The following is a 72,089-nucleotide window of genomic DNA, read 5'->3' as shown; positions in this document are numbered from 1 at the left end:
ACCCTCCTTCCGCTCCCTAATCTTTCCAGATGTCTCACCCAGCACCTCGATTGCACAGCTCAGGGTTACTTTTGAATTATGTTTCCACCAATCTTGAACACTTTCCAGTCCATCCGAAATCCTCTCTAACACCCTCTCCCTAAAACGATTTCTCACACTCTCTTCTTTTAAGCGAAACCACTTAATTGTCTTCATCCCATGGCTTCCAAAGGTTCTTATCTTCGATCTTATTTTAAAGTCTCCGTACAGCAGTCGGTGTTGCTGTGCTATTTGATCTGTTGGAATTACTTTACAATTTGTCACAACCTTAAGATGTTTTCTTAAGGTTGTGACAAAATGTTTTCAAAATGTAGTCAATTTGTAAACTGTTGTTACCACTCATAAATGTTATCAAAGGTTCTTCCCTCTTGTAGAAAAACGAGTTCGCAATTGCAGATCAAACGCTACTGCAAAGTCCACAACCCTCTCTCCTAGTTCATCATTCCCACTCCGTGTCCACCATGCACCCTTTCACAGTCTCTACTTTCTCTCCCTAAGTGTTCCGTTCAAGTGTCCTCCGACAATCACCATCTCATTTTCTTCCAGTTCCCTCATTTCTTCATCTAACACGTTCCAGAACTCATCTTTCTCCTCTGCTGCACAGCCAACTTGCGGGGTATATACATATAATATGACCACCCGCTCTTCTACAAGACCCAATTTCATTCGCATGATCCTGTCGTTCCTTCTACCCACTTCCAGTACTTCGCCCTTCATTCTGCCACACACCACAATTCCTACACCATTTCTTCCCTCGTTATTCGCTCCAGAGGAGAACAATTTCTATCCATTTCCCAGTTCCTTTGCCTTTCCCCTTTCCACCTTGTCTTCTGCACACATAAAATGTCCAACCTCCTCTTCCTCATCATGTCTGCCACCTCTCTTCCCCTTCCAGTCATGCTTCCAACAATCAGTGTTCCCACTATCCAAAAATCTTTTCTTAATTAAAATTCATTTTTTAATATATATTTATGTTGCGTTGTGTGTTCTGTTTCTATACTGCTTATGAAAATTAGCGGTCACATAAGGTGGGAATACCGTATAGCTCTCGGGAATCACGGCCGCTGTGAACGTAAGGCGAACAAAATAGTGCTCGGGCGGATCAAGCGCTACTTCGTTTGCCCGAGCCGTGCCAGAGGAGATCACTGGTATCATGTATTGGTGATCACTGCAGATGCTCAGTTATAGGTCGTAGTGTGTATTCTCAAATCGTCTACTCAACTTGGCCCTTCCCCAAGAATAAATCCTGAGTCTGCCACTCTGTAAGTGTGTGTGTGTGGTTGTACATTGACATGTTATGAGGAAAACTTTATTTCTTTTATGATGGCCACCATAACGTCATGTAGCTCAGAAGTCGTGTATTCAGGAAAAGTAAAATATCCACCGCTATTGGCTGAAATTCATGCAGTGAGAGGAGTTTCTTCAACTGATAAGGTCAGATACGTCAGGCATATTAACTTGAGGAAAAGAAATCGTCAAATGTTTGGTGAAATTACATTCGAATGCTAAATGACGTTATCACACGCAACTGGTTCATTTTATCATTACGGTGACATTGTCAATTGTCGTTTGCTTTTCAACGTAACAGCAACAGCTATTATCCTTCAAATAAGAAAACATTGTACGGTTCGGATGATTCATTGATGTATAAAGAGATAAACGCCTTCTTTTTTTATGGCCACTCGTTTTGACAACATGCAGCCCACATATTAGGAAGTTATGTTGTTTGTTTAAAATATTATAAAGTCTTCTAAATGATTCTCTAAAAGTTGTTTAGTTTAGTTTCGTGGTTTCGATAGAATTTATTTTTACATGTATTTAGTTTTTTTATCGGTGTATTTGAAGACATTTTAGAATTTTGTTCACTTGCTAAAACATCTGGTGTCTTTTTCAAACGTTTTGATTTACGCGATGAGCAATAAAGTAATATGCAACAGTGCAGTATATCTGCAAACTGCGTAGAATTGCCAAGCTTTCAGCTGAAAAACAATTAAAGGGCTTCACATCTGTTAGACGTTGTTAGAACCTATACAAATGATGGGCCGATATAGTAATGCTATCGCAACTTTGAATTCTAATTCTGATTTTGTTTGACTAGTACGGTTGTTCTATCACATTGAATGTATTCAATAAGTTTATTAAGTGTAAACAGAACGCAGTTTCATATTCCTCGCTTCTTTCTATTAGCTGGTTGACGATGAATGTGACAGACAGCTTTTTCTGAAGCATAATTAATGAAATTCAACTTTTTCTTGAGTAAAATAACAAAAGCGAGCAAGCCGTTTTGAAAAAGGCTTCATCGATTTATAAACATAAAACAACTGGCATATTGAGAGCATATTGTAAGGTCTTCCCTGTTTTCTTTTTGTGAATATTTTTGGAGGTTTTTCATTTATTGGACATTTTTCATTCTTTTAGATCAGCAAGTAATTCTCCTTTCCGCTAATGCCTAAAAATCAATAGTCGTCCTTTCTGAATATCCTCTTTTTATATAATCCGGGTGAAGGTTTTATATTCTTTTAGCATTTTTGATGGCATTCAGAGCGCAAAGCATTTAAGATCTAGTTTTTGCAATTCGTTTATTTTGTAGTAAGAAAATCATTTTAGAAACGTTGCACAGCCCATTCCATATCAAGTCGATTTATACATCTTTCTCCATTTCGAATTTAATAACAGAAGACTACTTATTTGATATACAAATCTCGTTTTGCGTTTTAAGATATTTCCTAGGATATTTACGCTTTTCTGGTTTTCTTTTCTTTTTTTTTATTATAATCCTTTGAGATTTTTTTTTTTTAAAGCGTGCAGGCGATCGTGTTTAAATTACAAATAAAATAAATCTGAAACCACTGTCATTCTCTAAAGGGAGCGTGGGACACAGTTTAGTCCTCACAGACTTTTGGAGAAAAATATTAGTTGAAATATTTACGAGCTCGTTTAGGTAGGGCTAAACCATCTTATCAATCTTGTATTTCAATTGATATTTTTAATAATAATAATAATAATAATAATAATAATAATAATAATAATAATAATAATAATAATAATAATAATAATAATATTATTATTATTATTATTATTATTATTATTATTATTATTATTATTATTATTATTATTGTTATTAGTGTTACGTCAACTCTCCTGGAGTCAAAGACTCATCGAGAGAAAAAGAGAGGTTTTTATATATATATATATGTATGTGTGTGTGTGTGTGTAATTATCTTCTCGTTCTCAGGAATTCTGTTCTTAGGGATAAAAGTATACTTTTTTGTTTCTGAACAGAAATTGTGTCTCTGGAACGGGCAAGCGGATTTTTTCCTCTCGCAAACTCAGAAATTTCGCCCTGTAAATTCAAGAAAATCGGCCGTGGTACTCACACAATTTCAGACAAAAACATATTATTGCTAATGATAGTCTTGGGCTAGCTATCTCTGATTGGCTACCAGTGGAGATTGAACTACCTACTGTCCCCAAAAGCTAGATAGCGTTGAAAGGACTCACCTGCTCCCTATATCGGAATAAAAGGCGTTAGCTGATTTGATTTGATTTCTTTTTTTATTTGAAGGGATTGTGTCTTTTTTATATATTTAAGGAATTTTTCCCAACAGTGATTTTTCTCTTGTATGATTTTCGTTTCCCTCTATATAATATTCTCTTTCAGTTTATCCCACATATTGAACTAATCTCTTGTAATATGTTAAAATTAAATCCCTTTTATTTTACGTCTCTGGAATACTTCCAGTACAAAGTTTTTCAATTAAATTTTTTCAAAAATATATTCATGATAGGCTTCAGAATTCTGCTTCGGAAAATCAGTCGAGTCCATCTCTCTTTCTTTTCCTCTTTTCTTTTCTCTGCTTCCAAAATGTCTAATTCTTTCCAACATTTTATTCCTTAAGATTTGTTCATTGAAATCTCTGCATATAAATTATGCCATATAGTTTTAATTACCTTACCAGTTATGACGTGTCCACACGTGAAGAATTATGTGGATACAAAATGTCCTTTTGATATTAATATAAAATTTGGATATTTTTGAAATAAGATGGACATGAAGTCATGTTTTTGATATGTTTTACCATGCAGTCGTTTGGGTTGTTTTAAACTTTAAGAAATCTTCAAAGCGCTTGTAAAATGCTTAATCTTCATTTTCAGAAAAGTGCATATTGTAATTATTTTATGACACGTGTTACTAATTCTGTTGTTATAATTAAGTTCGTGAAGTCTGCGTAGCCCTGTAAATGGCGTTTGCTGTAGTAGTGCTAGAAAGATCGAAGAAAGAACATTCTAATCTGATTCCAGTTCGTCGACCATAGAAACTTTAAGCTTTTCTTCGATGGATTTCAGAGTTAGTCCATCTCTGATACCGATAAATAAAGTTTGATCTGCCGCAAGATTTAAATCACGGATAGCCTTGGACCAGCTATCTAAGATTGGGTAAGATTGGAGCTGGCTGCTCTTCAATCTCCAAAAGTTCGTGCTAAATACCCTCACCTACTCCCTGTAATAATAGATGTTAGCTCATTTATATTTTATTGCAAGTTCCCTGTTTCATAAATGAAAGTGCATTAAATAATTCATAATGACGTCTACGTCATTGTGAATCATACAACTGTTTGTTTACCTTGTTGAGATGCTGTGCCTAATAGTATTAGTAAAACTGTCTTTCTATTTTTCTGTTAATTCTCTTGGTAGATAAGTTTTGTTCGTCGATGCATTCATTCATCCATGAATATGCGTTATTACTCGATTCTAGCTGAATCCATTTGATTAAATGTTGCTGTTTTAATTTAATTACATTTCACATCTCTATCAGAATTCGTCAACAATCAATTTCAACTTTTAGTCTCAGTGAGACAATTTTTAATGTCCAAATTAAACGAAACGAAAGTAAATGTGAGAAAACTTAATCCAAAACGAGTTCAATGTGTTATAAAAATGCCATAGGTTTTCACAAAGTCTGATTTTAACAGAAGTAAAAAGATCGATACAGTTCTATAAATAACATAAGATTGCCGATGACAGTTCTCGTGAAAATACTGTAAATGTTGACAATTTATAATTCAACTCTGATCTACAGAAACTGTGCTCTATGTAAACAACTACGATATAGTTTATTCAGCGTATCAATATTAAAATATCGTTATTAATATTTAGTTGAAGGCTGCTTTAATTCTTTCCATAATAAATTCATTTATATTGACAAAGAGAATTAATAATAATATTTTCCCTTTTTCTTTCCCGCTACCCACGCTAAGCATGAGATATTTTACTGGAAAGATTAGACGACACAAAATTACGTACATAATACATAAGCCAAAAATGATTCTAGGTTTAATAGTGTTTTGAAAGTGATATTTGCAGAATTTTTATATGTGTTTCACGTTATATACTTTACGCAAGAAAAGGGAGATGTGCTGGTCTTTTGCTAAAGAGATCAGCATATCTTGCTTGTGTTCTTGATCTCTACAGCTAACAAATGGACTGGAGGAATAGGAAGATCAAGAAAACAGTTTTGGCAATACCACTTTTTGAAGATTAAATTTATGAATCATCTCCTAATTACCGTTTGGTGCAAAACAGAGCAAACTTTTCTTTCTTTTATCTATCTTTCTATATCTATATCTATATCTATCTATCTCGTCCTAGGTGGCCAAGGTGTTGCACGTGCGTTCATACCGCTCCTTCCTTCCCCCACCTTTTATACGTTTATCCGAAACGAAGGACTTAATTTTTTATATAGGTATATTCTCCAAGCTGAGAGCCTACTCATACTAGTCGTGTACGCGTAAGTGTAGTGATAAGTGATTTATGACAGTTTTCTTCTCCTGGTGTACAAGTTCGTATATATCTTCAATTTCGACGCCATAATTTCTTCTCCGACACCTGCACCCCTCACCTGAGGCTATAGCCGGCGAAGGATTAACCGCCATGGCAATGGCACATTCATGTACTACCAAGGATTTAGCAATTCAAAGATCCCCTACGACTTCGAACCCGCAAGGAAGAGCAAAGTTCACCGGAGCTATGTACATGGAAAACAGGTCAGTCAATTCAAAATCTTACGCTAATGTTGTATCTAATGGAAATACTCCACCGTCTCCCAAAACACTGATCTCACACACGAATGCCACATCAGCCAGCAGTAAACCGATTAATGCAAAAATAACTACCACTGTTACGAACGTCATTTCCCGAGAAAATGGGATTGTTATTTTCGCCACCAAAGAAAACATCCCATTAGAAGATTATCTGACGGCGATCGCCAAAATTGTGCCCGCAAAAAAACATTACTGACGCTTCCTGCGTAGCAGGAACTGTGCAGGTATATTTTAGCCACATCTCATGGGCACAAACGGTACTGCAAAAAGGAGTCGATATTGGCGATTATCACTTCGAAGCAGCCCCAATAGCACTGTCCCCAACAAAAGTAACAGTATCAAATGTCCCCACTGAAATTCCTCATCAACTCATTAGATCCATGTTATCAAGATATGGTTCTGTCACAAGAAAAATACGCACATTGTCAGCAGCCACGAAGACAGGCATTAATGCACTTTTGAATTAATGAAGCTTTCGGAGACAGGCATTAATGCACTTTCCAAACAACGACGCACTACACGACCTCCCAAAATTAATCAACACGGACATAAATGGAATAACCTACACTTTCTACGTATCTTCCTCATCACAATGCTTCTTCTGTCATGAAGATGGTCACATTAGGAAACAATGTCCCTATATTACCAACAGTTCATCAACAAACATCCCAGCCCAGAATAGCAAACCAGTTGAACAGAATAACATCGTTGAAGAAAATCAAAGCATAGGAAAAAGTAAACCAAAAATTCTCTCCCCATCACGAACTTTGGAGGAAAGAAAATCCCGGACTGGAAAAGACAGCGCTCATGTCGCTCCTGAACATCAGCCAAGTATTGAGATCCAAGGCTCTGATAACGAAGTCTCACATTACGAAAACACCGATCCTCCCAACAGAGATGACAAGGACAAACAAATTAAAAGCAATCCCCAGACCCAGCAATCAGAATCACCAACCTAGCCTCCCATAAATTCAAAACTTCACCCTATAGAAGAAACTACTCAAAATGACCTTTCATCACCTGCAGCCAGCCAAGGAGGAACAGAGTTCCCAGACGATGAGGAAACTCTATTTCTACATGACGACTTAGAAGAAGAGGAAGCTGAGGGCGAACTTCCCACACTGAGGGTCCCCTAACCATGAAGCAGCTATCATCCTTCATACAGAAAGTGCGAGGCTCTCCTCACAAACTAACTATAGCCCTTAAATACACCACAAGAATCCCGGAACTAATATCTCCACTTCAGGACCTGCACTCGAAACTGAAATGTAAAAAGAGCAGAGCAGAGGTCAACAGGAGTAAGCGAATCTACTACCTAATTAACGGGCTACAAACACAGTACCAGGATCAATATTAGATTATTAGATTAAACTTACAATCAAACTTTCATAAATCATAATGTCTATAAGTCTTTTCTCTCTCAATGCAAGAGGATGTGCCTCTGCTCTACGCAACAGAATAGTCCTTGACCAGGTACAAAAATATCATATAGACCTAATACTTCTGCAAGAAACAAACATCAACTCCTCAACCAATTTATCCAGCAGATGGGCAGAGTGGCCTTATGACTTACAGCACTCTGCAACCCAACAACATCATGGAGCAGGAGTTAGCTTAGGTGTACATCATAGATCTCCCTACAAACTAAACGTGATTGCTAAGATACCAGGATATGCCTTGTATGCTCACATAATAGCACCCAACCATAATACCCTGCATGTGTTCAACATCTATATACCACAACAGGATGCTCTGGCATTACAAATCCTGGATTTCATTCAAAACCACCTTTCTAGTATAGACCAAGAACATATCATAATAGCTGGAGACTTTAATTGCACTCTTGACCAAGAAAAAGACAGACTTCAGTGTGGTGAACATCGTAGCCAATTAATAAACAAACTTTAAACACTGGTAAACGATAATGAACTCATCGACTTCCTTTGGCATCAACCTCCTGATAAGAACTACTACACATGGAGGTCAGCAATCACAGCGACAAATAGGCCACTCTACCAAGCACGACTGGACAGGTACTACATTTCCAAACACACCTTGCCTCTAGTTAGAAACATCTCACACATCCCTTTCTACATTTCAGATCATTGCTTTGTCAAGCTGCAACTTTCATTATCTTGGGAAACATCCAAATCAGGAAGTGCCTATCTTCAACAATACTCTCCTGAAAGATCCAGCTTATATAACAAACACTCAGGTTTTAATAACCAACCTCACTCACTCGAAAGTGGATACAGAACCAATGAAAACATGGTGGGTCCACTTAAAATCACGAATAAAATCCTTTACGCAGATCTACAGTCACCAGAAAAATCAACAGAGGAACATTAGAATCCGACAACTTGAAGAACAGCTCAAGCATCTCTCAGAAGAAAGCCTGAACATCATTCTGCCTTCCAAGCCATGCAAAGACAGGCAGAATTATCGGCAAAAGGTGCCCTACTTAGATCGTGGCACACACAAATAAATCTTTCAGATGCCCCCACAAAATATTTTTTCTTTGGAAAAAAAATGCCAGGCCGTAAATTCCATCTCTGCTATCAGACTTCAAGATGACAGCATCACAGAAGATCCAAGAAAAATCACCTCTGAAATCCTATAATTCTACATGAATGCATATGGTACTACAGAAACATCCCATCATGCCATTCACGAAATACTGAAAGAAACAAAAAAAATCTCTGCAACAGATAGGAACCACTTAGAAAAGAAAATCACGCTAGATGAACTGAAAACCGCATGCACATCTTTGCCAAAGAACAAATCTCCTGGCCTTGATGGTCTCACGTCAGAGTTTTTCCAAGTCTTCTGGAATCAACTCGGACCACTTCTCCTCAAAACACTGCAAGAAGCCTACATCAATGGCCTCCCACAATCCGTCACGACCTCAGTAGCACGATTGATACCAAAGAAGGGAGACCACACGGATATCCGGAACTGGCGTCCAATCTCCCTAATTAATACCGATTGCAAAATAATTTCCAAAGTTATAGCAAACCGAATAACGCCAACACTGTCCGAAGTTATTGGCCAACATCAAACGTACTCTGTCGCAGGAAGATAAATACATGATAACCTCCATTTAATAAGAGATCTCATCCACATCGCAAACAGCCAACATGAAGACCTAGCTCTCGTCAGCCTTGATCAGGAGAAGGCTTTCGACAGGGTAGAGCACGAGTACCTTTATGAAGTTCTAAAGGCATTTGGCTATGGTCCTCTCATCATTTAAACAGTGCAATTACTTTACAGAGATACACACTTCTGTTTAAAAATCAACAACAGGCTCACTCGCACTTTGTCATACTCTCGAGGGATCAAACAAGGATGTCCCCTCTCCGGTCAGTTATATACACTGGCCATAGAACCCTTCTTAAAAAGAGTACAGGATACCATCATCTCCAAACAAACCAGAATAATAGACCCACATCAAAAAATTACCTTATCAGCATATGCCGATGACGTCACTGTAATAGTACGAAATGAAGAAGAAATGACAGTAACCGAAGAAGCACACAGACTATATGCACAAGCTTCAGGGGCCAAATTAAATTCTGCCAAAACCACGGGCTTGTGGTCAGGCAGATGGAAGTCTAGAAATGATTCTCCGATCGAATGTACCTGGTCAAGCGAAGGACAAAGATACTTAGGTGTACACCTTGGCAACACCAAAATATATAATACACTGAACTGGACACAGCTGCACAATCGTTTTAAACAGGTGCTAGGTAAACGGAACAGCGTTCGTTCCATGTCTTCACTTAGAGGAAGAGTACTAATAGTTAACCAGATGGCTGCGAGTATCTTATGGCATACTTTCAAAGTACTCACACCTCCTGAAGAATTTCTCCACCACATTCAAAAGGAAATCAAACGTTTCCTCTGGAACAAAACTCACTGGACAACATACCCTCAACTCTGCAAACCACTCAGCAAGGGAGGTCAAGGCCTGATTTCCCTTGAAAACAAGATTAGATCTTTCAGGATAATCCTCCTCCTAAAAACACTTCAATGCAATCACACTTATGTGACCACCTTCGATTACATCACGAAATCATCCACAGAGGACTTACGCTTTCCACAATCCTCCGAATGACCAGTCCTGCACCATCTCCTCCTAAGCTACCTCCTTTTTACAAAGACGCTCTACAGCAATGGAGAAACATAGGACTTCATCACACACTCACAGGATCAACAGAATCAGCTGTACTTACAGAACCACTATTTGCGAACAGAAACATCACAAGTCTCACAACGGGCCAGCCTTTTCTTTTCCCTACATGGAACTGGGCACGAATAAGAGTCATAGGAGACCTCCCAACCAACACCCTAAAGTGGAAAGCATTCACAAGCCTACCAATGAAGAATCCAAAAACTGAAAAGCAATATCAACAGCTGCAAGCCTCCATTATAAAAGCCTATCCAGATATCGCTACACCTCAGGAAATCCGTATTCCTCCTAGAAACTGCTCGGGGCCAATATTTCATCTTGTACAATCTGAAGCCTCACTTCCAATTCTTCCCTCCAACTACAAGAAAATATATCACTTCCTCATATCAGTGTCCCCATCCTCGCCCTTCTTATACTCAGCCTTAACACTCTCATCTACAAGGCTGCATATACCACACAGTTTTCAGTGGGATCTGCCATATAAATCAAAGTGTGCCAAACCAGATTCCGATATACAGTGGAGACTATGGCACAACATCTTGCCAACTCTTTCTAAGCTCTACAAATTTCAGCTAAGAGAAACGGATCTGTGTCTATTCTGTGACGTTTCAGGTACCTTGGAACACACATATCTAACCTGTCCCGCAAACAAAATGATAATTACCTACGCCCTGAATACTGCCTCTAGCACCTGTAACTACGCACACAGCCAAGAAGACTACTGGAATTTAATCCACACAGAAGAAAACAGACAGAACATGCAATTTCCTCTTCATCTGTGCTAAGGCCGTCATCTACAGCTTCTACCTAAAACAGACAAGAAGTAACCAGCACCCATCCATCACTGAAACTGCACAAACCCTCATGTACATTCTCCATCGGAAACTAAAAAGCAAGCTTCTATTGGAACTTGAGCACTTCAAACAAACAAGAACTGTCGCGAAATTCATAGAGGCGTGGAATCCGACTGGTACCCTCTTCTGGATTGACGACGACAATGTGCTTCATCTGAAAGATAACTCAGACTGAAACTGAACTGTACATTTTTAATTCATTTGTTGCATTCTGTATTGTACACCCGAAAGGAAAATGTTTCTTTCTCTGAAATATAGAAATATATATACGTAAGAACGCATAATATATAATATGTAAATAGTCCTTGTTACCTATCGTGTAATGTTTATTTTAACAAGTTAAATAAATAAATAAAAAAAAATCTATCTATCTATATAATCACGTAATCATCTGATGAGCTGTTTATTTTGGATTATATTCTTTATGGATGATATACTATATGATTTTCTTCCTCGAAAATGCCTACCGAAATTGGAATCACATCGACTCAGAGTCTCTGTCCCCTTACTGTGTTTATAATCAATCCGAATTGAATAAATTTTTTACTCACTGTGGCGTTCTTCATAGAAAATTTTGCACGTGATTTCAAACTACGACAGCAAATGAAATAAACACTTAAACATTCTAGTTGGTTTTGTCTCCTTTAAAACAGTAAAAATGGGAAGGAAGTTGCATGCTTAAGACAAATACTGTTATCATTAACCTCAAAACTTTTGTAGATTCTTATTCTTCTTTTGTAATTATCTTCAGTATTTTCTTGACTTCCTTTGGAATGATCAACACGCAGTCAACTTTTTCTCTTTCAAATTTGTAAAGAAAGTCTCACGTTATATCGGAGTCAAACTGGGAGAACAAAATGAGAGAAGCATGTTAATGCCTGTATTCCTACCTTCTTCGTGTAAGACTTCCCATGGATTCATATTACATTTTACTTAATGTAAATTTAATTTATTAATATTATTCTTGTGTGTGCTTTGCATCCTCTGCGTTAGGCTTCACGAAGATAAGAGTTATAATTCGCGTCTAGGCGTCTATCGCCGACTGGAGGAATATTTTCTAAAGCCTGTCTTCGACCGGTTCCCGAGTCAATCGATTTCTGGCAAGACAAGCGGGGTTTTTCATCCTGTAAACTCAAGAAAATCGTCCGTGGAATCGACATTATTTGAGACAGTAACATATCCTGTTAGGGTTAGGTACCAAGAAATGGCCACTTACAATTAGTGATAGGCAAGCTATCTCTGATTGACTACCAGTGGAGATTGAACTGCCCACTCAGTCTTCAAAAGCTAGATAGGGTTTAAAGGCCTCACCTATTCCCTATAAGGGAATAAAAGGTGTTAGCGTATTATTATTATTATTATTATATTTTTTAAAATATTATTCTTGAAGTGAAACTGCTTGAAGTGAATGAACTATTTCATTACCATCTCCAAATCTTCATCACTGCTATGAATTATTGGACCACAGTTTTCGGCAACGTCACACACTCCTTTGGGGATTCTGTGAAACTTTTTTGTAGCCATGTTTCAACTTTACAAGCACATGACTTGTAGGCTTCCCTAAATTTGCACAAAATATAATTTTGAGTCCTAGTTATATATATATATATATATATATATATATATATATATATATATATATATATATATATATATATATATATATATATATATATATATATATATATATATATATATATATATATTATTGATATTAAGTAAATGCTCTGTTTAATTATGATAATTTTGGACGCATTATCATTTTCGACAAACAAGGACAGAAGCGCCCTCTAGATGAAAAATCTGTGAAAAGCATGAGAAATTCAATAATAAACCGAATTTAAAAATTATATATAATTATGGGTATATTTAAATAAGCAGGCACTAATAAAAACAGCACATATGCAGCATTGCCTTTTGCTACTTCCACATATATTTTATCTTGCCGTAACTTGTCCTAAAATAACTCCTAGAACCACCCCTTCTCTTCGATAAATACTTAATGAATGTTAATACACAGACAAGATGGTGATTCGAATGGATGACCAGTTCTATTTTTGACAATATTATGGGTGTGAGCTAATACTCTGAGTGAACTACGAATACTAACAAAGTTAGAATATGAAGATGAAGGGTTTGTGATGGATACACCCAATTTGAGGTATATTTTTATTTACAAAAGAAAATCTGCAAATGGTATTTATGCTTTCAAGCTGTAAAACATAATGTATGTAATATTTCCAATTTAAATTCTTAATTTATTATAACTGTTATTTTCCCAAAGAGCGAAAAGTTTTGATTGAAATATTCGTGTAATATTAGGTGCGGTGTCGCCATCTAGAGGAATTAAAGAATATTACGCAAAGTAGATCGTAAATTTCTTCTTTGGTGTGCATTTCAACATGAAATTTCATTGTAATTTTGTAAGTAACCAGAAGTATACTTCAGGAGTTCTCAGAGGGATTGATATTGTCCATTGTAGAGCAATTGGCTTGAAAGAGAATATCAATATATGCTAAGGGTTCGACGAGCAAATGATATTATAATATCATAATAAATATAAATAATATAGTATATGATTTGAAGATACAACTATGAACATTGGTCCTGTAAATAAATGAGACCCAATTATCTCATTGAAACAGACACTGAACACCCTCTGATTTTTTATGCAACTTACATAAAAGTTAGTTTTAAACGCGCGCAAGCTCATGATACACTGCCGCTTGGGCAGTGTATCATGAGCTTGCGCGAGTTATTTCAGTGAGATATGAAACGTTTATTATTGGTGCTGTTCGTGGTGAACTATTTTTTGTAAATCTTATTTTATTTTGTTAAAATAGCATATAATTATTTATTTATTATAGATACAAGGCTGAATTATGACGAGTGTCACTGGTGAAAATATGGAAAGAATTATATTTTTTTAATTATCGTTACACGAAACAAATGCACTGCGATCTAACGCCGATATTCGTTTGCACTTGTCATTGCTATTGATACGAACCTTTTATTATTGGTGTTTATTCGTGGTGAGGATGAAATATTTTTAATAAAGCAATTTTTTAATATGTAAATTTATTTATTAATAAATTCTTTACTGATTAAGGAAAAAAGTTTCTCTCCCCCCCCCCCCCCACCGGCCGCCACTGGTTTTAAATAAAATAATAATTATTATTAAACGCAGTTAATTGTTATTACGAACTGATTGTTACTTATGTATTAGAATTATTTTATAGCTTTCACATATCAATAAATATCAACATACTTTTCTTATAACAAATCTATTAAAGTTAAAATGTTTGTATTTTTGAATAAAGAGTCAGTGACGGAAAAATTATTTTTTGAGGACTATTTTAGCTCATATAATGTTCTTATACAGTATATTTTAAATGACATTCACCAAGAGTATATGCACATTTCCACTTTCTCTGTGTGAATTCAATTAAAGGGAAAAAATCATTCTCTTCCTGTCCACTCTCTTAATCATCTCCAAGAGATGGGCCCTTGTTTTATCTCGTTTACCAAATATTGTGAAATTATCTTTCTCTGCAGAATAGATTCCTCCTTTGACATTAACGCATGTGATGTCATACGTCCATGTTTCCATGACAACAGCAGGGTCTGTTTATGAGGCGAAGTCAAGTTACGGTTGCTAAACTTCAAGGAAGTTGAAGAGGATTTTAATTTACAGTTTTATTATTAACAATTTAATTCTTGTAAAGGAAATAATGAATAATGTTATAAAGGGCAAAAATAATATTTATTAGAAGGCATCCAATAAAACTACATTCGGTGAAAAAAAAAAAAAAAAACTCGGTCTCAAAAAGAGAATATAGCAACTGAAACTGACAGAATGATCATCAATAATAGCATGAAGTTAAAAATATCCACCATTCAGTAAAAATCAAATCAGAGGGAAAGATAAGAGAATAATATGCATTCAAAATATATTGCTTTTGGGACAAATGCAAGCACAACATGTTTTTTAAATTTATATATTTTTCATATGGCAGATCATGCACTGCTGTGGGCTTCATTCACTTCTCGCTTCTATTTTATGGTCAAAAACACGATTCACATCTTGGCTGAAATCCAGATAAGATTTTAGAGAAGATTCCATACAATTCTCTCTGTTTTTTTATGCTGATAAATAAATTTATAGCAATCTTTTAAAAGTGATTGAGGTATGTTTCATGAAAAAAAAAAAAAAAGATTTCAACTGACACTATATTCTGCTATTATCGGTAAAGATGCATCGCTGTTTCGTTCATTTTTCTCAAGACTCTTCTATTTGTGTGCTTTTTTATCAAACTTTTTACTGCTGGATCTAACAGAGAAATGTCATGAGGTTTTGTATGAGAAGAAGATTGGCTGTGTTTCAACTACAATTATGAGAAATGTAGTAAGAATAAAATATTCCATACCGTCACATTTAACAACCCCCAAGACTAGGAAATTTTTCTTGTATATTATAAGCTTTATAAACTGTCTTATTTTTATTTTAAGGGGACAAAATTAAAGGGACAAATGAGTGTTATCGAAATACTGAATCCATTCAAACTCAAGTTTAAAAAAAATAAGTCGTGTCCATATTTAATATATTATTTTCTACAAGAGAGACAGCAATTATGTCTTCTGAAGTGCTGCGTTGACTTGTCTGATATTTAAATTTAAAGATAATTTGAAAAATAAGTTAGATTGAAGCGATACAAAGTCCTTAATTATTATTAAAATATCTAACATATTTGCTTTTAGTTCCGTATTCATTCAAGAGATGGCAGTACTTCCTTGGAGTGCTTAGAACGCTGAAATACAGTATTAGAATAATAAACTGCCTAATAAACTTATTTCCGAGTGTGTGCATGTTTGCAGGAGAGAAACATAAGTATATGTTGATACAAATAAAAAAGGCATAAAATCAAAACAAGATAAAAAGACTTTTACGAAGCACTCGTGATAAAACTATTTAGTGCAACTTCTGGATGTACTGTATATACCAACCCTTTCTCGCATCCAGATTGTAACATAACATCACTTAAAGGCATATTTGATCTTCTGGCATTGTTATTCTCCTCAACTCTATCGCTGATAAGATTGATATATCACTCTCAATCATACCGGAAACAACAAATACCCATCTCCTCCCGTAGACAGAGATATATCGGAGGAATCTCGAGCAGTTTAGAAATTAGAACTGATGACATCCTCAATAATGCGAAACAGAATTGATAACCGCAAGCTACTAATATTCTTATTAATATTTTGCTATCTGGAATGGCTCTTCCTATGAATTACAACAGATTCTCCCTGAATTAAATGCACTTCATCCAAAGATCCAATTCACCCTAAAAGAAGAAGTAAATAACCCGTTATCCATTTTAGATCTTTTAATAAAATCTACCATCGTCAAACAGATCTACCATCGTCTACCATCGTAGAAACTAGGATAAGAAACTACCATCGTCAAACAGATGGTAGTTTCTTATCCTAGTTTCTACGTTTCTCACTTTTTCGGAAGAAGACTCATACAGGCCATTACATCAATGCTGAATCCCATCACCATCCCAGTCAAAAAGGTTAGAACTATTGAAACATTGGTTCATCGGGCTCACTCCTTATGTTCTTCAGGTGAACTACTACAGAGAGAACTACAATATATTAATTTCACCTTTTTATCTAACGGATATAAGAGTTCTTTCATCAAAAGAGCTTTGAACAGTTTTGGTATCTCTACCACTTCAAATACAGAAAAAATAACTCGCTTTCCTATTCCTTATGTGCTAGTGAACGCATAGCGAATGTTTTAAAACCACTAAATATTTTTGTTGCCTTTTGCGCCATCAGAAAAATCTCCAGCTTTCTTATTTCTCCAACGGACAAGCTTCCACATCTCAATCATCCCAACCATCTCAATTACCAGATTCCTTGCTCTTGTGAGTTATCTTATTTAGGACAAACAGGAAGATCTGCTTTTATTCAGCTAGAAGAACACAAGTCTTATATTCAATACCTTGAGCCCGAACAGTCTGGACTTGCGGAGCATGCTATCAACATCAGAGATAGAGTTCATTGGAACAAGACAAGAATCCTTCACAAAAATCGCTTTACAAAGAAACACGTGAAACTTTATTTCACTCTCCTAACTTAAAAAAGATCCCATGGTCTACGTCTATTCTCTTTGTGGGAGATGGCGTTTTTCAAATCAACTAATCTTCCCTAACTTTATTTTATCTAACTGTTAATTTTTGATTAGTTAGAAAATTTTACGTTAATAAAATAATATATTACGTGAATTTCATTCTGGAATTATAATTTATTTAATTAAAAATTTAAAACCAGGTGCAAGGTTTCCTCCCAAAATCCAAGGAATTTTCATCTTTCTGGAACACTTCGTGAATGCAATATATCTACAAACGTAAAATACCCGCTTTTAGGGGATATGGAAAAGGAGTGGAAGGCCATTTGCATTAATTGCCTGTAATTAGGGGCTCCACTCGTTTGGCATAGACGAATTTTTCTTCCCATTTTTCTGAAAGAAGTTAACTGCTTCTTTTGAGTAAATTAATGGAATTTGCTACTGTAATCAAGATAGAAATCCTGAATGTTATCTTGCATGCTATGGTACACAGCATCCATAAGGAATAGCTGGAACAGTCTCATTTGTCCATTAGTAGTATGATAAAATGGGAAAAAATGCTAAGAAATTGCTGTTCTTAGAATAATATCATCCATTTATAATACATGAATTTGTAGAGAAAATTCAGTTTTGATTTTAAAGTGAATCATTTGAACGTGCCAGGAATTTCATTTTTGAAATTCGCTTTTGGAAGCGACAGACAGGATGTGCCTTCGTTTATTTTATATAATTGTTCCTTCTTTTATCTTGATTTTGTGCGGTATCGAACAGAAAAACTGGATATATCTGATATCGACTGATAGCTCGTACAGTGCTCTATCTAACAGTGAGTAAGTTACTCTATAGGTTCATAGCGCTATGCGCGTATGACTGAAATTTTATTCCATCTTTTGTAAGTACACTATCTTAAACTTTGTATTATCTTAGAAAGGGTAGCAGTTTAGTAGGAAAGCAACAACTCACACAACTTTAAGTAACGTTAAGATGGCGGCATAGGACGAATTAGAGTTCGAAAAAGCCCTAGATCTGCTGCGTAACGGTGCCAAAGTAAGCAGCAATCTAACAAATGATTTTAAAAAGGACTTATTAACTGCAGTGAGTGAAATAACAAAGGTATTTAATAAAATGAAAAATGCAACTAAAGCATTGATAGAACAGACCACTACAAACAACCAGGGACAACCTAACTTAGCTCAGCCTACTGAGCTATACTCGCAAGTAGCTCAAATCAACACTAAAAACAAAGACAAATCCGAAAACAGTCGTTGTTATAAATTAATAGTCAAACCGATAGCTCAACTAAACATCGAAGAAACCAAAAATCTTAGAAAAGAAAAAAATAGACCCAAAAGAAATAAAAATCGGAATCACAAAAATGAAAAGTATTAATAACGGAGGAGTGTTAATTGAATCTAAAGAAAAGACCGATATAGACTTGCTACATAACGAAATATCTAAGGAATTCAAAGACACATTAGTAGCAAATCCCAGTAAGAAACATCTTCCAAGGCTGATAATATATGATATTCCCAGTGAAATAGATGCAGACAACGTAATAGACTCAATCCGCATGCAGAACGAAGAACTCTTCATCGGCGACTCAAAGATGACACAGAAATTTATCATGACAGATAAAAAATACGAACAAAAGAAACCTGATTATAGAAGTCGATCCAACGGTGAGGACCAAACTGCTGAAAACCGGTGTTAAAATCCTATGGAGAATTTTCCATTGTTACGTAAGCGTTCTGAGATGCTTCAACTGCTATAAATTTCACCATCATACACAACACTGCAGGGGAAAAAACCACCTCTCCATTCTGTTCTAAAGAACATAAGAACACGAAATAAGTCCGAGATGAATTGGATAAATTGCCAAAATCACAACAAGCATGCCAAAACCAAAAACGACTGCAAACACATGGCATTAAGCAAAGACTGCCAGACATACAACTACCACAAACAGCTCAAAATTCAAAACATAGATTATGAAACGCAATAATAAAGCTTGTAGAAACAGCACTACTTCCCTGGCATGCCTTCAAATAAATCTACAACGCTCTATCAAGGCTGTCAATAACGTAACAGAACTCATAAACAGAAAAAAAATATAGGACTGGCATTAATAGAAGAACCCTACAACATCAACAACAAAATATGCGGCTTTCCAAGTAATTTTAAAATATTTTCCAAAGGATCTGAAAGAAAGAGAGCTGTAATACTGGTGGTCAACCCTGAAGTCGAGGTAATATTAATTTCTCAGCACAGCAACGAGGACTCGGTACTTATCGAAATTACGTACAGAGGAATTAAAACGTTCGCTGCAAGTATGTATCTAAACTACCACACTGACATAAAATATGACTTAGAAAAAATGGGCAACATCGTGGATTTTACCATCAACCACGGTTTAATTATGGAAATAGATAGCAACGCCCATTCGGTTTTATGGTTTAACGAGAGCAAACAATAGAGGTAAAATTTCGGAAGAGTTCATAGCATCAAATTCCCTACACATACTAAACGACGACTATAACGCTCTATCATTCGAAAATACCAGAGGAAGCACCTTCATCGATCTAACAATGGCAAACAACGCTATTTTACCCCGCATTTCTGAATGGAATACGAAGAAGAGGAAAGCTGTTCTGACCATCGCATAATAAGTGTCATCATTAGTAACAAAAATTTAAACGGAATAGACAACAAAAACCACCGCATCAAATACTTCACCAATAAAACCAACCTAGAGAAATTTATAAAAGCATTAAAAAGAGAATTTTCACTCTTAATCTCAGAACATCACTTTAATGCGAACAACGAAAAACAGCTCAGCTTAAACAAAAACCTAACCATCTGGGCATCAGCGCAAAGCGATATAGACTTTCTTGCTTCTGCACTCTCATCAGGTCTGAAAAAATCCAGCGATCAAACACTCAGAACAACCAAGAGGCTAAACATCGATGGAAGAAAATCAGTACCGTGGTGGAACGACGAACTAACAGTCCTAAGAAAACGTGCCAACGCACCCAGACGATTATACCAAAGAATATACAATAACCAAGATTTAAGAGAGAGCAGAAGACAGAACTACTATAAAGCCAAATACAGCTATCAGTCCAAAATTACAAACGCGAAAACAGAATCATGGAAAACATTTTGTACAGTTTCAACCGTATCCAATCTTTGGAATTGCATATATAAATTAGCAGCAAACAAGAACAAGACAACACCTATACTATCAACTCTCAAGAAAACAGACGGCACCTATACTAAAAACTTAACAGAAACTGCAGCTATTATGATAGAGAAGTTTATTCCCGATGACGATGAATCAACAGATGAAGAATCCACAAAACTTACAGACAAAGAATGGCAACAGGTATAGACTTTCCTGATGAAGACTCATTTGCAACTAATGAAATCGAGTCAATATTAAGATCAACGGATCCAAGAAAAACTCCTGGAGAAGACGGAATAAGCAGCGACATACTCTTAACAGCGTTTCTTGAATTCCCCGAATTCATAACAGTTTACAACAAATGCCTAAAAAGAGGACGATTTCCTTCAATATGGAAACACTCAAAAATTATACACATAATCAAACCAGGAAAAGAAACTTCCGACGAAATTAACAAATACAGACCAATAAGCCTCATAAATGTTACTGGCAAGGTACTAGAAAAACTACTAATAAACCGAATAATGCACTACGTCTACTCACTACTCAAGAAACTTATTAAACAGCAATCAATACGCATTCAGACCTCAGTCCAGCACAGTAGACGCAATTACGGAGGTGAAAGAGTTCGCAGAACATAGTCTACAGCAAAAATAAAGACGTACTACTGATCTCACTCGACGTACAAGGAGCCTTAGATGCTGCTTGGTGGCCAGCCACAATCAATCAAGTAATAGATTTAAAATGCCCTAAAAACTTTCTCTACCTTACAAAAAATTATTTTTCATAGAGAAGAGCAACCATGACACTAAAAAAACACAACTGTAACGAAAAAAGTCAAACGAGGCTGTTCGCAAGGTTTCTGGAACATCCAGTACGACTCGCTTTTAAGACTTGCTGTCACTGCTGAAACAAAAATCATAGCCCTCGCCGATGATAATGATTCGGGGACGTGACGGCTTACAATTAGAAGTAACAGCCAACGAAGAACTCTTAAAAATTCCAGACTGGGCACGCGAGAAGAAAGTGACCTTCAATAGCACCAAGTCTAAAGTGCTTCACATCTCACGAAAAAAATCAAAACAACCTGTAACAGTCTTCCTAAACAGAGAAGTTCTCGAGGTAGCCAGTGAGCTAAAATACCTAGGAGTAACAATAGACGAAAAATTCACCTTCAATAAGCACATCTCATATGTTGCTGAAAAAAGCTTACAAATAGTAAGCCTCCTAGCTAAGTCGGCAAGGATTAAGTGGGGATTAGGCCAACGAGCGCTGAAAACGATATATACCGTGCTATACTACAGCTGATATCTTATGCTGCAAATTATTTTAGTGTATGTTTCCTGCCTGGAAACATACACTAAAATCAAAGATAAACCGACAAAAACTAGAGTTCAACGCCTTATAGCCATACGCATAATCAAAGGATACAGGACAATATCTTTCGAGGCAGCTTGCGTTATTGCAGCTCTACACCGATCTGCCTGAAAATACAAGAATTATCTCTTATATATGAAGTCACTTTCGGAAGATATAAGTTACAAAATCAATCCAAATTGCTACGAAAGTCTGCTTCACTACAGTAAGTGGCCTCACCCAGCAAAGAAAACAAATATTAAGGAGAAGGAAAGCTCTGAAAGTGACGAATTCCAAATATACACTGACGGAAGCAAAACCGAAAGGAATGTCCGTTGTTCGTTCACTGCATACAACAGACAGTCCATAATACAAGAACGCTGTTCTACACCGCATCCTCTCTGTTCCAACAACCAAGCAGAACAACTTGCTATAGTTCAGTCACTCACATATCTCCAGGAATTAGAACTCAACACTTCTCAGCAAAAGACAGCAACAATCTACAGCGATAGAAGAAGCACTATAGACAGCATTATAAACCAGAACAACCATATAGCGTTAATAGAACAGACAAGAAATCTGGTTCGAAATCTCACTCTAGAAGGATGGGAAATCGAGTTCTGCTAAAAGCGAGTTCTGCTATTCCAGTATGCGCTGGTAAAAGTGCATACTGGAATAGCAGGAAACGAGAGAGCGGATCAGTTGGCTAAAGAAGCAGCTAGAAACGAGTTATCAGAAATTCTCGAAATCTGCAATAAAAACACTTCTAGAAGAGAAAAGCCTAGACACGTGGGAAGAAGAATGGAAAATATCAAAAAACGAATCAACAACAAAAGATTTCTTTCCTAGCATCAGAAGCAGACTCCGATTGAAAAAAACACGCCATTTCTCCAGGTTTAACCACGCTACTAACGGGACACGGAAAACTAAGACACTTTCTACACAGATTCCATATCCTGGAATCACCATTATGCATCTGCAGTCCACACCTTCAACAGACTGTTCACCACATACTTTACGACTGTCAGCTATTGGACTCCATCCGTATGCCCCTAATACAACACGTCAGCAGTTCCGCAGACAAGTGGCCAGTGTCAAAACAGACTTATCGAAAAGTATAAGATAGAATTAATTAAATTTGCTAATAAAATCAACTTCCACTGCTTGTGATATAGCATAAATGCTGATATTATGTGAATTATACTGTATAGTGTTAATATATGCATATATAAAAATATAAATGTAAATATGAAAATTGATGCAAAAATATAAATAGAAATGTTAATCAGTACTTATAAACTACATGTAATCTAAGCATTGTAATGCAATGGAGCATGTAGGAATAAATTACCTCCTGGTAGGGTTACTATTGGGAGGAAAATGCAAACACACACACGCACGCACGCACGCACGCACGCACGCGCACGCACGCACGCACGCACGCACGCACACACACACGCACGCGCACGCACACACACACACACACACACACACACACACACACACACACACACACACACACACACACACACACACACACACACACACACACACACACACACACACACACACACACACACACACACACACACACACACATTCAGGGAATCCCAAATTTTGTTGAAATGCACTTCTTGCAATTTCACTTACAATTTCTACCACTTACAACCAAAAGGTTGTAAGTGGTAGAAATTGCAAGAAGATGACTTGATCCTGCTTTAGGAGTCGTGTGCGGAACATGTCACTTAGCCTCCTCCAGATGTTTTGGGAGACTGGGCACTCGTAGATATTCTTAGATCTTCACATCTTCTGACAGCCATTTAAATTTCTTCTTACAAACTGTTGGAATATTCTTGTTTGCTTTTGCTATTTTGTTTTAATTATATCTTTAATCGCTTCTCATAGTTCATCTGGTTTTCATTCGCATAAATTGAGTGTATTGAATCTGTTTTGTATACTAATATTGTATTCAGCCAGCATGTAAGATCATATCTGATCAACAGTTTTTTTTTTTGTTTTGTTTTCCGTTTTCTTAATTTCACATGTACCGTAGCCACTAATAATTTATGGTCTGTTCCACAGTCTGCACCTGGAAAAGTCTTGACAGACTGAAATGCACTTCTTCATCTTCCTTGTCCAAGTATATAGTCAATTTGATTTCTGTGTTGTCCATCAGGTGATATCCATGTGTACGATCTCCGTGTGTACTGTTTAAAGCAGGTGTTAGCAACAAACAAAGAATTCTCTGCACAAAACTCAACTAGTCACTTCCCTGCAGTGTTACGAACACCTAAACCAAAACGACCACTTTTGCATTCCAGTTTCCGATAAATAGCCAAAAATCTCGCTTTGGTATTGCATCTATCACTTCTTATAACTTGCCATAAAATTCTTCTATATCTTCTTCTGGTGTCTCTATAATGAAGTGGATGCATAAACTTTTATGATAGTCATATTCGTTGGATGTCCACTGACTCTGAGAGACATGATTCTGTCACTCACTGGATAAACCGATACATACCTAGCTATCGTTTTCCTGAGTAAGAAGGAAACTCCATTTTTACGACTTGTCTCATGTCCTGAGTAATACACCATATAGTCCCCTGACTGAAAATAGCCCATTTGTTCACTTATTCCAAATATATCCAGCTTCTGGCGCTCCATTATCAGCTTTATTACGTCAAGCTTCCCTTGGTTCATACTTCTAACATTCCAAGTTCCAATCTTGTGGGTTCTTGTAAAACAGGAGCCTCCCTTTTCCAACCAGCAAGTTGGAAAAGGGAGGCTCCTCCGTGATCAAGCTTCCTTCCGGGTTTGACCTAGACGCATCATAACAACTAGTTCTACTTGTGGAAGCCTTCTGTTATTCCCTAGTTGCATGTTGGATGCCTTCAGGCTCGGGGATCGTATCATCCAGCACCATATCGTACTTTCTAATTTTTGGCATGTTCATGGCAAATACAAAGATGGTTTGCCATTGCATTCCTCTGGAATATTTTTCGACTTTACATTCTAGATCCGCACTGTACCGTGAAAACAGGAGCACCTCCGGAAGGATGTGACTCTTCGCCAAGCAGTACGGTCTTGGTAAAGGAGAGGCTAAGTTACGCACATCTTTACCCTGGAATAATTCCCAGTAAGGAAATTATCCCTTACCCACCATTTAAGAATGTACGTCACCCGAAATAGAAGCCATTTAATGACCGAGATGAAACGTCTTCTATCACTCTGGACTGAGGATTATAACCAACAAAGAATACCTCTTAGTACAAGGAATATTCCTGCAAAAGCTCTAAATATTTTTACGTCATTGAAAGAGACTAAATTTCAAGAGGAATGTGAAAGGTTTACTGCGAGTTTAGGATGGTTCGATCGTTTCAAAAATCGAGCTGGACTGCATAACGTAAGAATAACTGGGGAATCTACTCGTGCTGATAAAGATTTTGCGGCCAAATTTCCTGAAGTATTGCCAAGGATAATTCAGGAGGATGATTATGACGATCGTCAAATGCTCAACATCGACGAAACGGGTCTCTTTTGTAAGAGTATGCTAACAAAACCTTTCCTGGCTAAACTGAAGCATCTCAACCAGGATACAAAGTATCTAAAGATCGTCTTACGATATTTTATTAGGAGGCAATGAAGAAGGCGACTTTAAACTCAAGCTTATGTTAGTTTATCTTGCACAAAATCTAAGATCGTTAAAAGGATGAAACCAACATAAACTGCCAGTAATTTGGAAATCAAATAAGAAGGCTTGGGTGACCAAAACTCTTTTCGAGAAGCGGTTCAACTGTTATTTTTGTCCCTTGGTTGCAAATTGCTGCAAGAAAAATAATCTTACCTTTAAAGTCTTTTTGTTATTGGATTACCCAGATATCCTGGGGGACTTACCATCTTAATGAAAATGTGAATATTTTTTTTTTTTTGTCCTGAAATACAACTTCTTTACGTCAGCCGATGGACCAAGGAGATCATATAGTTTAAAGCAAACTACCTTCGTAGAACCTTTTCCAGGCCCTTGAAACAACGAGTAAAGAGAATATAATTTCTTTACCCGTTTTTGCGAAAAATACGATATCAAGTAAGAAGTAGAAAATATTCATTTAGCATGGGAGAAAGTCACCGCTAGCAATATGACAGCCGTGTGGCAGAAGGTCTTACCTTACTGTGCAAATGATTTCATTGGTTTTTATAACCCAGCTGATAACATTATTGGAGAAATCAGCACAATTGGAAAAGAATTTGAGTTAAATGAACTGGATAATGAAGATGTGAGAAACTTGCTTGATTTCCAGAATGATATTCAACTAGAAGAATAGCGTGCATATGAATAAGAAGAAGACGAGGATAAGGAGTGCGAATTAGAAGAGAATATTACGGCTAAGAAGCTAGCTACAAAAGAACTTGAGCTGGTATTCAATCACATTAAGCATGCTAAGGAAGTTTTGTTTGCTACTGATCCTAATGTGGAACGAATCTTCGAAGTCCACCAAAACTTACTAAAGCGATGGCCATCTATCGCAAATTGCATGACAAGATGAAAAATTCGAGTACGATTCAAACATCTTTACTTAATGTTTTTGTACTCGTTAAACAAAGAAACTCAACCAATGTTTACATATTAAATAAAAATACAAGCATTTTATTTTTATTAACTTTGATGATTTAATTCTCTAATATTGCTTATGATCCCTCTCCCCCAAATTTACGTTAAATGATGGATGAATTATAATTATGCCTGTTATTTATTGTATTCACATAACGCAATTTAGCTTAGCGCGCATTAATTGATTTATTAATCAATCGCGTTAAGCGAGGATTTCCTGTATATATATATATACTTGCTTACTTAGGAAATAGGATTAAAACCAAGTTAATATAAAATTACTTGGTATCTTGAATATATATGCTGTATAATAATAGTGTATAATATTGATATGGAGCAAATGTAGATATTTATATTCAAAGAATTATTGTACTTTACATTTTGTATTGAAGCTTTATACTTAACATGAAATGCAATACTACTAATTTTTAATTTTATGTGTGTAAATACTCTGTGTAAAAAATATATATATATATATATTATTATAAACGCAACTCCATGGAGTCTGTAGATCGATAGAGGGAGGTCCTAAACATTATGCCAAGCAGTATTCAATATTTGCGCAATATCTATCATAATTTGCTCTGAACTCTCATTCACAGTCATGATACCCACAACGGACTCTGGCATCTATTCCACTCATTCTCCCTTCTCGAAACCAACAAATCTAGTCCACTCACCCTTGCTAAAGTTCCAGGGATGATTCTCTAATTTCCAGCAGACCTATTCTGAAATTGTGCAAGCATTTTATTTGTGAAATAGATCATGTAAAAAATGTTTTCTTTTTATATTGCATTCTACTGAAATGAGAAGTGCTTACTTAACTGAATTAAGTGAACTGAGTGCATTAAAGCACCATCTTTAATTTTAATTTCTTACATGTTTCAGTTATTAGCCAACATACACGAAGAAATAAATATGCACAGGGAAACAAGACTAAGCTCCATTTTCCTCTTTGTACTTCACAGGATTCATAAGCAGTTTACTGAACGGTTATCTCGCTTATATCGGGCACCTTCTTCTTTTTCGAACAGGAATTCTGAAAAAAGAACAGAAGATTAAACTGTATAAGCATCACTTTCCTTTTCTATATTCTACATAAGATCTATATTGTCTCATAGAAGAGTAAGATTTATAGTAATCGACAAAAAAGAAAACGAATCTGTTCGCAACTTTATGATGATGAGTTTATAGAAAATTCTGTTTGCAATTCTGTTACGTTACTGCGTTCAGTGTTTATTTTTTAATGTATAATTAAAATCATTTCATTGAGTAATATCTGAAGTATCTTATGCACTTACCAGATAAGTTTACATTTCGCTCCTGAAATTAGTTTTTTAAATCGAATATTTATATCTAAGCAGCCTTTTAAAAAATAAAAGCTCTTTAAAAAATTATAAGCTCTCTAAAAAAAGTAATACTTTCCCCCCCTCAAATTAGGTACTTGTTTGAATTGATAACATTCAGTTATCAATTCTTTGAATTGATAACTGAATGCGTCTGAACATGATTTTAAATGTGTCTGAACATGTGTCTGAACTTGTGTTTTAAATGTGTCTGAACTTATGTCTGAACATGATTTTAAATGCTTTAAGGAATAAATGACGAAACAGACATGGGCTGACATTTATAACACAAAACGCCCCCCATCGGCGACTATCATATTTTAGATATACATTTCTTCATTATGTGTTTTCGCATTTCAGATTTCTGTTGAAAATGTATTTGGACAAACGTTATTTGACAATGAATAAAAGAAGACCTAAAAGTTTTAGTGTTTAGTTTCCATCAAAGAAATCTTCATTCGCAATAAAACGTATTAATTCGAACTTTTTGCTAATATTAAAAGCATCTCTGAAAATCACTATACTTCCAAACAGTATCTTCCCCATAATTTCTAATTTCTCTCCTCATCTTCATCACTGAGGTTGAACACTTTTGGTAATAAAACAAAAAGTCACAAAGAATCGAATCCAGTGAATAGCGCAACTTTGTAATCGTGATGTTTCTTTTTATTCTAAAACAGCTTGGCCCAAACAACAAACAAGCATCAGTTCAAAAAACAAAACTGGGCCAATTTTCAATTAAAAAAAGGAGTCTATTGTCAATTCAAAGACAAAACTAACAGCCATTTCTCCATTAAAAAAACAAAAAAAAAACCCCCTCAATTGTCAATTTAAAGAACAGAAACTACCAAACAGTTATCGGTTCAAAGAAAATTAACAGTGAGTTTCTGTTCGTTTTGTTCTTTGAATTGACAGAAAACAAAGAACAAAACTAATTGACAATTTTCAATTTAAAGAACAAAACGTAACAGTCGATTCTCAATTCAAAGAAGAGAACTAACATTCAACTGTAAATTTAAATAAATAAAAAACCAACACCTATCATCAGTTCTTGCAGTTGACAAGGAACAAACTAACTGACAAACGACTGCTGTGCTCTTTAATTTGACAACAGATGAAACTAGCAATCAATAGGCAAGAAGAACATAACAATAATTCCAAGAAGAATATAACAATAATTCCAAGAAGAATATAACAATCAATTTTTCCTTTTTAAAAAATAAACACTCAAAAGACAAGTAACATTCAGCTGTCAGTTCGAAGAAAATAATTGAGAGTTAATAGTCATTTTGTCTTTTGAATTGAAAAAGTACAAAACTAACAGTCAATTTTCATTTACTTTTGTTATTTATTCAAGTTACAAAGGTAGAAAACTAACACAACTGTCCATTTTAAAAAACAAACACTAACAGTGAAATAAAACTAACAAGGAATTGTCAGATTCAAGATCAAACCTAATAGTCAGTTATTTGTTCAAAGAACAAAACTAAGTCGATTTTGTTTTTTGGATTCACAGGGAGAAAAGAACAAACTGACAACTGTCAATTTAAAGAACAAAAAACCTAACATTAAATTGCCCATTAATAGAACAAAAACTAACAGCAATTATGAATTTAAAGATGAAAGCAACATTCAGTTATCAGATTGCATGTTTTTTGGACTGACAAATTAAAAAATAACAAAACTAATTCGAAATTTACAATATTTTTATTTTGTGGTTTGGAAAAGGACAAAACTAACAGTCAATTATGTATTTAAAGAAAAAACAACATTCAATTGTCAGTTTTCATGCTTTTAGATTGGCAAAGAAAACTGACCATACTTTTTTTTTCTTTGATACGAAGACGGACCAGTCTAACAGTCAATTTCAATTCAAACATCAAATTTCAAACTTCGAACATGAAAAAGAAAAATAACTAACTGACATTTAATTGTTGTTTTGTACTTTGATTTGACAAGGATGAATCAAATAGTCTATATCAATTCAACGAACAAAATTACAGTTGGTTGTACAATTTTTAAAGATAAAAACAGCACACAAAAATAACAGTCAATTGTCAGTTCAGAGAACAAAATTAAGAGTTAACTGTGAGTTACGTTTGTTTTTTGAATTGATATAGAAGAAAACAAACACTCAATTTCCAACTTAAAGAACAACACTAACATTCAAAGAGAATGAACGCTCTATTGTCAATTTAAAGAACTAACAGTTAAACAAACCAGTCAATTGTTATTTTAAAGAGCAAAAACAAATAATTAGTTTTCAGTTAAAAAAAACTATCAGTCAGCTGTCAATGTTAAAGAACACAAAACTAATATTCAGTTATCAATTCAAAGTAAAAAAAATAATGATCACTTGCCCATTAATTTTGTTCTTTGAATTGACAAAAATATTAAAATAACTGAAATTGTTAATTAAAAGAAGTAAAACAAAAATGCAACTAACATTCATTTGTCCTTCAAAAAATAAATCTAAAATTTAATTAGACATATAAAGAATAAAATCAATATTTCACTTATGTTTGCTTTGGTTATTTGTTGACCAAGAATAAAGAACAAAAGTGAAATTTGACTGTAGTATTGTTCTTTGATTTGACAAAGTCAAATCCAACTTTGATTTAGCAGTTTAGATTGTCAATTCAAAGACCTGAACTAAGAGTTAATTGTTCCTTGAAGAGGAGGGCAAGAGATTTAAGATTCAAACAAGCAGGAATATAATGATCAGTTGCTAATGGAAACAGAGAAAGATTGCATCATTTAATGGCAAAATCTGCCATATTTCGCATGAAGAGACATTATTTTGATGATATACAATGCAATATGCTGGCACATTAGTTAGGTTTTTCATATCATTTTCATTATTTTTTTTACAAAAAAAGTATATTACTTTTGATATATTACACTTAGATATGTTTCTTTCCCCTTATTGTTTTTCCAGAAATGAAAAAAATCTGTCATTCAAAATACCCACCGCGGAAGTTTGTTTTAAGAAAGAATTAAATGCTGTCTTCACAAAAAGCACTTGCCAATTAATTTTGTTGAAACAAATTATGAAACCATCGGATATGTAATGTAATTCCGATAAAGAACTCTACTTTTAGATTAAAAAAAAATCTATTTCCTTTCGAAGATTATTAATAACATGGCAAGGACATGTACTGTATTGTCCTGTTTATTACCTGGAGACATAACCCAAGCTCACTAACATATTACAGGTAACCCTCGTATAACGCGGTACTTCTACAACGCGGTTTCGCTATAACGCGGTTTACAAATTGTAGTAACCTTTATCTTTTCATACGTTTTTCACCGTGCGACTTAAAAATCAAATTTTATCTTTGTTAAATTTGTGTCTTCCTGTATCGCGCATGTAGTGATAAGTAGCGACTTTATATTAGGGGAAATACCCTTCAGCACGCATGTGCGTCAATTGTTTACCGTGTAAAGTGTTTATTGTTGAAACTTGTCTTCGTTTTCTGCCAGGAAAGCGCATTAAAAATCATAAGTGTGTTCATCTCAAGCTGAGCACTTCATTTTCCGATGAGTTACATACAATATGTAATGCTTTTTTTTATGTAAAAAAAATATTTTTATAGTAATGGCCACACAGAAATCTTTTGCAATATAGTTGAAAATGAAATTAGTGAATTAATTGATTGGGAAATGAATTTAAATGAGGAGGAACTGCAATTAATAGATGACGTTGAACCAAAAAGCGGGGAATGTTCCGCCGAAGATTCTGATTGTGATGAATCCGTTAAAAAAAATTCAGTTTAAAGAAATTAGCAGAAGGATTGGACTTGGCAAGAAAGTTAGGAAGTTATTTTACGGATAATGATTCCTTAATGGAGTGCTCCGGAAAATTCACGAGACAATTGGATATTTGTTTAGCACAATATTATGAACTTCATAAAAAATTGAAGCATAGTGGTAAGCAAGGTCTTATTACTGACTTCTTGATAACTAAACCAGCCGAAGTATGCAATAAGAATTATGCAAATGATGTCCAAGAGATTTCAAGTGATGAAGACGTCTGGCCATTCCTAAATAAAGAACATCTAGAAATGTTCGTTTTAAACACAGTTATGACGATTATAATATGCACTTTATTATGTGCAATGAAATTTACACAATTTGTAATTTTATAAGTTTATACTATATATTTGTTTCATAGTTTATGTTTTCTTAACTTAAAAATTACAAGAATTAATTAAAAATATATTTTTGTTGGGTGTCATTGTTATTTATATAATTAAAAAAAAACGATATCGGAACTACCCTACTTTTTTTCTATGTGATCTGAGTCTCGCATAACGCGATTTATATCACGCGGCACATCTATGGAACCTAACATCCGCGTTATACGAGGGTTACCTGTATACTAATACATTACTTGATACAGTTACATTTAGTACTAGTAGAGTTACATCTAATATTAATAACACTAACACAGTTACATCTAATGTAACTATTTTCTTTGGAAGATCATTGAAGAAATGGTACAGTCCAGAACATACGCATACCCAGAATGAACCCTCCATCACCTGGATACATTGACCATGGCCACAAAGAACCATTCTTAATTAATTCTCACCTTATTCTGGACATATATTACTACTTATATGCACCAAACAAAATTATTAAACTGGAATATAATCATTGTGTAGTAGGAAAAGTAGTTTATACCTCTGGGGACATTCTCCTAAAGTGTACATGAAAAACAATACAGTTCTTAAGCTATTCCAACAGAGAAAACTCTACTATGATCAATAGCTGTAGCTGACGATTTAGAAATTCTTAGACAGAAACAATAACAGTTAGGAATTTATGTGATTCCTCTCTATACATATTGGATAATGGAAAATAATGAATTCACTTACTTTGATGATATTTTGTATCCTGCATAATGATCGTGAAATCGCGTTTTCCTATAATACGTGAAAGCATTATAATATTCTTGTACAAATACGAGGGAAAAAAAATAAACTGCAACTTGAAATTTTCCAACATCTTGATACTTTACCTGGCAGTTATAAATGACTTCAAAGAGAAACACCAGGATGGAGAGGCCTGTACCGAATCCGTACAGATAAAATGTCCCTTGATGATGTACTATATTGATTTTTTTAACTGACTCCTCAGTTACATGTGTGAAGTTTAGGGCACTTTTGAGAACATAATCAGGCGTCCACCACTGAGGTAAACCAGCCTCCATGGCTCGCAGGATACTAAATGAAAAACAAGACCTGTTTTAGTATTAGTTATACATCCTGTATGTTGAGATATTAGTTGAATCTCATAGAATTGTTTTCGCTTACAGGTGCGAATTCATTGTTCAAAAAAGATTTATACCTCTGTTAAACAACTAGTAAGAGGTTATTACATTCTCTGTTTGTATCCTGAAAGAAGCATCAGTCATTATGCTATAGAATTTCTATAATGTACGTGTTTGTATTTTGCTGATTGTTTGTTAAAAAAGTTAATTTGTCAAATGTTAATTAATTTTTACTGATCAAGACAAAAATAAATGAATGCTTTTTGTAGTATGATTCATGGTACCCAAGCATGCAGCAGATAAGTTTTATTTTCCTCGATTATTAATTGATTGATCGATTTACTTAAGTGATATATTGGCGCCCTCATTATTTCTGTATGCATGCTTTTTTGTAATATACAATAATCAGTTCATTGGGAAAATAGTATGCATTCACATGCACACTATCTACCAACAATTGTCCGGGCACTTTAGAAATTTGCAACTGATATCAGTAGGCGCATTCTATTATAGGGAATGTCCACCTTTGGCTTTGATCACCCTCTGCACTCTTTGTGGGAGGATTTCCACCAATGTGCGGCAGACATCAGAGGAATTTTTCTCCATTGCTCCATCAAAGCAGCACTGAGCTCAACGAGAGATCGAGGAGGTGCTTCTTTGGATCTAATTTGCCTCTCCAATTCGTTTCGCAGGTGTTCGATAGAGTTGAGGAAAGGACTCTGCGCAGGCAAAGGCAGCCGTTCAACACCTATCTCTCTTCATACCACTGCATAACAGCTGCAGTCTTGTGGCGTGGGGTTTTGTCGTCTTGATGGTAACACTGGTCCGTTCCATAAAAATTCCACAGTGTAGGCAGCTGCTGAATATCCAGAATATCAAGGTACAGTTGCCTTCATGGAACCATGGACACCGAACAGTGGTCCCACTCCTAACCAGCTGAATGCACCTCACAATAATACTCCTCCACCACCAAATTTTACAGTGGATACAACACACTGTGGTAACAAGCGTTCACCAGATTGTCTCCACACTCACATCCTTCCCTCAGACTGGAAACAGGCGAACCTTGATTCATCGCTCCAGAATACCTTTTTCCACTGAACAATTGTCCAGTTCACAGTCTCTTTGCACCAGGCAGACGACCAGCCTTGTTCGTTGTTGTGATGTTCGGCTTGTGTGCCGCTAATCTTCCCTAGAAACACAGTAAATGAATTCTTTTCGTACAGTACAGTATTAGTGCTTCCCATAGTGTTACTGGCGCTCTGGAACTCATCACGAATGGTCTGTGGCTATTGTAGCCTGTGTTTCCTTGTCTACTCATTTAACACCGTCCTGTGCCTTCAGTCATTACAGCGGTAGCCCTGGATGTTTTCCTACACTGGTGATGCCAGAACATCTTTATTTTTTAATCACATTACCAATCATTAATTCTGGATGCTCCAGTTGAACCGTAATGGCACGTATGAAAATGCCACCAATGTGACAGCGCACGATGACACTTCTTTCGAAGTCATTGAGTTCAGGTCGTGTTGCCATACCACCTGCATTCAAACGCTACGATGAAATACTGCTTCCTGCTATCTGTACATCGATTTTTATGTTATTAATAAACCTGGAATGTTCTACAACTCGAAATAACAGGGGTGTCCGGACAATTATTGGCAGATTGTGTATATACAACAGACACTATAAAGCAAGCGAATGCTATAATTTTTTACCTCTTAAACTACTTCAAACCTGCCTATAATTTCCTGCCCTTGACAAATGCAGAATAATAATACACCAAACTGAGACGTGTTATTTGGTGAATCTTGAAGGTGAAGAATCACTTGACGTGTGTTATTATGAGCCATTGGAGAGAGAAAGAGTGAGCGAGCGAGCGAGAGAGAGAGAGAGAGAGAGAGAGAGAGAATCAACAGTTTCTAATTTATCAGTCTGGTACTTACAGCTTATCTAGCTGAAAAAGCTTTACGGTCCGATCAAATTCTTGATGATTAAAAACAAGTCAGGCGTATGAAGGCATTGTAATTCTATCTTGATTCATGAATTAGGGAACATATAATCTACATTAAAGCTGTATGATATGAAATGAATTAATATCTTGTGTAAAACCAACACGTTTAGGAAGTTCCTCCTCACTAAGGTTTGCTGAGGTTTGGTGGTGTTGGCTGTAATGAAAAAGATAAGAAAAGGTAATTAATCCATGAGGAAAATGTATATGCCTGTTAATTGCGTGTATTTTCCAGCCATTTTGATAATTTTATAGAATTAAAAGCCAGTTTTCCCAGAAAATCCCTCTGACACCTCCATCTGATGATGGATAATTAACCTTCTTCCTGAAAAAGCTGTTATAATGATTGCTTGCATCCAACACATGATTCTCACATACCTCTTCTAAGTAATGGTCGAATAATCCGACATTCTAACCCAAGGAATCATCTCTTTCTAGAAGATTTTCTTGAAGGCACATGGAATTAATCTAGAACGATGTCACAATCTCATCCAAATTTGGCATCAAAAGATAAATTTGAATACAAGTAGAACGCTACGTCAAATGCTGAAATAACGAACTGTGTTTCTGTGTGACAATTCCAATTCCGTCATTCATGCTAAATGAATTTAAGCCACAGAAACCTAAAGAATATAGGAAAAGGATCAGTTAGAGGAAGAAGAAAGAGGTGCACTGTCATCCATCTCTCTGCAGGATTTTGAGAATAGTTAGAGTGAACTACTCACTTAGATGAACCACATTCTATTAGTGCATATAAATAAAAAAATAAAGAAGAAGAAGGGAATTGGAACAAATATTTGAAGCTCATTTATTAATGATAGAGCTGAAAATACGAGAGTGGTCTGAAAAGTTCTCAACCTCGACCATAGACGGCAACACTATTTTTTTTTTCCAAGTTGGTACATCTGCCATAAGCATCCATGTGAAATTGCAAGTCATTCTATGAAGTAGTTTGTTTTATACAGATGTCTGAAGCAAAAAAAAAAAAAAAACTGTTGTCTGTATCCCTTCAAATGGATAAAATTGAGTATCGTGCGATTATAAAATTCTTTGTAAAAGCAGGTTTAAAGGAAAAAGAAATTCATTCGAAGTTCATAAACGTTTATGGGCACTCCTCTCTTTCATTCTGAAAATTAAGAAATTGGCTGCAGAGTTTACACGTGGCTGTACCAGCCTTGAAGCTGATCCATGTGAAGGTCGTCCAAAAATTGTAACAACACCAAAAATCATTGATCAAGTGGATGACAGGCAAGTCAAAGTGCGTGAAATTGCTGAGACTATAGGCATTTCAAAAGAAGGTGTAGGATGTATTTTGCATGAAGAACTGCAAATGAAAAACCTCTGCGCAAGATGGGTGCCGCGCTTGCTCACAGCAGATAAAAAACGCACTCGCACGAAAATCTCAGAAACAGTGCTTGCAGCGCTTTAACAAGAATAAAACTGATTTTGCGCATCAATTTATTACTATGGATGAGACTTGGATTCATCATTACACATCAGAATCCAAATATTAGTCAGAGCAGTGGTGGTCAGCGTTGCAGATCTTACTGAGAACAACTACGGGACCGGATAATGGCACGAGCAACGCTGGAATAAATGTATTAGTCTTAAGGGAAATGATGTTGAAAAATAAAAATAATTTAAAAATTATAAATTAGTTTTTCATTGTTAGGCCGAGAACATTTCAGACCACCCTCGTATGTGATATGACGTTCATCAGTGAATTTTAGAAACGATGAGTTTAAGTGACTTAAAAAAAATATATTCTCATGACTGGAGGATGAGTTAGAGCCTCAGCCTGTCTCGACGGAGCCTTTCAGCTGGAAAGACCTGGGTTCGAATCCTTTCAGTGCTTTTCAATCAATGGTGAATTTAACCGGTCTCGTACGATGGAATAACATTTTCCTATCGGAAAAATCGTTTTTTTTTTCCCCAATGCAGGCAACTAGTCCAATGAACATGTACATGTGACAGACATGAAATACTTGCTCTTAGGGGATAGAGAGAGAGAGAGAGAGAGAGAGAGAGAGAGAGAGAGAGAGAGAGAGAGAGAGAGAGAGGAGTGGCAAGCCGGCTACCTTAATTATCAATTATCCGAAATTAGCGAACTCAATCTGTCTTGGATGGAAGATAGGTTAATTAAAATTTACGTATAATTTATTAAACCTATTGATATCATTACTTATTTCTGTGTAAATATGTAAGTAACATAATAATAATATAATAATAATAATAATAATAATAATAAAAATTTAAAACATTATAAAAGTAGTAAGGGAATGACAGAAAGAGTGAGAGCATAAAGTATGAGTGATTACGCACAAGTCACCTAAATGCATCCACCAATATGCGCACCGTGAAATGGTTTGACATTGTGTCAGCATATGGTTCACTGCTCTTTAATTTTATTTCTTATTATTTTTTTCCAGAACGGAGTTATTCAGTGTTCTGTTTTCCCTGAGTAGTTGGAGTTTTTTCAGGTTGAGCCTGATTACCATCATAAATATAAAACCTACCTCGAATGCGTTTTGAAGTAGTTACGTATGCTTTCAGGTATAGAGTATGAATTTGGGTAATTCATAAGTTTCATATCGGTGCCACCTCGATGACATTATGTTTCCTGGTAAATGCCAATAATAAAATATTATTATTATTATTAAATGAAGGATTGATAAAATAGAAATGAGTTAAATTGTTTATAAAGCGAAATTTCCAAAAAGATTTACAAAGCACGATCCGATGATTCTCAGATTTTGGCAAAATAATTTAAAGACATTTTCAAACAGGATCACGAAAATCATACTGATAATGAGAATGAGTTATCATCGTACTTCTCACGAAAAATTACCAGGAAATAACTAAAAATATGTTTTGGCATTTATTTCCTTAATGGTCTTTAGTTCAGTCCATGTGTCTTATTCATATCACCTTTAAAGAATATTGTTATTATACTGGGAATGCAAGGAAAAAAACACATTAACCTTTGTGTCTTTCTAGTAAAACAGACAGAAATTTAAGAAATGCTTACACCAAAGTTTTTCGATGAATATTCGCTTGCGGACCACCGTCTGCTTTGCTTTAAACACGTCAGAATGAACGAATGTTTAAAGACTATTCTTGATCTTGTTTCCATGGTGATTATCAAAAAACATTGCGATGTATACTGGTTTATAGTTAGAGAAAATGCCCCATTGAGAAGACTGTTTCCGATGGGTTTTAGCGAAATCATTGGGGACGATATAGTGGATTAAGAAATTCGTTCCAAAGATTTCGACAAAAGATCAGAAAGAAAATACCTCGTGACTCTCTCAAGAACAATTTATCTGGCAAAGATGATGTGTACATTGAATCTTTCAAAATAAAATTACAAGAAAACTTAATGTTTCCTGAACTGAACTAAACTGTGAAGATGTGGCTTTCCTTCAAGAGATCGAATGGTTGTTGGAGAAAGATTAGAACAGACAGCGGATAGGCTCAGTTTCATTGCCAGAATTTGAACACATTTGGATACCTACCGTTTTGTATTTAGTTACTTACATAAGGTTCAGCTCATCATACCAAGGATGAAATTTCAAGACCTCTTGAGCTTCCATCGATACACTCAGTCGCTCCTTAGGCATAGTGAAAGCATATTTCCCAGCTGCCTCAACTGCAGCAAATACTTCTTGTCGATTCGTTACAAAAGTGACTTGATCCAAATAAAGCCATTCCTGGGCCATCTTCCATGTGTTAGCAAGAGTACCCTCTGAAGGCCACGTATTGTACTGGTCATCCAATGCGATCAAAAAGAAATCCTATGGAATATAAATAAGAAATTCAGTTGAGGATTTATTTGTTGGTGTACACTATTCTTAAATATTATTGCAGAAAAACCAAAATTCAGAAAAACAATGCTACAATCATTTATAATTTGAAGATGAGATAGAGGAGGCTCGCAATCACTTCACAAAGGGTAGGACGGATTCCATAAGATGTATGTTGATAAGAAGATCGCGAAACCAGACTACATCTAATGCATTAGAAATAATAAGAGAAATCACGTGAGTTGTTCCATAATTTTCTATAGCTTGTGTATAAAATTGGTAAGGTTGTCTGGTAGAAAGGTCGGAAACTTTCATAGGAGTGCCAGATAGTAAATGTTGTAGGCTGCGCGGGTCAATAAACCAAATTGACGGTATTATTTACTTATGTTTAAGATAGAGAGAAAAGTTACTTAATTTGTTAACAAAATACGAACGTAATTGTGTACAAAAACAACTTTTGGAGAAATTAGTGAGTTTTTATTACGCCTAATTGGGGTTCATATTTAGTGTTCTCAATCATCAAAATCAACAGCAAATACTCATCGAATAAATCTCATATGTAACAAGATTTTACGTATTTCGTCTTTGAAAATATCTTTAAACACAGAGAATATTGGTACAAACATGTCCCGATATATCCCTTGCATTCGAAACCGTGACAGGTTGGCACTGAATTCGAGCTGAATCCGTGCTGCACAGGGTAACGAGAGTGCAACATGTGCAAGCGAATAAACACGACAGCGCCACATTGAAACGATCGATACTGAAACAACAATTTCACGATTTTCTCGTGACATTCGTTTAAAAACCATCCCTAGCTGGCGAACACTAATTTTTTACCTGTCCCTGGTCCAGGTAATCTACGGTGAAGCGAGAACCAGCGAATTCATGCCGGTGTTCATAATTAATTAATCGTTCTGTAAATATCCCCATAATGACATTTTCTATTATTTTCGTGATTACTGAAGTGAACAATACAGCAATAGTTTGATGGTTGACTTTCATCTCCTTAACTGTTAGGAATAAAAGCTTGCTTCCATGCTATTAGATAGATGAGAAATGAGTACAACCGCTTCTAAAGGGGATACTGTATAGGTATTCATTCTAAGCAGAAGCATTAATACAACTGGGACGATAATACCGTCTGAGCTAAGGGAAAGAGTAGCAATCCCACTCAGTATTTTTCTGATGTCCTTCAGGCAAGGGATCAGAGGAGGAGTACTAAGAATAGTCGTATAAGAGTGGAAGGAGATTTGACTTGGCCGTTGCGCATGAGTTAGACAAGAAGAAAAGCTGGTGCCAAGAGATCCGTTTATCAGCAGGAGATGTTACTATTGTAACATTGTACCATGCAGTAGGGCACTGTGGATTTGATATTGGGAGGGGGGGATGAGTTGAACAATACAGCATCGTATCCGACGTATGACTGAAAATCTGCAATGATCGCTAATTCATAAGTAGTATAGAAATAGAAGACACGACGATATAAATAAAAAAAAAATAATTTTAATTAGGAAAAGATTTTTGGAAAATTTTGAAGTGTTTTTCCTTTTTCTTTGGGGGGCCAGAGCCCCTTGCTCCCCCCCCCTCTGGGTGCGGCACTGGTACCATGAAATAGATGGGGAGTAGAAACAAGGAAGGGGAGGGGTTGTGCCCAACAGCCTTGGTGAAGTACAAGAAAGTTAGAGTGCCATATGAACTTTTTTTCAAGTTTGTGCATTTGGTCTTTGCAAAGTCTACTTTATATACGTCCATGGTTTTTTCACAATTAATACGGCTGTAAAATACGTTGAGCAACATGATGTTGGTTTTAACTTAGCCATTGGAATTTTTGTCTGGACTGCTTTGACATGTTTTTTTGGAGACTAGCCAGCCCTTGGATAGAGGAGATGGGCCATTGAAAATAGGCGTAGAAAACCAGAAATCCCTCCTCCTAGTCGGACACCGATAGTACCATGGGGCACAAGACTCATATTGGCTGAGAAAAGGTCATTATGCAGAAAACGTGAACAAAGTTATCGTTGAAGTTGCTAAAATAAAAGGTAATACTGGTAGCGTATCTGAAGGAAGAGTTAGCTGGTAAAGAAAATATCCAGAGTTCGGGAAGAATGAAGAAATTATCTCGCATTCTTGTAAGTGACAAGAGGACAATATTGTGCAACCTCATTATTGACGACAGACAATTCTCTGAAATTAGGGATGGTGAGCCAGATTGAATTATGGACGTTGAAACCTCGAAGGAAGATTATGTCACTGTTGAGGCGATTAGATTGAATGTGATCAACTGTTAGAAAGACGAGAAGAAATAACCAAATGGAAGCAAATGACGACAACAAAATGAGCTCAGGAAATCTTGAGCAAAAGGTTTTCAGAACTGGAATCTCATATAAAGGAGATTCCAGTCCTGATGACCTTTGGCATGGGATAGAGTACATGATCGCCCCTTCTTGCAAAAGGCGTCATGCATGACGTACTGTGGAAAGATAGGTGAGCTGTTACAGTAGAGGAGGCCTTTTGGTTTTCAGTGAGGAAACCAATTTGATGTGGATTTTTTTTTTTAGTATTACTTCTTTTAGGTTTAGGCTTTTTGCATTTTGAATGTTTCTAAAATACAAATCATGTGCAAACTCTCCAAATACTTATTTTTTAAAAATCATTTAAACACGAATATTTGTTTAATGTGTTTCGTGTAATTACTCTGCATGAATTTATTTGTTCATTCAATTTATTAAACGATTGAATTAAGTAAAACTAAATTTAAAATTAAACGAATTAAAATGAAAGAAATTTAAATGTTTTATTTAGTCTAATTAGTTTGATTAAATATATAAGAAATCCCCTTTATCTATTGACAATGTCAAATATTAATACGAGAGTTATTAATATAAATATTAATTTATTATTAATAAATCAATGTATTCATTGACTACTAATTGTAAATTGTATTGTGCCATGGAGACGAACTTATCATTAATGTCTAATGATAAGTTCGTCTCCATGAACACAATTTAATTAGCAGTCAATGAAGACACTGAATGCTAATTTTGAAATTAGCATTCAGTGTGCATTCAACTCAGCTGTAGTAATTCCTCATTACTACAGCTTAACAACAAATGTTGTTAAGCTGTAGTAATGAGGAAAACTCGGTGTTTTTCAAAGTGCACTACCCCCCCCCCCCCCTCCTTCTTATATACATTTATTTATGAATATGATTTCACTTAAATGATATCATGCTTTGATCCTCCATTCATCAAAACGTTGATTGAGAGAAGAAAATTCAACTTAGAAATCATTTGCGATTATGAACTGGCTTTTGATGTAATAGACTGAATATGCACTCTTTGGTTTAAAAAAACTATATACCTATATCTGTATTAAATCTACTCTACAGTCGTTATAAGAAAATAATCAATAATCATGAAAAGAGGTACCGGAAATGTTTGAAGTAACAGAAGGACTTAGAGAGACGTGGTTGTCACTTTTCTCCACTATTATCTGGAATATATGAGAATGGAACAAATCAAAGAATGGAAGACAAATATCAGACGGAATTCAAACAGCAAAACATTTTAAGATACACTGTTCATTTCGAATGGCCTCGATAAAAGAAGAAATTTTAGAAAACGTGCACAAACTGTATCCAAATTAATTTTCAGAATACACAATACACACTCCAATTTCTCATGAGAAAACACAACAATAACTAAAGCATCGGAGTTGAACAGAAAAATGTTCCAAAGTGAAATAGTTACCGATAAAAAAAAGAATTGAAAAAGCTGATAATTTGAAATATTTTCAATTATAAGTACAGTAAGCACGGTTTACTGCTAGCCAGCAGACTGAATCGTTAACGTATTCGCACTTCAACTGACCAGCCGTGGTCAGTTCTGGCGTAGATATGAATGTTAGAGATTGCCTTTAGGCGTTAATTAAATTTATTTCTCCTTGTTATTGGTTACTGGGTGTATCAAGCGTCTTAAAAATGTTCCATGGTTGATCTAGAGAAGAGTGTTATCGGGTTGAAAATATAAATAAATAAGCAAAATGATTTAAAATGATATTTTAATAAAATACTACCTTAGTCTTAAAATATATTAAAGTATCAATATTAGGAAAATTACTACTGAAATGTGTGAATAATATTAGTAATATTCTTCTCATCAAATGGAGATAAGCAATTTCTCTTTTAATTTAATACATTTCCCAGGTGTGAAGAATACTACAGTTGTTCATCGCGATGGTCGCTTTTCGTAACTAAGAGTAGTATTGATAAATATGTTTTTTTATCCATTGATTGAGTAATCGGGTTCAATCATAAGCGTGCACTCATTGAATTAAAACTGTTTGAGTGAAATGATAATTTTTTTATTCTTAGTTTTAATGCACCACATTAAAAATTAAAATTCATTAACAGTGGAACGCTCCAGGATCTATAGCAATAGATCATTAATAAGTGAAATGTGTGAATAATATTAGTAATATTAAACTGAAAGTGCAGTCTTCAAATATATCAATATAAATAAAAACACTAGTTCTTGTTATATGTAAATATACTTGTTTTTATTAGCGAAACAATCTACCTCAAACAAACTTGAATTTTTATTCTTTCTGTACCGAATTAGAAGCCTTCATGCAGATGTACGTTAAACATTACTTACGCAGCGTATGTGCAACGGTGTCACGTGTGCCACGTGTGTCAGCACGTGTTCTAGGCAACTATTTAAGAGTGGTGCTGATCAGTAGTCGTCAAGGGCGGGAAAAACAAAGGATCTTTCGGAATTCAAGTTTTCAAAAAGGTGAGATATCCCGGGTGTTTAATCAGTGGAAAAATAATCACATTGCTTGTCTAAGAGGCGTAACTGCGAAGGCTTGTACGGACAAAAACAGAATTTCCTGTGTGCAGCAGTTGACCGAAGTATTTCATGAAGACTATTACGTACCCATATCTCACCAAACAATGCGAAGGGAATTGAAGAGGATCGCTAATGCATGCCTATACATACTTGAAGTTTCTAATTCAGTGGTCGGTATGTGTGTTTAGAGAAATTGCACCGTTTATCTGTTTATTGTTTGCTATCATTAAATGTATGAGTTAATAATTTCTTGTAATTGAATTTTCTATTGATGTTTGGTTAATACCATTAACTTCAAATTTCTAACAGAAAATATCTTGAATTTCGCATTAGAAATGCGAAATTCAAGATATTTTGAGTTATTAAAATATAATTTTAATAACTCAAAATTATAAAATTTCATACTAAAATTAGTTCTTACATCTGGGTTTAATTCATCGTCCACTCGGATCATTACACTCATCTCAACCCTCTTTGCAAGATCCACAAATTTCTCAAATGTATCAATTTCTGGATCCGTTATTGGTACGAACAACAAAGACCCAAGCGATCCACTGTAGCTCTGAATGAGCACGTAGACAGAGAGCATCCAAAATCCAAGAACAAATCGAATTCTGTGATTCGAAGTCATTCTCCCGCTGACTCCTGAAAGGAAAATTTAATAAGTTAGAATAAACCTCGGTCATGAAAGTTTAAATAAATTCAAAATTCAAAACCAGAAAGGCAAAGACAGTCACTATTTCCGTATATTATGACAGTGTAGGAATTTTTATGAAAAATAGTAAGTTTGCCTTTAAAAGGACTCACCCAGCTTTCAGTGCCGAATGGTAAACTACATGTTGCGGTGATGGAACTTCGTCACGCACCAGAAAAAAATTCGTAGTGCTGTTCTGGATTGGAACTCTGGACTTTCCAAAGGAACGTATGCCACTTTAGAAAGAATGATATTTCTTAGAAGCAAAAAAGGAGTTAAATAAAAATTTGCAAATATCTTACTTTGACTCCTTATTATGATAAAATGAAAAAACAATTTATAAATAAAAACTGTTTTTTTATTTATAAACTGACATGACATAGACTCCATTTACCCTTGAGCTCTGAAGACGATTCATATGTCGAAACGACTCATACCCCGTTACTCCCATTTTTTATCTTTAAATTTTAAATTTAGTAGTTCCTCCTTGATATGAGGCCATTATGAAATCATTGTATGTATTCTTCTATTTTTAGTTTGCATATATTTAATTTCAACATTTTTAGTTTCCACATTTTTATTTCTATTTTACCCCTTTTGAAAAAAAGTTCTAATGTATTTTTATCCAACCGATAGTCCAAGAAGGTTTTATAGTTCATTTCTCATAGTTCAATTTTAATGGTTTTAATTTAAGTTATTTATTATTTTTTACCAATTATATTTCTGACGCCGTTTCATCACAAAGTTAAAATTGAAGATTCTTATGTCAAAAATTATTCTTCTTGTATTATTTTTCTTTCAGTTTATGTTTTTAGAATACATATCATCAATGTCTTAATTTAATTGGACTAAAAAGCCATTGATATAATACATGGGGTACTCCCAGTCCAGTTAATATACGATGGCCATTCCTTTATTTCGACTACTTCAGTCAGTCCAGATGGCGCTTGCATCACAGTGACAGCCAGGATGCATCGTACTGGAATCGTATTGCGTACTGTTCTCTCGAAGTTGCTGATCGACTTATAAAAGGGACATGGTCTGGCTGACTTTGAAGAAGGCATGGATATAGAGTACCAATTTAAGGGTGAATATTTCTGGAAAGTACCAGTATTGTTGGCTGTTGGCTGTTTGTGGAGTGGTGCAATTAACGAGTTCCAAGACTGGAAGGATACTGGGAAAAACAGCAGCCGTTTAGGACTATCGGTTGGATAAAAGTACATTAGAACTTTTTTTCAAAAGAGGTAAAATAGCGATAAAAATATGGAAACTAAAAACAGAAGAATACATACAGTGATTTCTTAATGGCTCCCAAGCCTTATTGATGCTTGTGGTGAAAACAAGATGTTTCACCTTATGCAAATCCATAGACGAAATAAAACGGCTGGCCATGGACTTTAACCATCAGACGATTGGCAGTGTTTTTCCCAGGCCATAATACAATGCAACAATGACCCTCCTCCTCCTCCGTAGAGTTCTCCGAAGTAGGTGTCCAGTAAAGATACACATACTTACGTCATATTCATCGACGATTTCGTCTACAATTTGTATTTGACAGACGTCGTTTGACCAAATAAAATTGAAAAAAAAAAAAGAGTCGCCTATTCGAATTCATCTCCTTTCCAGCTATTTCTGGTAGACAGTAGGGTCGAGAACAGGAAAGGAATCTTAGGATAAGAATGAGTCTAACGTCAGGTGTAGCATAAACAGAAGCTGCAATGTTTTATTTATGGAGGACATCTTCCTGAGAATCTTCTGGAGTCCACAAACACGTAAGCATCCCACGCTTGCAGCTAAGTATCCACCACTGTAGGTGGTTAGATATACCCCTTTATGGTGACTGTCTTCCTAGATGGTGAAGGTTCATTCAATGCTCCTGCTATACTGATGCTCTCGCACGTAGTTGGCAACACGACAGTGGCTTCCAGGTGTGACTGTGACGCGTAATCCGCTAGATTTAAATCCGCAGAACATTATAGTCTACATGAATCGAGACATCAGGGGGGTTTGAATCGTCAACCTGGAACACTGATACACGGCAAGTTATCCCGATGATGTAGTGCAGCATATCTCCTGCAACGTTGAAAAGTCTTATAGAGTTCCAAGAGACGCCTGCTAGCAGCAGATCTGATAGCAACTGAAAGCCTACGAATTATTAGGATTTGTTGTTTTTTGTTGTTATTTGCAATTTAAACAAAAGCAAGTCAAAAGTTTTCAGCATGTGACCACTGTTTAACACTATCCTTCACAACAGGCATTAAACATTTGTTATCCTAGTTCTTTCCAGTAGCATTCCTCTTAGAAAAAAACAAGGACCATAAACGGTATTTCCTGATAATTCTTCTCCTTGGATATGTAATTAATATCATCATCAAGCAAACAATTATCCTCGGTTGATGATAATTATTTGCTTATGTGTATAACTGATTATCATTTCTGTATAAGTGAAGTGATACTATTGAGCAATAAATTAATGTTTAACCAGAATAAATAAAGAAATAAATCCATAAAGAATCACATTAAATTTTAGGGTTAAGTTCCCTTCTGAGTCTAAAAAAATCATTTTTAGGAAAACAATTAGGAAAACAAGTCATTTCTAACAATTCTACCTTGTGCCGTGCACGTTGAAAATATACCCCACGACACTTCGTTAAACGTCGGGATCCTCTGCTGGCCATCCTTGTGGCCGAGCTTAAAGAGTAACCACACCGAAACGTTCTCGAACACAAATATGATCAGAATGAAAATCCAGATCTGTAATATAATATTATAATTAGAGAAACCAAGTGATAATTTACTAATTTTAGGACAACAATCATTTTATTCATTAATTTATTATTCACCATTAAGTAGTATATTATGAATCCTGTAATTCGATTAGCAAACAATAAATGCAAATAAAAACTTTTATCTACCGGATGCGTGAAACAAATCACATGATGATATTAACCACTGACTCATGCCATTTGGAATAACATAAAGACAGTGGTATAGCAAGAACAGCTGAATTTAGAATGTAGGATGCCAAGTAATGTACGATGCGTATATGTTTCAATACACACAAATTGTATAACAAAACAGTTTTAATCATTAGTTTGAAGCAATGAATGCTTATATCCAATTGATTAAATTAATAATAACCAGACATGTTCGTTAATACTCTATATGGACTAATTTTATTCACTAAAAATTGACAACTTACGTAAAATGAAAATGGAGTCAGCAGGGAGGTGGGGTCCCATTTTTGTTTAGGCCCATGCAAAATATACTTGATTTCTCTAATTTTAATAGGGATCACGTAATCCAAAATACGAATGTTCTTGTAAGTAAGTAGTCTTGGATTCAATTTAATGTCATACTGGGAAAGAAAAACATATTAAATCGAAAATAACACACTCAATTACATTTTCAATATTAATTGAATTCTTGCAATTACGTCTGCAATAATAATTATTATAAGCTCATTATAAACGATAATATTCCGGTAGGTTGCGTCTATGAATAAGTTTCGTTAAACTTGTGTTACCGCATTTTATCGTAATTGCAAGTGCTTCTTGTGCAAAACAATCAGTGAACGGAAAACTAACAGAGGGTACTAAGGATCCAATTACTTCCACACCACTTGTAAGTACCCATAGTTCATATCGGTTATTTTAACAATTAAAAGACAGCCAGGTGAAAGCGCCCGCTATGCCTACCGTGCGAAGTAAAGATGGTGGCAACAAAGGCGCACAACGAGAGATTACTTCGAGTCCCGTCAGAGCAGCCAATCGTCAACTGACCAAATGACAATTCGAAATGCCACAGCTGCGAATCCGAAGTTACCGAAAGAAAAAAAAAAGGTACATCGTGCCATTTCTGTTGCCACTGGCTGCATACTTCCTGCAAGAAAATAGATGAATCGGCGCACAAGCATTTTATCGATCTCAACCAGCCTTTCTTCTGTTCATGTGCCTACCTTGCGTTAAACAGCTACTGAACCCAGGAAAACGAGTTGAAAACCTCGAACAATACCTTAGTACCACGATCGATACTTTCTCGTCCAAAATCCGAAAGTTGGAAACTAATCTCGAGATACTCGACGACCAGCGGCCGATCACAAGTGCACTCTTTTCCGCTAATGAACTCCGCTACCTAATCGCGTCAACGGTACACGAGTCGCTCGAGGCCGAAAACAGGCGACTTAACGTCGACTCAACAAGCACCTCATTCAAGCCGCTCATAAGGACTCAAATTTCCTTGAAACGATAGTTACTGGTGAGACGCGTGGTGTTTTGAGTATGAGTCCAAAACAAAGATCCAGAGTGCTGAGTGGAGACCACCAGAAGAGGGGCATCCGAAAAAAAGTCTCTTGGAGAAGTCAAGAGCAAAGAACAATGCTGATTTGTTTCTACGATTCCAAGGATATCATCCACAAAGAATTCGCTCCGCCTGGCCAAACGGTCAATGGTGAGTTTTATATAGAAGTTTTGAAGCGACTGATAGCGAGAAGCTGTCGCGTACGGCATGAATATGGTGACGACCGACCGTTCGTCAAAACACACTGTCACTCTTGGCACTATAACTCGGCTACTAATGAAACAAATGTCATAAACAGTTGACACAACACTAATGAAGGTTGCCGCTTTCGACAACAAAAAGACACAAGAGGTGGCGCCACTAGTTTCTTCTATTTTCGAAAAGTTCGCTTTCATTTGGACAGAGGGTGTACAATGCACTCTGTATCCTTTTGCCAGAAAGAGATCATAAACCTGTTGTCTAAATTAAACACAAAAAAGGCTCCTCGCACTGATGGCATTCCTCCAATTGTCTTGAAGGTCTGCAGCAGAACTGACTCCTATCCTATGCCATCTGTATATACTCGCTTACTCCACTAGTATATATATATATATATATATATATATATATATATCTCAAAGCTTGGATATTAGCCCATACTCAACCCATTCCTAAAAAGGGGTAACGAATCTGCCATCTAACTACCGCCCTATTTCACTCATCTCAATCCTATCTAAAGTGATGGAGAAAACCATCAATTCTCAACTCCTACTCTAGCTTGTATTATGCGACCACCAGTACGGATTCTGTCGATGCCGGATTCCAGCATCGATGGAATCAGGTGACTTGCTCTCATATATAGAGAAATTTGGCAAATCCCAAGTGGTTGCACTTGATATCCCCAACGTCTCTGACCAGGTCTGCACGAAGGCTTACTAAGCAAACTCCTATCATTTGGACTGTCTCAGGACTTCTGCAGATGGACTGCCACCTTTCTGTCTGGATGCACACTGTGTGTGATGGTAAACGGTCCTCCCACAAGGTTCAGTTGACCTCCAACCCAATACACAATATTGCCGATTACAGCACATTGCACTCCTCCCTTTAATTTGATAAACCTTACCCTACACAACTAACTTTAGCCCTCAGAACATCAACCAAAACTTCCCGTAATTCTGACCTCCAAGCCATCATCCAATGCGGCTCAGATAACCTCATCAACTTCAACGCTAGTAAAACCCAGTTCTGTCTTATTTCCCACAGAAAATAACCATTTTCCTCCCAGTATTATTCTTGATAACACTTAAAATTCCCAAACAAGATGAGATTTCGCTTCCTGGTATTACCCCTGACATCAAGCCTCTCCTGGAATAAACACATCACAACCATTGCATCCTAAGCTTCCAAAAAAATAGAATTTCTCTTTTGCTCAAGATGTTACTTCACCTCTAAAGAGCTACAAATCACAAATCCGCCCAACTATCCAATACTGTTCTCACATTTGGAGAGAGAGAGAGAGAGAGAGAGAGAGAGAGAGAGAGAGAGAGAGAGAGAGAGAGAGTGTGTGTGTGTGTGTGTGTGTGTGTGTGTGAGGCTCCTAAGAGCTCCCTCAAAATGCTTGACTCAATTCAGAGGAGAGCAATTAGATTGATTATTAACCTATCTCTTACCAACTCACCTGTGGCCCCCCTCCACTCTCACATAGACGTTTAGTGTCTCTGCAATTTGAATATTCTGTAAATATTTCCAGGAGAATGTTCATCTGACACAGCATCAATAATTCCCCGCTCAGTAATAAGCCCATTGAAACACGTACAGCTGCCGCCCAACATCCTTTAACAGTACACCTTGAAACCCACAGAACAAGTTTCTCTTCCTCCTCCTTCATCCCTGCTACTGCTGTACTATGGCGCAGTCTTCCCCCGTGATGTATTTCCCAAGGAATACAACATACAGGCTTTTAAATTAAATGTAAACAAGTTTCTCCTTTCTCAACCCACTATCACAAGGGCTATAAGTTGACCAACTAACCTCTGGTATATGGGCCCAACTTAAAATAAATAATAAGAATAAGAATAATAAACGAAATTAGTGATGAATTGTCTTAATTCAGAAGCTAATTTACTTGTTTAGCAGTGAAGATGATTCATTCATGTAATTCGTAGATATTTTTGAAAATTCCATTTCATATGAATGAAAACATCAAATTAAATACGATGCTTTTTAATCCATTTATAATAAAATTGCATTACAGCGAATGAACCTGAAAAGACCAAAGAAAGAGTTTGTTATTGTGTATGATTTTTCATGAGCGTAACAGTTTTGCTAGGACTTTCTGACATAGGCATTTCTGAGAAAGTGGAATAACTGGTAATTTCGCAATAAAAGTGCTTGTTTGAATGTAAGAGTTGACCATATTAGCATGGTGTAGTGTAGTGTAGCATGGTGTAGCAGATGGTGGAATTCTGACGATAAATACTGTAGACATTACCGCCTGCGATGCGTTCTACGAAAGTATGGAAATGTAACACATTAGTCGTATAGGAACGTATTCATCTATTAACCATCATGAAAAGATCTCAGAAATTATTTTAATAATATTAAACAAATTAAAATTTTAAATATGTTTAGTTATGGAGTTATTTTATTCTGATAATGCATTTAACAATAAATCGTAGATCAATGATAATTAATTGTAAATATTTAAGGCCTGTGTAGCTCAGTGGAAGTGGCACTTCCCTCCTCTGCGCTTGGTCGCTTGAAATTAGACCTAGGTTCTAGTCTAGTCACTGACTGGAGGAACTTTTTCTAAGCCTATCTTCGACCGGTTCCCGAGTTAGTCGATCTTTGGCACAGGCAAGCGGGTTTTTCTTCCAGGAAACTCGGGTTTGTCGTCCCGTAAACTCAAGAAAATCGACCGTAGTACCCACATTATTTCAGACAGTGACATATCTTGTTAGGGTTAGGTACCAAGAGATGGCAGCACTTGTTTGCCAGCCTCTTCATCGGTGGCTGCTATAATTAGTGATAGACATGGGCCAGCTATCTCTGATTGGCTACCGGTGGAGATTGAACTGCCCACTCAGTCTCCAAAAGCTAGATAGGGTATAAAGGCCTCGCCTACTCCCTATTAGGGAATAAAAGGCGTTAGTTGTTTTTTTTTAATATTTAGGCACAATTGTTCACCGGTTGCTCTCTTACGAGCATACTATATGAAACTTGCATCTTAAAATCGAAAATATTGTTAAATGCTCCTCCTTTTAGCATGTTCACAAAAAAGAAAAACAAAATCTTACGAATTTCAGGCTAAACAAGGATAATTTTAAAATAAGCTCAAAAGTGCATTAGGTTTTAATTTCAATCCACTTATAGCAGAACACACGTACCTTGTCTTCTGTGAAACGGAAAACGATCCCAAATGGACCTGCTCGCCGAAGAATCATTGAAAACCTGAAAGTAAATCTTTCATTCTAATTACAGGAAAAAAATAATCACATTTATTATTCAAAAAGACAATTTTTTTCGACCGTCTACGAAATAAAATTAAACATGAAGATAAACGAAGTTTTAAATTGTTCAAATTTTTATTCAACAAGAATAACGTTAAAATCGAAATTCTTCCGTTTTAGTTGAATGGAAGAATATTTTAGAAAATACGAACACATAGTCTGCGTCGCTCTCCAATTTCAACGAACTATTCAAAACATTTTAATTTTTAATTTATCTTTTAAAGTATTGATTTTTTTGATCCAGCTAACCCTTTGAGATTTTAATTTTTAGAACTCTATTACATTTCGTTTTTCAGATGTTCTCATCCAGCAGGTATTTTTCAACAGGGGCTATCTTCCTCAAAATTATTTATGTTTATCGAAACAGGGATAATTCATTCCCCTTCAAAAATCATTTGATGTTTTGTCATTAATAATCCTTCTGGGTATACTGTGGGTTCTTTTTGTTTTGTATGATATTCATATCAAATTACATGTTAAAATCTTCCCTCATAGATAACAATGTCCAAACATCTCTCGTCATCCTACTGCTGACATTATAAACCAAAGGTGATAACATTCATAATTAAAAATCACATTAAGTACTGTTACTGAGCTAACACTAAATATACTAAATTATTATTATTATTAAGAAAGACTTCCAGCGAGTCAGGGACTCATTGAGGGAGGCCACATACCCCCCCCCCCACACCAGTTATCATACTTCTTGAATTCATTCACACTGCTTGCACACGCAACATCCAATGGCAATCCATTCTAATCACACGCCACGATGCCTTCTTGTCCTTTCCCCACCCTCCATAAATTGAAAAATTCCATCAATTGAAATCCTCCTGTATGACCCTTTGAGAAATTTGTAAGCCTCAATCATATCACCCCTCTTTCTCCTGTTTGCTAGCATCTGCAGTCTACGAATTCGGAATTTGTCTTCATAATCAGTATTCCACAATCCTGATATAATTTTTTAACACTCTCCTTTGTACTCTCTTTTGTACTCTGTCCAATATATCAGAATCACGACGGAAATCAAGAGACCAGACCTGCACACAACAGTCCAAGTGAGGTCTTATCAAAGCCTTTTAAAGAGGCAAAATAACATCCCTATATTTACATGCGAACGTTCGTCTCGGCATTGTAATGATCTTTGGAGTTGTATTTGCAACCTTTACTACATGACCCCAGAACTTCAACGTCCTATCTGCTAACACTCCAAGATCCCTAGCCTGATCAGTTTCTTCAAGCATAATCTCACCAATATAATACGACATTGCATATCTAATCAAGCCAAAGTGAATGAATTTTCATTTACTGACATTGAATGGACATCACTTTTCCCATCCCCACAATTCTAGCCTATTCAAATCATTATGAATGTATTGCTAAACACTGATCCTTGTGACACACCACTTGTTACCTGAAACCTTGTAAACTGTCATTCTCTCCCTCCCTCGTATATCACTTTTTGATATCTGTTAGTCAGCCATCCTCTTATTCACGCTAATATTCTATAATCCAAACCCATATTCTCCAGTTTATTCAACAGGCCACCATGCTATTCTGTCAAAAGCCTTAGCAAAATTTAAAAGTATCATGGCGTATCCAACCCAGTTGTCTAGTTAGTAAACCCATGTTGCTCGTCGCAAAGCAGACATTCAGTGTCAAAGCACTTCTGAATGCGAGTCCTAGCCAATTTTTTCAAAATCTTCACCACCACTCCTGAGATACTAATTGGTCGATAGTTGGATACATTGGTCTTTGCACCGCTCTTGTGCAATGGAATTACTACACATATTTTCCATTCCTGCGGAATCTCCCCTGTTCTGAGACACATATTAAACAGCCTCGCCAAGGAATAGCCGTTCCAACTGAATACTTTTAGCACACGTGCTGATATCCCACCAGTCCCTGTTGCTGATTTCGTATTCAGTTTTTGCAATAGCTCTAATACCTCGTGATTTTCTCCATCCAGTGAAGAAGTAGCAGCGAGCTCAATGTTGCGTACACCAGGTTGATACTTTTAACAAAATGGGCAGTCATTAGTTGAACAACTGATTTTGCATTGTTCTGCATTTAGAAGTGTTATTCTTTCAACCTTCATGCTGTCTGCATTTAGAAGAGTTATTCTTTCACATTCAATCTTTTTCTTACTTGCAGCATATCCGCAGAATATTCTTGGGGTTTATATTTAGCAAGCAGAACTAGTCTACTCAGACTTTGCTTTCCGTACAACAGGTGTGACTATTTTAGCATACTGCTTATACTTTTCGTAACGCACATCATCCTTATGCACACGGTGTTTTTTCCACATCATCCGTTTCTTACGAATCTCTTGCTTAATAAGATTACACATCCATTTGATTCCTACCATATTTATTTTTCGAAATAACTACCAGGAAATTATAAACGCATCCAACATTGTTCTGAAAAGGTCAAAAGCATAAAACTAGAATCATCCGTAAATCGAAATCATGTTTTATAATCCCTTTTCCAGAGTTACTGGTTGACTGTGATTTCACTTTGCTTCCAGCACTCATTTACATTTAGGTGAATTGATTTTTTCCTATTTCCATAATCATTGCCCATGAAATATTTTCATGGGCAATGATTATGGAAATATTTCCTGATTCCTCCACTATCTTTTATCTCTTGAAACGGCTGTGCTAATTCAAACACTACTGCGCAGTATAACCCCGAACTAACATAACAATCTTTGCTTCCTATAACTGTACGTCGAGTTCTCCTTCTGCTGTTCTTTGCAAGTTTCCCCTTCTCTCTTATGTATTTCGTAAGAAGACAGTCTGCAGTCTATAATTTGATACTAATAAATGTTTCCTTGCTACTCATTTTAACTCTGATACATACTACGTATGCATTACAGATTAAACCATTATTAGGCGTAAGGTAATCATTATAAAAAACGAACTATTTTACATTTTAGACATGTTCAAACATTTTAGCAATAAATCCAATTTGCAAATAATATTTCTATGTACAGAATAAACTCTTCAGCAAGAAAAGAACAGTTACACTTGTGAGGTAACTACTTTATTTATGCCTTCTCCTGTTCCTCTCCTCTAATTCCTCCCATGATTATACTCCTCCTATTCATTGATATCCGCTTATGGTTTAGAGTCCAAATGGATTAGACTCTTTCTCAAACAGTAAACTTTAGAGGCTTGTGAGTTTTTATAATTACGTGAGGAATTTACAAATTAACAACAAACAAGATCAGAATAACAAAACTCAAGGTACGCTTTAATTTCGTAAATATGTGTCAATGTTGGTTACTTTGACGTTTTTCCATTGAGATCAAAAATAATCCACCGTTTTCAACGGAAATCTCATCCCCAGCTATGAGACTTCACAGATCGCTGACCAATTGGCGGGATTTCGTTTTCCTTTATCAAAATATTGGCAAAAAGTTGCATGAAACTCTGATATATTCCCAATCTTTGATTTGACGTTTCGTGTCAAGTTTCACAAACTTAAGTTTTAGTTTTTTTTGAACCACTTTCTAATTATAATTGTCTATAACGTAAACGTCTTACATGCCTAATCTTAGAGAAACGTTGTATAATCGGAAAGCAGAATTTTAAGAAATATAACAATATATTGTATTTATGGCTCTACGGTCTTTCATGAATATATCCTGCTTTTATTTTGAAAGCAAAAGCATCAATAGCAATGCGCGTGCGTGCGTGTGTGTGTGTGTCACGTTTGCAATGAAAGGTGTATTATCCTTTCCTTATTCAACCATAATATTATTTGATATGGGTAGTCTCCGTACCTCAACAGGTTTCCAAACAACCCCTCTGTGGAAAGATCATTGGGTTCGGATCCAGTCGGGAACATTCGGAGCGTGGCGGACTTGTCATCTGATCTTGTCAATTGAAGGTGAGTTAACTAGTTTCATACTATAGTAAAATGTTTTTTTTTTTTTTTTCTCCCCAGGAACTTGGGTTCATCATTACTCAGCCAGACAAACTAGCCACGAGATCACACTCAAAAATATATATTTCATCATAACCACTTTTTTCTAAAAATTATGGCTAAGAAAGCGAATCTTTATGACGTATGCTCCGTGGATTAATTTTATTAGCACCTTACACGAAATATCATTTATTTTAAAATAAACATTTGACGTCCTTTATTGCGCTCATTTGAAATGATTAAGTATGGAAGATAGTGGTAAATATCAAAGTAAATTTACTACTTTGCGTTATCAAAGTAGTAAATTTACTACTTTGATAACGCAAAGCACAAATACTCACTTTTTTAATGAATTTGAATTTTACATAATATGCTGAATTGAAATTCTTACTCGCATCCAGTTGCCTGTTGGATATAAGGATAGAGGTATTTCGCTCCGTATCCTTCAAATGTATCCCTTTCAGAAGCGCTCACTTCCTGAAAGATAAAGAATAAAATTAGCTCTTTGTAACAGATAATATTTGTTAACCCTGCGAAAATTTTCATTTTTTCCCCTTGCATTTGTTTCCATAAAGAGCGAGATGCCAATTGAATACTTTAAACTGTAATGTTCTGCACCGTGGTCAGCGAAGATGAATTGGAGAAGAAATGTGATAATTGGATGGTTGTGTAGTATGGAGGAACATAATGCAAAAGATGAAGATGTACAAGATTTTTGCCATAATAAGGCGGTTTCTAACAAATCGAATAATAAACTGATAGTACTACTGCACACCGATGAAGGGAAATTTGTTTTTAGGGAAGAGGGAATGCTGAAGATACAAACACGAATTACTAAACCTGATTGTGAAAGAATGGATCAAAAGATGGTGATTTTCAATGGATACCAAAATAGGAAGAATTGATGAGAGTCACTTATCAGTAAATGCTACTGGGGATATCACATAAGATAAGAGATGGTGGGAGAACAAAAGATCACACTTCGAAACAGATACGGATCTGGAAAGTATAAGTTAATTTGGTTACCTTACTACTTGATAAGTCCTGAAGTTTCCACCAAAAGTGTTACCGAAGCACCTTCTCATATGTGGCTCTTATCACGGTCCCTAATCTTGATTCTCTTCTGCCTAGATTAGGCTTTTGCTACTGTGACTCGGGATTGATATCATACCAAGGCATCTTCTATCGTAAATTTAGGTTCCTTATTTCTTCAACTATTGACTGTATTCAGGATTCACGACACGCTCCGATGTTCGTGTGAAAATTCTCTGTTTTGGCGGGCTTCTTTAAAAAGTGCTTAGGTTCGTTAGTTCAAGCCTAAGCCATTTCTATAAAACGACACATAATTCGTCATCTAACCAAGAGCGCTACATAAGAAATGAGGAGTAGCATCATCCACCCATCCATCCAATCTGTTATTCTTAAATATTCTTTATCATTATCAGGCATTTGGTTTTTGTGCAGAATTTTCATATGTCATTGATTACGAAGAGATTGCCGCTTGACCGACCTAAACGGGTCGGAAAGTGTCATTGTACGATAAATAAAAGAAATATAATGGCGCAAATTTGTTTAAAATCGATAATTATGCCACAATGTATATAAAAAGGAATATCCACTTGTCAAACAAAACATAGTTGAAATAAATTGTAAAACAGTGAAAAAGTGAATTAACTAGTGTAAGAAAAATGAAAAAAACAATTGTATCAAAATAATAATTGTTTAAATTAAAGAACTTATTTTTTGTAGCCTTTACGAAAAGAACTACCTTTAGACTAGTTTGATTTTTTAACGTATGTTAAAATTATTAGTTCCGGTTAATTAATTAAAGTTAAATGGTTACTACGCTGTCTTCCAAAAGGAAAAACAATGTGTTTTCTTCTTCTTCTTCTTGTTATGTTATGATTTATGAAAGAAATATAAATACTTACAGGTGTCCAACTCGCTACAAAATGTTCTTTCTCTGTTTTTCCTTTACAAGATTTTCTGTTCTTCGTCACCAGACTTGTGTTATTAAAATGAGTTTTAATACGTTTTTCAGGAACAATTCTCAAATTTCCTCTTGCAGTAGTCCTCTTCCACCTTTTCACATTTAACTTCTGTAATAAAATGTAAATAAAAATGATTAATTATTTGTAACAGATAACATTTGTTAACCCTGTGAGCATTTTCATTTCTTTTCTACAAAATGAAAGGTATTTTTCAACTATGTTTATCCTCCTCTGTCTATCGACATCTAAACGATGAGGAATCATTCCTCTTATCAAAAGTATAACACACAAACCATTCTAAGAAATAAACTTCGAAATATATGAAGTGAAGATCGAGAGATGGATAAATGTTTCAGGTTCTGAAAGTAAGATTTCATATTATATATAAAATCTCAAACTGCTACAGTCCAGGCTCTGAGAGGATTAAACTCCACTTGATGAGCTCCGCAATACCAAGGAGTCGAATTATACATTTCCAAATTACGAGTTAAGACTCCTATCTGAGTTATCTTAATAAAATGATAGGGCGTTGCAGTTGTCTAACCTCTGAGTGCGCACAAAGCGCATTTTTGCTGTCGATTAAATCGTAAATGCATGTGGTGAAAGTGAGGTTAGGTGTATGTCTTTACTTAGCTTTAACTTATACTGTCAAAACGCGTATTAAGTTGGTTTTCGATATAAGCTTATGCACCAAAATAACAGGATTTCATATTTAGTTTAAATGATTTACTACAAAGAACTTCTTTTACTTTTCTTAAAGAAATGATGACTGATCATTAAGCATAATTTGATTGTAATAAATAAGATTATAAATATGAAACAAGATATAAATATAAACGTGAAATTTAAATAAATTGGAACTAAAACAGCGAATGTAATAAAACTTGGAATTCTCTTTTCGACTTTTGTTTGGCTAAGAATAAAAAGTTTTAAGCAGTTCTATGTATTAATGATAAGACATTCACAGTATTTTTGTCAGGAGACCTGCATTTTCTCTTACCAATTCTATAAACAATTTACATTTTATCATTATTTGCATATATTTAATTGTTGTGCTAAATATAATAAGCCTCGTATGTAAGGTGATTTTTGTATTTAATACCCGCCTCATTTGTGGAAAAGCATTTGCGTAATCTGCAACACTCTGGAAAAGTGTGATTATCTTCCAAAACCTGATCGAATGGTGAATTAAGTGATGGCATATTAAGCAGATGCGCAAAACTCTTTCACAATCTGACATGTATTTCAAATTCTGATAGTATTTCGTATTTGGAACACAATTGCACGTTTTCCACGACAAGACCCTAACCTTTCCATACCGTGAAGAAGTTGGTGGAACTACAACAAACACTTATTACATGACAGCTCAGAGATCGGATTCCAATGATGGATTCCCGCGCCATTGAAATATAGAATATTTTCTTCTGCAATCCAGCCGTTCAGGTCTTATTGGCTGTTAATCTTCAACCTTCTGCTTGATATCATTGCTTAGAAAGACCTAAATTGCCTCTCTCAATAGAACATGAATCCGTAAGTCTCTCTCTCTCCCCCATTATTATGAAAAAAAAAACGGCATTCATTTTGAAGGAGTATCTGCTGATAGGATTATTTTGAGAGATTACAGTGTCACAGAATAAAGTTAAAAAAACAGCTGGCTAAGGAATGAGTAGGCATGAAACTAGGTCATTCCGCCTTCTCTCATAGTGTAATAGATGTCTGAGTGAGGCATTGCTAATCCGAATGAATAGACGAGACTTTTCTTGCGGTTCCATGAAAATTCACCGAAAAACAATTAATCGAAAGACAGTTTATCGAATGCAATTCATCGAACGACAATTCATAGAAAAAGCAGTTCGCCGAATAAACAATTCATCGAAACAATTTAACGAATGGAAAGTCGTCGAAAAGGCAATTCATCGAATGAACAATTTATCGAACGACAAATCATCGAGAGACAATTCGTGGAAAATGCAATTCATCGAAAAAACAATTCACCGAAAACGTTTCGATGAATTATGAAAGAATTCATCGAAAAGTCATTTTTCTTGCAAAGTACTGTTTAAAAGCGTTCCTTAACAATACCTTATGTTACTCAGAAATCAGACAACATACGGAAGTGGACATTGAAACGTAATAATTATTTTCTTGCGTTTTATAACATTTTATGTAAGTGTACATACTGCTTCATTGTGCAGATAGCGATTTATCTGTACGGAACAAATTTCAGTCTACCAAACGTTGTCATAATAACACTAGTTAGACTGAAATTAAAACTTTAATATACTGTATATCTTAACTGTAAAATTTCATTAAATTTCATAGAACCTTCAGACATCTTGGCAAATTTGGATATAGTCAGACTCTTTACAAATGTTCCCAGAAATGAAACAGCGAATCTCCTTGAAGACCGGACATTGTAGAACTATATAAACATTGCATAAAAAAATACGTTTTTCATGTATAAAGACAAATTTTGGGAACAAAAAGAAGGACTGGCAATGGACTCCCCCCCTCTCTCCAGCTTTAGCTAACCTATATATGGAAAATTTTGAAAATAATGCATTAACAAATATCATAAAAAACCGAAAATTTGGCTTCGTTATGTAGACGATATTTTCATCATATGGCCAGGAATAACAGAGGAACTCACTGCTTTTAAAGATTATCTAATAATCTACATAACAACATAAAATTAACTTTGGCACAAGAAGAACATTAAAATCTTCCTTTTCTTGATATTAGAAATCTATGAAAAGATAATAGATTATCTTTCTCCATTTATAGAAACCCACCAACACAGGAAGATTTCTTAATGCGGCCTCACACCACCACCCCAGGCAAAATAAGTTTAATTAAAACCTTGAGGGATAGAGCTTACACTATTTCCAGCAGAGAATAAAAGAAAAATGAAGAATTACATTATTTAACACAGATTCTCAGAAAAAATGGTTTTCAACCTAAGGTAATCAAGAAAATTCTCAACGCACTTCCTACAAACATCTCACAAAAGCAAGATTTCAAGAACGCAATCATGCTACCATATATCAAGATTGTTACAGATAAATTGGCCAACTTGCTAAGCAAATTTAACATTAAAAGTTGCTTTTCTTCCGCTAGAAAAAAAATCAGGATTTCTACATCCAACCAAAACCTCCACATCACCCTTTAAAAAACCAGGTGTTTAGAAAATTCATTATTCCTGTGGCATCTGCTACGTAGGCCAGACGGGAAGATCACAGGAAATTTGTATGAACGAACACCAAAAAGACGTGCAAGAAAGGAGCGAACGCAAATCAGGCCTAGCATTCCACACAACTTCCACCGGCCGTAATGTACTCTGGCAAGAAACGAACATGCCTTATATTGAAAAAAAAATGTTTCACAAGGAAATTTAAAGAAGCTGCAAACATGCTTAGAATTCTAACGCAATGCAACAAAAACCAGGACCTAATTCTACACCAAGTTTGGTCAGCATTGATAAAAAATATACCCAAGTCAGACCTCGGACAGTGTGAACGTGAACAATAGAACGTGACAACATCCAGCATTGTTCAAACTTAGCATGCACAGATTCTGAATTCGGAATTTTTAATTTAATGAAAAGTTAGATGGCTATCATAGAATGGACTATTTTGAGTAATTTCTCATTTCTTTGTTTTAAACTTTTAGTTACCTTTTACCCCTGAAGATCAAACGACATATGAAACTTGTCGGGTTTGTTTATTTTAATTTATCTTAATAAACATGTGGTCGAATTACCGAAATCTATCTTTTGAATTGTTGGTTATACTCGGAGCATAGTTCCCTAAAGTCTCACACAAAGCATGGTGAATCTCAGTTGCGGACGTTTCTTGAGCACGAAGAAAGTGATGGCCCGCACCTCTGTGTCTTGGAATTTCTTCAAAATCTCTAACATGTCTTCTTACATATCCTAAATGAAAAAGAATAAGTGATTACGATTTGAGGAAACTTGGGTGTTAAAGGGTTTTGAGATGTGTAAATGAAAGTTTTTTTCTTAGTACTCCATATTGAGATAAAGTATTTCATCACATTTAAGAAATTAATGAACTGGACAATCTCAAGCAATATGATTGTCGCTTTCCGAAGGGCTCTGTTAAAAGCACCATCAGCGGCGTCAGGAAGGTTGCAAGAGGTCAGTCTTCTGCCAGATGCAACGTCTTCTGCTTATATTGTCCTGGCAGAATTCATAAAGCTATTTTCTGTTTTCGTTTTTCAGCAAGAATATTTTAAAGTAGCCTCCGTGACTCAGTCGGTATACGCGAAACTCTTTGGTCGGAAAGACCTGGGTTCGATTCCCGTCCATGACGTGAGGAACCGTTATCTGGTCTCTTTCGATGAAAGATGAGTTAGCCGGTCTCATGTGGTGGTAGGAGAGATTTTCACCCCCCCACAACAGGCCAACCGGCCCCCTGAACACCCATCTACAGACATAAGACACACAGGGAGACATAGGGCTAACCACCTTATCTTCGGCACTGGTACGGTTTGTAAGGGCTTAGAACAGCTCCGTAATAGGCCACTAGGCCAAAGAAAAAGGAAGAAGAAGAAGACATCCTTTTAGTTTATATCAGTTGCTTTAACGTCATTTTTGTTGTAGGTGTTTATCAGAACGTTTTAATTCAACCCCCCCCCCTCGTACAGCTTGTTATGTTCAACTGGTCCTTGGGCCACACCACTAGTGACTTCCTATTCTGGGATATCGCGCCCTATACCCAACTTGCCGATACGTGTCGGACAGCCAATCTTCAGTCGAGTGCACTAATACATTATCCAATCCCGTTTCACTTTAAATTCCAGGTTATTATTTAGCAATCTATCAAAGGATTTAGCAAAATCTAAATATACGACAGTGTAGGCATCCCATTTTCCGAATTCACCTGACTAACTGTTATAATAAATAACTATATTGTTAAAACACGTTTTCCTTTAGTAAACCCATGCTGTTCGTCAAAGAGAATAATGGTGATATATCAACATCCTAGATACCGATTGATATCGAATTTGCTCAATTCCTCATGTATAACTCCAACTCACTCACCATCAGTGTTTCACCTGCCTCCCCACTGACCTCAAGTTCTGCAGAATGTTATTTTCACGAGGATGAAATACCTTTATTTAACATCTCTACTATATCCGTCTCAGTGGATATCATTCACTGCAACCAGTATAGCTAGTTAACGATCCTTCATATAGCCCACCAAAAAATCGTTTTCCCAACGAAGTCAGATAAACAGTAGATTACTGCATATAAGTGACCTGAAAGATGTATCCCTCTCAAAACAATTCAAAACAAAACAAACAAACAAACAATAAAAACACCCACATCTTCACTCCACGTGCCCTATAAATAATATTTCGGTAATCTGTATTTACGACAAATTGTGATTTTTCGATGAATTATTGTGTTTCGATCAATTGCGTTTCGATGAATTGTGTTTTCGATTAACTGATGATCGGTGAATTGCTTATCGGGGAATTGCCTTTCTATGAATTGCTTTTTCGATTAACTGTTACTGTATGAAATGATTTTTGATGAATGTTTTTTCGATGAATTGCCTTTCAGTAAATTGCCGTTCTGTAAATTGTCTTTCGATAAACTATTTTCGGTGAACTCTCCGGAAACCGTTCTCTTGCAGTGTAACGTACAATCTGCTCAACCGATGACTTTTTATATAACGTTTCAAATATCCAATTGAAATCTCAAGTAGATGGGATTTGTCGATCTTCTCTGGTGCACAACAGATATATTAGCAGAAAATCTTCAGTTAATAAAAAATAAAAGACATAAATTAAAAAAAAGCCAGAGAAAGAAAGAAAGAAAGAAAGAAAGAAAATGCAAATGCAAATAAATTGCTTTGTAAACAATGTTCGAAGAAGAAGAAAGAGAGAGAAAAAAGTATTAATTAATAGAGGACAACAATTATGTTACTGGTCTTAACACTAAGGTTACATTAACTGGATATGTTTGCAGAGATCTGTGCATTGTTGGCACATTCGTTTTATTGCTAATCAATATTAATTTTTAGGCAACAGCATTTATTTCTTGAACCCTTCCGTACCCTAATTAAGGGTGATGCGAATTAATGGAAGAGGCATGCAACTCTGCTTCTTCCTAAAAGGGCAAGTATTTGATGTCGGTGGATCTATGTTCATGAGTACGAGATGTCGGGAGCCCTCCACCTCCGTATGGGACAGGCTAATTCACCACTGTTTGAAAAGACCTAATAAAGGTTCCTCATATATATATATATATATATATATATATATATATATAACACTAAAACACTGAAGCTTAAATAAACTATGAACATCATAGAGAGTCTCTATACATAATTAGCCTGAAAACGTTGTAGTTGTATTTAAAGCTGTTGTTTCGTTTGTTGCATTGTTGGGAGAGTGCGTGCTTGCAGCATCACGTGAACGCCAGTACATGATTACAGCTGAATGACAATCTGGGAGGTTGTAGCACAAGTTATTATTTAGATGAACAGGATTGCAGATGATTTCCCTAGATTCTACGATTTTTCTCTCTAGTTCATCATTGCAACGGAAGATGTTAGTAGATTTTTCCCAGCAGACTTTGTGACTTTGGCTTTCATCATTAGGATTAGCCGAGAAAAGGATATGACTTGATAATGCACTGGCTCGCTGTCTATTGTAAGTAATGTCCCTCATATGTTCTTCCATACGCAATTCGACAGATTTGTCTGTCTGCCCAAAATAAGGAATATCACAATCGCACAATATTTTATATACACCAGGGTATTTTAGATGCTGATGACAAGGTTTTCACTCCACTTCCTAAAATCCGTTTCTTAATAAGCCACCCAAAATCTTGTCATCATCAACTCAAATACCCTGGTGTATATAAAATATTGTGCGATTGTGATATTCCCTATTTTGGGCAGACAGACAAATCTGTCGAATTGCGTATGGAAGAACATATGAGGGACATTACTTACAATAGACAGCGAGCCAGTGCATTATCAAGTCATATCCTTTTCTCGGCTAATCCTAATGATGAAAGCCAAAGTCACAAAGTCTGCTGGGAAAAATCTACTAACATCTTCCGTTGCAATGATGAACTAGAGAGAAAAATCGTAGAATCTAGGGAAATCATCTGCAATCCTGTTCATCTAAATAATAACTTGTGCTACAACCTCCCAGATTGTCATTCAGCTGTAATCATGTACTGGCGTTCACGTGATGCTGCAAGCACGCACTCTCCCAACAATGCAACAAACGAAACAACAGCTTTAAATACAACTACAACGTTTTCAGGCTAATTATGTATAGAGACTCTCTATGATGTTCATAGTTTATTTAAGCTTCAGTGTTTTAGTGTTTTTTCTGTTTTCTTTCTCGTATAATGTCACCTGATGAAGGCTGTTACAAGCCGAAACTAGTAGTGTTTTAATATTAAAACCTTCATATATATATATATATATATATATATATATATATATATAAAAGAAAGAAAATCCGCTTAAGAGAGTTTTACCAAGGCAACGTGATTAAAATTACAGTAACCTAACAGAACCTTTTTTCTCAAAGGGGACCACAAATCCAAATGATCTCACATTGTTTTCATGCCGAAATTATAACTTCTGAGTAACATACAACATAGTTGTAGATAATAACATTCATAAGGAATCGTACCTTGTCTGGACGAGTCGACTCGGGTGTGATCACAGTAATGTCCCACACTGTTCGGGTGACGTCTACGATGAATTGTTGCACCAGTGTCTCATTTGAAAACATCAAATAAACAAACCACTTGAAAACAGCGTCAGGATTCTGTAAGAAGTAGAAGGAACAAAAACATATGATAACGTCAAAACTATATCAATTTTAATTTTCTTTTATTATTATTTTTTTTTTATTCTGTATGAGCTGTCTTATGGTAAACGGTAGAGAATGAGATGGAAAAATGATGACACAAGTCATGTTATCTCCAGCCAATATGCATTAATTAATAACCAGCTGCCTAAATAAAAACATCAATCCAACAAGCATCAGGTAGTCATGGAATAGTCACACATTTGCTTTTATTGATGAAGCAGGAAGAGATTGTGAATTATATATTGTTGACAATGATCTATCACACGTTCCGCTATCCATCAAAATACCAGATGATTATCATTCTTCTGCCGTCTTAGATTAACGCTTTGCTTCCGGATATACTGCAAATGATAGCAACTCTCAGCAACCGTGACCATAACCTTGTCCACGTTTCCTGTTCTCCAAATAATTTCAACTTCGAATCCAATAGCACTAGAAAGGTGCCAACGGTGATATCCTTCAAGATTTTTACGCCTTTTTTCCATTGCTTGATTACTGTTTAGATTCTCTTGATCCAACCACCAACTTCAACCAAATAACTGAAATAATTCTGGCTACAAACCATCCGGGATTCAGCTCCAAACTCACTCTACCTATCATCCTTTACTGAAGAGCTGCAAGTTGTCTTCATAGAAAGCTGAAAATCCAGTAAATTCAGAAACTAATGCAGAAAGGGTTAAAAAAATAATTCAAGCTAAACTTAATAAGGGAAAAATTGCAGGCGTAAATTAAACTATTGCACATGCAGGGAAAGGAGGTTTCATGACAAACAAAATTAAGGCCGTATTTATAAACCAATCAACAATAACAATAACAGCACGTACGCACACACACACACACACACGCACGCACGCACGCACACGCACACACACACACGCACGCACGCACGCACGCACACGCACACACACACACGCACGCACGCGCGCGCACGCACACACACACACACACGCACACACGCACGCACACACACACACACACACACACACACACACACACACACACACACACACACACACACACGAGCACCCAGTTCATTTAGTCTCTAAAAAAATATATTTGTTTTGTACATGTTTTTCGGAACAATTTTTGATTTGGTATAAACAAATTTTGCTGGTGTTATGTGCATACTGAAATTTGATGATTATTCAAAGATCATTCCATTGAGAAATTTAAGTGACAATTTCATAAACTTACCTTGCTAATCATTTGTTTAGCCTCACTCACATTCTGAGCTAAAAGGAAAACGTTCATTGACTTAGAATACGAAACGTACGGATATAAAAACCATAATCTGTTATGGGCATTGAGGTTCTCATGGAGATACGTGGCATCGGAGAAAATCATTGTTCTCAAGCGTTCGCTGTATGACGCAACGGCTAAGGATGATACTGCGTCGACATTCCCTGTAAATATTTAATTATTTAGTTAGTTTGTTTTTAGTGTTATTTTATATTGCAATAAATTCACAAATAATGTCCTGCAGCGCAAAATAATTTCTCGCATTACATAATACATTACATGTCTTTAACGTAATGTTTGTTGTCTCTTATCACTGCTATCCGAAGTTTGGGAAAGTTATAAGTGTGGCTCATAACTGATTTCAAGCTGTAAATCCCATTAGCGATGCATGTGCCATAATGCAGAACTTTAGAAATACTTTTTGTATGATCATAATAATACAAACGGTTAACTCGACTTAAAGAAAAAAAAATGTAGCTGATAATTACGTATGAAAACTTACAGCAACTGGCTTCGTTATAGAGAATAACAAAGTCTTCTTTAAAATGTGAAATTGAAGTACGTCGGAGCAGTTTGCGAATTTCTGTTTCAGGAATTTCGTTACTTTTGCATATATTTTCGTCTGTAGTTCCTGTAATTAATAAAAGAAAGATAAAGATGATTATATTTGTCCCAAAGAGAAAAGCATACAAGTCAACAGTTGAAATGACTAAAAGTTACTCATTTTCTTCTTTCTTTCTAAAATATTTTGATCCTGGATATTACACAAGTCTTAATTAAAACATAATTGTGGATTAAAAATTAACTCTTTTTGATAATACGTTACCATAATAAACGGATATAAATTACTTAAATATCAATTCAGCATGAATTTGTTTCACTAAGTACTTAAAACATTGTCATCAAATTCTTGAAATTTCGATTTTTCTATTGGTTTTAAAGTACAGGATGTTTCAAAAAGAATGACCGGATTTCAAATAATTATATTTAATAATGAAAATGTGGTACAGTTATAAAATAAATGACCAAGTATGAAGTAAGGCCAAGTGTTTCAGTGACCACAATTACAAATGCTCAATGTGCCCTCCACCTACTGCACGGACAACATCAAGACAATAGCTGAATTTATCCCAAACGCTTCTGAGAGTGTCTTCTGTCACAGAATTTACTGCAGCCGTGATTCTGGTTCTGAGCTCATCCAAGTCAGCAGGTAATGGAGGAACATAAACACAGTCTTTTACATATCCCCCATAAAAAGAAGTCACAAGGTGTGCCCTCCACCTACTGCACGGACAACATCAAGACAATAGCTGAATTTATCCCAAACGCTTCTGAGAGTGTCTTCTGTCACAGAATTTACTGCAGCCGTGATTCTGGTTCTGAGCTCATCCAAGTCAGCAGGTAATGGAGGAACATAAACACAGTCTTTTACATATCCCCCATAAAAAGAAGTCACAAGGTGTGAATTCGTTGCACAATCCCCTCTGAGGTGCGTAGTCGTCCAGTTCTCTTTCCTGTTAGATCCTGAATGAAGGAATCTTGCAAAGAAATCATTCATTCAGGGTCTAACACACTAAACTACACAAACAAAGAGAAATACCTGCACATCGGCTGAAATAAAAGTGAAACTTCTTCACATATGTATAAAATTGGCGACTCAAATTCCGTGAATACAAGAATATAACAGCAAAGGGGAGAGCAAGGGATGAACCCAAGGGGAGAAAAGATACAGGTCGTGTGCAAGGGAGACTCCGAAAAAGAGGGCACTCAAACGAAGAATATAAGGGAATGAGCGCTGTATCAGCTCTCTCTTGTCTTATCGTTTTTCCTGGTTCCTGGTTCAGAAGTTAGCCGGTGGTTCGAGTAAAGGGGATGAAGCGTCAGTGCTATGATGTCGGATGGCGAGCTTTCCAGAGAATGTTGTAGGATTCCACGCAGAGCTGAAGGTGAAATTTTCCAGCCCTAGCAGAATCGAGCCCTCGCTGAAGAATCCCATCGAGAGGAATACAGATGTTTCCTGAGACGCAAAGTATCGAGTCCGTGATCATAAAGCTCTGCAAGATGCAGAGCGTGAGTCCCACAGAGATGTAAGATGAAAACAACCTCACCTTGGTTGAAGGTTTCATAGAAAATATCCCTTGTAGTTTCCTCTTAGATACTGGAGCACATATATCAGTCATACCTCATTCACTATTCAAAAGACTAAGAACCCTGAGTAATAATTGCTTGATTGAAGTTCAACAACTCCACAGAATCATGGGTATCGCCAGAGTAGAACTTTGTTCCACCACCAAAATAAATGCAAACATTCCCATGCCTTGTTTTCCCATAAGTGTTATGCACGGGCTGATAGTTCTCCCTGAGATCTCGGACCCGGGCAACTAAATTGTGCTGGGATTGAACTTCTTGACCATCAGAAATGGAACATCAGAAATCTGTCATCTCTGGTAAAGCACCACTGCAACAATTCCCGCTCCCCTGACGGCCATTTCAAACTGTGGCTATGGATATTGTGGAACCCCTCCCCACTACCTCAAAGGGAAACAGATACATACTCGTCGTGATCGACATGTTCTGAAGGTTTCCCGAAGTCACAGCCATGAAGAATCAAACAGCAAAGACCGTGGCAAACAAGCTCTTCAAGCTGGTTTTCTCAGATATGGAACTCCTGAAACTCTTTTGTCAGACCAGGGTACCAACTTTACGGCCGAGGTGATGCTCCAACTCTGCAAATTATTGGGAATAAGGAAACTGTTTACTACCCCATACCATCCCCAAGGAAATGGAATGTACGAGAGGATGAATTGGACTCTGAAGCTCAGTCTCTCCAAGCTAGCAGAAGGGCGGGTTTCGGAGTGGGATTCCCATCTGGCGCACACCCTTTTCGCTTGTAGGACCGCTCTCCATGCATCAACAAGGGAAGCCCCTGCTGTTGTGTTCTACGGATTAGAGCCTCCTTTTTTCAATGATTTCGGAAATTCCAAGGCGAGCACTGGATTCCCAGATATCGATGAGTACTTGAACAACCTCATCAAGGAAAACAGGCTAGCACATGAGTTGGTGGCCGAGTCAAGTAATGCGTGTTCCCCACGTGCCCGGTCGTATGCAAATAAATTGAGAAAACAGAAAGACTTAAAACTAGGAAACTGAGTCCTGTTGGAGCAGAACTCTGAGAGAAAAAAGGGGGAAAATTTTGGAAGAGGAGCGCCACAGGGCCCTTTGAAATTATAGAAAAACTATCCCCTGTGACATACAAGGTAAGGGAGACGACACGTCAGGGAAGAACCTTAGTAGTCCACTCAGATCGCCTAAAGCTGTACAGATGTAGATCAAGTAGGGTGGTCTGTTTAGGCGATTCTCTCGTAAACATCTGGGGAAAAGGGAGGAAATCAACAGAAAACAGAGGCTCTCTGGGGAACATGAAGAAAACACATCTCAGAGCAACCCCATACACGATAGGAAGCAACAAGAGAGGAGAAGGGCAAAGCCTGTCGAAGGAATATCTTCCCGAACGCTTAAGAGGAAACGCTTAAAAGGAATTGCTTCCCAAAGAGGAAACAATCCTAGATGTAAGTATATTAGGCCCGATATCTGAAGAAGTAAAACAGAGATTGAAAGATAGAGAGGGAAGATATAAAATAAGAAAAACAACGACGTAACATTCCCTTACATCAACATCCTGTTTCTTGAAATTGTTGCCATCTTCTCATTAACTAAGCGTACGGTTATTTGGGCGCTAGTAGTGGCACGTAGCGGGAGTCATATCAAACTCTGGGCCAAGGCCGTTCACATGGTACAAGTCGCATTCATTTGTGGTTGGTGGTTGCAGAGATATACAATTTTCAAATCGGGACATTCTGTTTGAAATACCCTGTATATTATAGTACAAGCATATTTTTAAATTTTTTTATTTGCTAAGCACTTGCTATTGCATTGTCGCGTCTGCTTAATGCTTCAATTAAAAGGAGATGAATATCTTACTGGTATTTAGAATTTCAATGGCTGCTTATCTAAATTCCTGTGGCAAATATTCTCATTTTGATGCAACTCAATCTAATCAGTGATAATTAATGAATAATATCAGAAACATGTAATAGAATCAGTAACATATTTTAAATCTTACCTACAGCAGATGAAGCATTTGGTCTTCTGAACAGCAATGCCAAGAAGTAAACGGATAAAAGGATGACGTTTTTTCTTCGATGCATTTAGTGGCACAATTCTGTGTAAAATAAACTGAATAAGTTAAATAAAACTGGTTATTAAATTATTATCGTGGAAGGGCACATACCTCACTATAATTTACCGTCACTCTCTCAACTTAATCATCCTAGTACCTGACACTAGTACTACCATCAACACATAGCGCCATCTACTGCCCACCACAACACTAGTATATATTGTCTATAAATTACGTGTGTTCACATGGCCGACTCGCCTATATTCATATTAAGTTAAAGTAGGTCATATATTACTTGTATTATATTTTATATAATAATATATAAATATTATATTAAGTATCTTTAATTTTAAATTATAATATGTTGTATTTAATTAAAATTAAATAATTAAAAAATTTAATGTTTAAGCATTTAATAATAAGTATAATGTAATTTATATTTATTTGTAAGATTGGTAATAGCGATGTGGCATGTTTCACACTCCTTTTAGATTCTCGTCAGAGGAAAAACTTCTGTACATAATTCCTTGCAAAGAAAATAGTAAGATGAACATACCATCTTCCTTGATTATTCTTCCAAGGTAAATTTCTTAATTCCACCACTTTCAAGAAGGGAAAGATTAGTAATGAATGATTTTACTTATTGAAC

The 72,089-nt window shown here is 35.9% G+C and overlaps 1 protein-coding gene across 1 annotated transcript; it reads right to left on the bottom strand.

Moving 5' to 3' along the window:
- Positions 1-27,386: 27,386 nt before the first annotated feature.
- Positions 27,387-44,219, bottom strand: LOC150097314 (uncharacterized). Its single transcript, XM_090407646.1, has 4 exons — positions 44,178-44,219; positions 38,638-38,894; positions 32,838-33,042; positions 27,387-27,507 (listed from the first exon to the last, which is right to left on the bottom strand). Exons 1-4 carry the CDS (start codon positions 44,217-44,219, stop codon positions 27,451-27,453), a joined length of 561 nt encoding a protein of 186 aa, XP_090263772.1. The 3' UTR covers positions 27,387-27,450.
- Between the last annotated feature and the right edge of the window lie 27,870 nt (positions 44,220-72,089).

Source organism: Typopeltis vanoorti, chromosome 17 (assembly GCF_054136105.1).
Source record: "Typopeltis vanoorti isolate ZY-2024b chromosome 17, IOZ_Tvanoo_1.0, whole genome shotgun sequence".
NCBI lineage: Eukaryota > Metazoa > Arthropoda > Arachnida > Uropygi > Thelyphonidae > Typopeltis > Typopeltis vanoorti.
This window is presented reverse-complemented; position numbering and strand designations above follow the sequence as displayed.

Excerpts from the sequence above, each read along its gene's own strand:
- LOC150097314 (XM_090407646.1), bottom strand. The coding sequence starts at position 44,219 with ATGAGTGTAATGATCCGAGTGGACGATGAATTAAACCCAGAT. Across the intron at positions 33,043-38,637 it reads TATGATGAGCTGAACCTTAT|TATCCTGCGAGCCATGGAGG; the intron begins GTAAGTAACTAA and ends TTTTTCATTTAG. Across the intron at positions 27,508-32,837 it reads AAGTCATTTATAACTGCCAG|AATTCCTGTTCGAAAAAGAA; the intron begins GTAAAGTATCAA and ends TTCTTTTTTCAG.